Consider the following 72,089-nt stretch of genomic DNA (forward strand, 5'->3'; position numbering starts at 1 on the left):
AGAAAGAAAGGCTAAACCATGGACACTTTCAAATTGTATACCAAAACTTTTATGATGGAGACTAGTCCAAATTCAAAGCAATTATATGATTTATTCATTTGATTCAAAGAGGCAAAAAACTGATATTTGCAGATGTGTAGTCATTCCATACTTTGGCAGTATTGACAGTATTTGGGTTATTCGAAAAGCAGTTATTATTGACATAAGTGAACTCTCAGTTCAGTTGATGCTATGCCTTAATTTCTAGTGTTCATATGGTAATATGTGGTCTTTTTCTGCATTGGAACCATTAGACACCATTCTATATTATGTGGATATCATTAATATCAACCTTTCTATGGATGTATAATTATAGATGGAAAACACATGAAGCAAATCTAAAGAACAATGCAGTTTGTGTTTGACTTATGAAGCATTCATGCATGTAAGCATATGGTATGTGTTCTGAACATTATTCTTCTGAATTACTGAGAGGACCAATCTAAATTTTCTAAATAAATCATTTTTCCACTTGTTCCTTAAGTGGAAAAAATTTGCCTATTAATCAAAATACTGAGATATCTTCATTGTAGAATGAAGTAGAAGTTTTGAGTGTTACTTGGTGTGACAGAAGACACAGTAAAGTGTTGTATATTATTTCATGTGGTAGAAATATTTATATATTTCCACAGAAGTCAGTGAAAAGTGATGATTACTTCCGTCTGAAATGTTGCAAATGTATTTCTATCCAACATTCAGTAAATAGTCAGCGTCACACTTTTTAAAGAAAGAAATCAGAAGTCTAAGATTATGATATGAGCAGAAAAATAATGCTTCTGGAGTTCTTCCAAGTATTTGAAGCAGGAGGCCTATAATGGATTTTAAGATGCTTTTTAAAGACTATGTTTGACCATAATTTGTTTTAGTCAGTGTACCTAAATGATTTTCAATTTTTAATACTGATGAGTAATGAATTAGTTGTTATCCAGTCATCAGTCTTACCCTCCTGTATCGTCATATCTATGACTATGGTTAACATATGGAAATAATTCCACTGTGCCTTTCAATAAAACATTATTTCTCTAAGAATCCCTTTTTCATGATGGCTTAAAATTTCTATAATTTGGGGAATATTTTTGTCTTAGTTACTATTTTGTATTTTTTAATGCTTTTTATAATTATTGGGATATTGTGATATTTACAATAACGGTTCTATGGAAGTACAATTACAAAACATACATTTTAGATACTAAATCGCTATATACTTTGCCTAATTTTTTTGCACATGGTTTATGGGTAAAATAAATGCATAAAATTTTCCTTTTGATTTACGTAGTATACAATGTACCAATATATTAAGCTAATAGTTTATATAATCTAATCATGCTCAGAAATTAATTTGAGGATACAAGTGGTGATATATTTCGTTTCATTTAATACATTTCATTTTCTCTATTTTCAATTGGAGACTGAAACTACAAAACATGCAGTTGTTTCAAAATTTATATAAAAGTAACAAACACACAGCACAGTGTTCTGTGTGAAATAGAATATTCCTATTGGAATGAGTCTGTAAATGTCCAGAGTGGAAAAGTGGCATCAGTTCTGAATGTGCAGAGAGTACATCTGTTGCCAGGGTGCACGGCTGGCTGTCTGAATTTAGAAAGAAAAATTCTGCTTGTATAATTTTGTAATTATCTCCAGCTTTTCCCTCTCTCTTTTATTTTAATCCCAGCTCCATGTGCATCCAGCCCTTCTCCTTTTTTGCCTGTGTTACGACTACATGGTTCTCAGTGCTGTTCCATGTCATGTCATCTCACACAGGACTTTGTTCTGAGGAATAGTTTGAATTTTTGTAATGCAGTGATTTTTTTTTTTTTTCCAGACAGAGTCTCACTCTGTTGCCCTGAGTGGAGTGCTGTGCCATAAGCCTAGCTCACAACAACCTCAAACTCCTGGGCTCAAGCAATCCTCCTGCCTCAGCCTCCCAAGTAGCTGGGGCTACATGCATGAGCCACCATGCCTGGCTAATTTTTCTGTTTTTAGTAGAGACAGGGACTCACTCTTGCTCAGGCTGGTCTTGAACTCCTGACCTGAAGTTATCTTTCCACCTCAGCCTCCCAGAGTGCTAGGATTACAAGCGTGAGCCACTGTGCCTGACCGATAAATTGTTTTTAACTGGAGAGTTTGAAGACATGTATTTCTTTTATAAAGCAGAAGGAAAGAAGTAAAAAGATCAGAGCAGAACTAAATGAAATTGATACCAAAAAACTACACAGAAGATTAATAAAACAAAAAGTTGGTTCTTTGAAAAGAGAAACAAAATTGATATACCTCTCACTAGATTAATCAGAATTGGAAAAGAAAGGACTCTAATAAGCCCAATCAGGAATGAAAAAAGGAGAAATTACAATTGATACCACGGAAATACAAAATATCATCTATGAATACTATAAAAGCCTCTGTGCACATAAACTTGAAAACGTGGAGGAAACGGACAGATTCTTAGAAACACATGGCCTTCCTAGGCTCAATGAGAAAGAAATAGAATTCCTGAAGACATAAATATCAAGTACCAAAATTGAAGCAGCAATAAAAAGACCTTCCTGAAAAGAAAAGTCCCGAACTAGATGGTTTCACACCCAAATTTTAGGAGACCTACAAAGAAGAACTGGTGCCTATCCTGCAGAAATGATTTCACAACATCGAGAAGGAAGGAATCCTCCCCAACATGTTTTATGAAGCCCACATCACTCTGGTACCAAAACCAGGAAAGGACTCAACAAAAAAAGAAAACTACAGACCAACATGCCTTATGAATACAGATGCAAATATTCTCAATAAAATCCTAGCAAACTGAATTCAGGTGCTTATCCAAAAAATAATCCACCACGACCAAGTGAGCTTCATCCCAGAGATGCAGGGATGGTTCAGCATATGCAAATCTATAAATGTAATTCACCACATAAATAGAAGAAAAAACAAAGACTATATGGTCGTCGTTCTCAAACACCAGCGCCACCTCTAGCTGGCCAAGCTCCAGTCAAAAAAAAAGGTGGGTAAGTAAGGAGGGCTTTATGCCATGGCTCGTACAAAGCAGACTGCCTGCTAATCGACCAGTGGTAAAACACCCAGGAAGCAACTGGCTACAAAAGCCTCTTGCAAGAGTGCGCCCTCTACTGGAGGGGTGAAGAAACCTCATCACTAGAGGCCTGCTACGGTGGCACTCTGTGCAATTAGACGTTATCTGAAGTCCACTGAACTTCTGATTTGAAAACTTCCCTTCCAGTGTCTGGTACAAGAAATTGCTCAGGACCTCAAAACAGCTACACTTCCAGAGTGCAGCTATTGGTGCTTTGCAGGAGGCAAGTGAGGCCTATCTGGTTGGCCTTTTTGAAGACACGAATAACCATGCCAAACGTGTAACAATTATGACAAATGACATCCAGCTAGCACGCCGCATACGTGGAGAACATCCTTAAGAATCCACTATGGGCCGGGTGCGGTGGCTCACGCCTGTAATCCTAGCACTCTGGGAGGCTGAGGCGGGTGGATCGCTCGAGGTCAGGAGTTCGAGACCAGCCTGAGCAAGAGCGAGACCCTGTCTATACTAAAAATAGAAACAAATTAGCTGGCCAAGTAAAATATATATAGAAAAAATTAGCCGGGCATGGTGGCGCATGCCTGTAGTCCCAGCTACGTGGGAGGCTGAGGCAGTAGAATTGCTTAAGCCCAGGAGTTTGAGGTTGCTGTGAGCTAGGCTGACGCCACGGCACTCACTCTAGCCAGGGCAACAAAGTGACACTCTGTCTCAAAAAAAAAAGAAAAGAATCCACTATGATGGGAAAACATTTCATTCTCAAAAAAAAAAAATTCTCTTCCTGTTATTGGTGGTTCTGAACGTTAGATATTTTTCCCCCATGGGGTCAAAAGGTACCTAAGTATATGACTGCAAGTGGAAAAATAGGGGACAGAAATCAAGTATTGGCAGTTTTTCCATTTTTCATTTGTGTGAATTTTTAATATAAATGTGGGAATGTGAAGCATTAATGTAAGTCAGAATGTTTCAGTGAACAAGTTTCAGCACTTCAACTTTATAATACTTATAAATAAACCTGTTCAATTTTCCTGGAAAAACAAAAAACACAAAGACCACATGATCCTCTCAATAGATGCAGAAAAAGCATTCTACAAGATTCAGCACCCTTTATGATAAGAACGCTTAACAAAATAGGCATAGACGAGACTTACCTCAAAATGATAAATGCCATATATGACAAACCCACAGCCAACATCATACTGAATGGGGAAAAATTGAAAGCATTCCCGCTTAGAACTGGAACCAGACAAGGTTGCCCTCTATCACCACTTCTGTTCAACATAGTGCTAGAAGTCTTCGAAAGAGCAATCAGACAAGAGAAGAAAATCAAGGGCATCTAAATGGAGGCAGAAGAGGTCAAACTATTACTTTTTGCTAATGATATGATTTTATACCTAGAAAACCCAAAAGATTCTGTAATGAGACTCCTGGAATTGATAAACAAATTCACCAAAGTTTCAGGTCACAAAATCAACGTACACAACTCAGTAGAATTCCTATATGACTACAACAGTCAAAGTGAGAACCAAGTCAAAGACTCAATACCCTTCACAATAGTAACAAAGAAAATAAAATACCTAGGAATAGATTTAACTAATGATGTGAAAGACCTCTACAGGGAGACCTACAAAACACTGGAAGGAAATAGCAGAAGACATAAACAGGTGGAAAATCATACCATGGATCAGCAGAATCATCATGGTTTAAATGTCTATACTACCCAAAGTGATCTACAGATTCAATGCAATCCCCATTAAAATACCAACATCATTTTTCACAGATCTACAAAGAATAATTCTATGCTTCATATGGAACCAGAGAAGACCCCATATAGAGAAAGCAATCTTAAGCAAAAAGAACAAATTGGGAGGCATCAATTCGCCAGACTTCAAGCTGTACTACAAGGCTATAGAAACTAAAACAGCATGATACTCACACAAGAACACAGACATAGACCAATGGAACAAAACTGAGAACCCAGACATAAAATCATCCTCATAAAGCCATCTGATCTTTGACAAAGCATAAACTGGGGACAAGAATCCCTAATCAATAAATGGTCCTGGAAAAATTGGATAGCCACATGGAAAAGACTGAAACAGGATCTGCATCTCTCAGAAAAATCAACTCATTATGGATGACAGACTTAAACCTAAGGCATAAAATTATAAGAATTCTAGAAGAAAATGTTGGAAATACTCTTATAGACATTAGCATAGGGAAAGAATTTACAAAGAAGACCCGAAAGGCAATCACAGCAACCAAAAAACTAAATAAATGGGACCTGATCAATTTAAAAAGCTTCTGAACAGCCAAGGAAAGCATCATGAGAACAAACAGAAAACCTACAGAATGAGAGGAAATATTCGCATGCTACACATCCAATAAAGGGCTGATAACTAGGATCTATATAGAACTCAGGAAAATCAGCATGAAAAAAGTCAGACAACTCCATTAAAAAATAGGTAAAGGACACGAACAGAAACTTTGCAAAAGAAGACAGACTAATGGCCAACAAACATGAAAAAACGCTCAACATCTCCAATCATCAGGGAAATGCAAATCAAAACCACAATGAAATATCATTAACTCCAGTGAGAATGGCTTTTTATCAAAAAGTCCCCAAACAACAAATGTTGGCATGGATGCAGAGAGATAGAACACTCATACACTGCTGGTGGGACTGCAAACTAGTACAGCCTCTGTGGAAAGTAATATGGAGATACCTCGAAGAGCTAAAAGTAGAATTATCATTTGATCCAGCAATCCCATTACTGGGCATCTACCCAAGGGGAAAAAAAGACATTCTATAAAAAAGACATCTGCACTAGAATGTTTATGGCAGGACAATTCACAATTGCAAAGATGTAGAAACAACCCAAGTGCACATCAGTACATGAGTGGATTAATAAAATATGGTATGCCATGGAGTACCACTCATCCACAAAACACAATGGTGATCTAGCACCTCTTGTATTATCCTGGATAGAGCTGGAGCCTATTCTACTAAGTGAAGTATCCCAAGAGTGAAAAACAAGCACCACATGTACTCGCCATCAAATTGGTATTAACTGATCAACACTTACATGCACATATAGTAGCAACATTCATCAGGAGTTGGGCAGATGGGAGGGGGAGGAAGGGATGGGTACAGTGCATACCTTCCGGTGGATGAACATGCTTCTAGCTATGACTCGGACAGGGCAAAGGCAATACATGTAACCTAAATATTTGTACCCTCATAATATTCTGAAATAAAAAGCATATATTTAAAAACATTTAGACAGATTTGGCAATTTTTAAAGACTCCTATATAGCAATATTCCTCATGCATTCGTTTGTTCATTTAGCAAATCTATGTATTATTATCTATTATATGCCTGGAACTGTGTTAAGTGGGAAACAATAATAACTATAATGTTTTGACTGCTTACTATAAGTGAGAGGTTTCATATAAAATTATCCTTCAATCATGTTAGACCATACTAATGGCTACTTTAAAGACGTAGGAAACTGAGACCCAGAGACATAAGGTAACACATAGAAAGTGACAGAGCCAAAATCCAAACCCAGGTCTGTCTGAATCTGAAAAACACCTGCTCTGAGTGCAGGGAAGAGAAACTTCTTTATTCATGTCAAACAAAATGTATAATGTGAGAGTGGCTATTTCAGGGAACATCCCCAAAATTCTGATGATGGGGAGCTACTTCTCATGTCCTCCCTCATGACTCTGGGGGTGGCAGGTCAGAGTCACTGTCTAAGACTTAAACACCATGTTAGAACATAGTAAGATGACTTTTCAGCTTCAGTGTATTTATATTTGGCTACTGTAAAAATGTTGCATGCTGTTTACCTAAAATAATAAAAACACTGACTTGGAAAAAAAGAAAAAAGGAGGAAGATACCTACATGCATTTCATAGTGCAGATACTTTTGCCTTGGTGGGGGTCACTCCTCACAACATATGATTAGAAATCTTTCTATGACCTTAAGAAAAATTGCTGGCCCAGTGCAGTGGCTCATGCCTGTAATCCTAGCACTCTGAGAGGCCAACGGAGGAAGATCACTTGAGGTCACGAGTTCGAGACCAGCCTGGGCAATCTCTACTAAGAATAGAAAAAGTTAGTTGGGCGTTGTGGCGCATGCCTGTAGTCACAGCTACTGGGAAGGCTGAGGCAGGAAGATCGCATGGGCCCAGGAGTTTGAGGTTCCTGTGAGGGAGGCTGATGTAACAAGGCTGATGTCACGGCATTCTAACCCAAGTGACAGAGGGAGACTCTTCCCCCCCCTCCAAAAGAAAGAAAGAAATAAAAAGAAAAATTGCTGATAAAACTATTCCTTTCACCAAAGCTCAACAAAAAGCCACTGATTCACTGGCCGAGGAGATACTGGCCAATCACATACCTTCAGATTATATACTACCTGAGCAAGGAGGTGTACGTGTGGTGGCAAACACCTATTGTATGTACATACATAATTCCCATGAAGTGGGATCTCATCCAGGAAAAACTAGAAAAGGGGCTACTTGGCAACAAAAAGTCTTTAAGAAAACCTGGATTGATGTTTCATCCTGATGTTTTTAGTTGGCTCCATAATGGAACAGGCATTTTATTATTGTTCTGGAATACAAATTCTTGTTGCATTGTTACTTTTATTATATTTTCAGTATGCAAATTACTAATGGAATGCATTGTTGTTTTACTTCTTTCAAGAAACTTAAATTTATGATATTCCAAAGACTAGAAAATTTAAAACAAGCAATAGCAGCTGTGTAAAACAGCCCCAGGACAACAACAATTACACCCCCAGACAGGGCATCCCACCCCCACCTCCACTCCAACCACATGTGCCTGCGGACCCCCCAGCTTCCCAGGGCTCTGCAGCTTCTCTCAGTATAAAGGGCTCCTTCCAGGGTTGCTGTGAACAGACTGGGACACTTGGGAGGGGGAGGCTCCCAGGAAGGACTAACGGGGCCTTCAGTGACCCCCTTCTGCTAGGTCAGGATTGACCTTTGCTTGGAGTATCCAAGCCCAGGTCTCTGCTTCCCAAGTGAGGTTATTATTCACTTAGTGTTTTTTTTATTAATTTTTTTTCTTTAGACAAGCACGAAAATGAGGTTTATTGAGGAGAGACAGATAGGATTATACGGCAAGAGCAAGATACAGATTTACAGAGCATGACACATACATCACAGATGATGACCAGACCCACTGTCGCAGCAGAGAGAGAGCCCAAGGAAGGGCACAAAAAGTATTCACTTAGTTTTAAATGAGAAAACAGCAAGTGTTAGAAGAATCCAACAAAATCCCTCAAACTACCTGTTTATGATTATAGAAGGGAAGAAAATGATACGGCACCTACATTTTACATCTCAAGAAGAAAAGCAAAACCATCTACCCCTTTCAGACAATAAACATGTCTTTTAATCGCTATTTCTATTATAACAAATCGTTTGGTAAATAATGAATCACACGTGAACACTTCTAGTAACTGCCAAGTCCTGCCACATAAATTTAGCTATAAACTCTGACACGCAGATCACAGGACACAGAACAGAGTCATCCACTATCAAACATTCTCCAGCCTGCATAAGAGAGGAACTCATGTCTTGGTGAACATTTCCTACTCACCAATTTATTTACCACACTTTCTTGTGGAAAGGTATTCATTTTCCTGCAGCCATGATCGTAGAGATATTTTCCCTACTTTTTGTCTCCCTGGTGGCATTCCCAAAGCTAAGCCCTGGGGTTCTGATTGAAGTCACCCAAAACTAGAACAGAACTCAGAACCTTACAGCACTCACTCTGGGAAAGAAAACGGTGAATGAGAATTTTTAACAATGCAATATTGTAAGACTAGATTTTTTCCCCCCCATAGCCACCTCCTTCTTGCCTCACTGGAAATATTTTCTTATGTTTTGAGCTCTACTGATAAAATATATTTTACTGTTAAGGAGTAAATCTTTTCAAGGTGACAAACTCAGGGAGGGGTGGGGCTGACTGCAGGACAGACACGTGTGACTCCGGGGCCAAGTCAGACCGTCCTGTCTCGTGTGACCTTCCCCACTCCCACCCTGTTCCCTGGAAAAACTCAACGACCACGTCCCAGCAGACACTGCTCTGGGCCTCTGTGTGCCTGAAGTGCAAACTGCTTTGCCGGCTCCTGCACTGCCTCACTCGGGTGAGTTTTCCTTGTCCTTTGAGAAAGAGTCCAGAGGGCAGGAGCCATTTCTGCCCTTTCCTCTCGATCCAGCATCCTATTGGCTGAGCACCAGCGTTTCTCCAAGGAATGGAAGCTCAGGTTCAGGAAAGAAAACCTTACTATCCCAGTGGATTCGCTTTATAGATGAAGGCTACAACAGGAGGCTCCTGTCAGCCACAGGGCACCCAGCTGTTCCCCCTGCAGGAGTGGGGAACCTGCGGCCTTAAGACAATATGTGGCCCTCTAGGACCTTAAGTATGGCCTTTTGACTGAATCCAAATTGTACAGAACAAATCCTTTTATTAAAAGGGGTGCAGCAGAGAAAGGTGAAGCTTTTCTTGCCTCCTTTGCTGCTTAAAAATGAACAAACTTGAAATCAGAAGGCCGCAGGTTCCCCACCCCTGCAAGGCTCCAGCCCCCTCCTCAGCCTGTGCTCTGGACAGAGATGACACAGGACTGACATTCACCACACGTTCCAGGAGACACGGTCACTGTGGGTATCTTGGGTCATCCCCAGACAGTGTGAAACCAGCTCCAGGAAAAGACACACGGATGGCTGAGGACACGTCACCCTGTAAAGTTTTCAACGGGGACCTAAACCTAAAGATAGGCTGGTAAGGTGTGTGAGCCCAGGGAAGACAACAGGAGCAGAAGCACAAAGAATTTTACAGGGAGTGTCAGGTGATTATTCTCTGCTTTCCTGTTACCTGAAATGTTCAGAAACAGAAAACAAATATTTTAAAAAGAGCCACCCAGAGTCCTGTGGGAAAAACATGTTCAACAAGCACAATAGTGTGTCTGCTTGAAAAATAAATAAGGAACAAACAGTTCATAATGTTATGAGTTGGGGAGCGGAAGGAGGCATTTGGGAACATAGGAAAAGAACTAGAAATTTCAGATTTCCAACAGGCCCCGTTAGAACAGCTGGCTGAGCAAACTGGATTTGAGACCCTGCTGGCCACACATCTGGAAAATGCAGGGGAAACCGGTCCCCTGAGTCAGGGAGCAACTAGACTGAACCGGCCACAGTGTCCCGGGCTCCTCCGTATGGAAATTTAGTTCTAACTCAAATGCATTTCCCGTAAATCACAACATACACAAACTGCCAACAGAGCTCCGATTACATAACCAGAAAACAGCCACAGGGATACTCCAAAGAAGCCGCTACACAACTGTACCCAATCAATTATTTAAATTCCTTCCATTCCTGAAGCACCTTATCAACGCCTTTCTTGCAAGCCAAGCCCCTCCAGTGGCCGCAAGACCTCAAACCACGGTTGGGGACGTCCAGATTCACCAATTACTATTTGCCCAAATAAACCATTAATATTCTAAGTTTCCAGGCTTCCCCAGTTTAACTGTTAACAGGACGAAGGAGGGACGAGGCCCTCACGGACTACGCCTCCTCTCCCGCACCAGCCCCGCACAGCGTCGCCGCCGTCCCCGGAGGACCCTCCCGTCGTCCCCGCACAACCTGGGGAGACGCGGGGCCCCCGGAGCCGCTCGGGCTGGGCCGCAGGACACGCCGGGCCAGGACGCCCAGGGCCCCGCTGCCCGCCCGGCCCCGCCCCGCCCCGCGGACCGAGGGGACCGAACGCCCCGGCGCGCCTCGGCCCGACCTCGGTCCCGGACTCCGGAGGCGAAGCCGGGAGGCCGCGTCCCCACAGCCGCTTCCGGCCGCCCGCCCGGCCCCCGCCCCCTCGGAGCGCCGACAGCACGCTCGCCCCGTCCCAGCTTCCGGGGCGTCCCCGCGTCCTCCCTCGGGACCCCCAGTACCTGCAGGTCACGGGTGACACGGGCTGCGGCAGAGACACCTGGGCCCCCTGCAGGAGCGACAGCGGAGCGCGGACGCTGCTCCGAGCCCGGCGGAAGAGACAAAGGCCGCGCCAGATCCCGGAAGCTGCCTCCTTCTTCCCGGCTGCGCATCTGATTGGACAGCTCTCACGTCGGCACGCCGGATTGGATAAGGCTCTAGGCCCCACCCCTCCGGCCATGAGTGACAGGAGACGCGGTCAAACCAGGGCTGAAAGAGGCCGAGTAACAGGTGTTCCGCTGTAGCTCCTTGGACAGGGCTTTGCCCCCGCTCTGCGACCTGGCCCTCCTGGGGGACATTTGTATTTCACCTTGAATTTACATTGCATCTTTTCATGAATTATGTATGTATATATGTACAGTCAATATATTTGTTATTCACAAATGCAAATAACATGATGAAAATTAATTTAGTTTGAGATTTTGTACCCTTCCTGGCCTCTGGTCTTTTGAGGACTCAGCCTGAGCTCTGAAAATGTAGGCAGGCCTCTGAGGCAGCGATGTGTAACAGAAATAAAATGCGAGACACGCGTGTCATTTAAAATTTTCTAGTAGCCACATAAGAAAAAAGAAACAAAATAGATTGTAATAATTGCTTTAACCCAACATATCTGAAAGATTATTTTTATATTTGATCAATAAAAAATATTAATGAAGTATTTTTGGTACTGTGTCTTTGAAACTCACCCCATGTTTTAAGCATGTAGAAAGGACATCTCAGTTCAGACCAGACACGTTCCAGGTGCTCAGTAGCCCCACGTGGCCACTGGCTGCCACAGGGAGAGGGACAGGGACAGGCCCCGCCACTCACCACGGGCTGCCCCTCGCTCACTGAGCGGGGAGAGCCTCTTCCCCTCACTGCACCCAGCACCACCCCACCTGCCAGGTCACATGCACAGGACGGCTGCTCTCAGGCCTGTCCCCGGCTGTCCTGGGCCACGCGGAGCCCGAGGTCTCTGCAGCTGCAGCTTCGCCAAAGAGGTCGGGAGTCGCAGTGAGGAGCCAGCAAGGAGCCCCAGGAACAGCAGCGGGAGGCAGAGCCGTAGGGGTGTTGTCACCATCCCTACAACAGCGACAGCAGTGACAACTGCTGCTCATGCTAGCAGTGGACATGACAGTGATGAGCAGCATAATAATAGTGAATTACAAGTGTAATTTTTGTCATGTTTGGTTTACAGAGATTATGTATAATTTTCTGTAATTTATTCTTACTAAAAACACATTACTTTTGCCAAGAACATCAGGTCCCCATCATGTCAACCCAACAAATGAATGTCACTTTGGACGTGTTGTCACCCACCCGCCCCGCTGGAGCCCTGTCACTACTCCACCCCCAACCCCTGGTGTGGCTGGACTTCTGAGACAATGTGGCAGGCTTTGCACCCATAGGATCCACCCGACCAGGCCCCTGACCGGTGCCTACCTCCCCTGCCTACCGGGGACATCTGCTTCACCTGGCCACTCTCCAGACTGGTGGGAACACCTGGCTGCTGTGATCACTCGCTTGGCCCTTGGCCAAGTCACCTGCCTATGGGTGACAGCTTGTCAACCTGACCACTGCTGGAACCAGCTCCTGAGTCCGCTGCCCTCTGGTGGTGGCCCACGGTGCTGCCTGTTGTTTGACCCCTGACCTCAAACAGAGGAGAAAAGCCAGGGCAGCAGCCACCTGACCCTCTTGGCCCACAGCTGGGAATGGTGGCAGCAGGACTGCCCCATGAGCGGCCACAGCCCAGCTCAGGGCAGGAGCACGGCCACCAAAACTGCTCCCTGACCCCACCCCAGCCTGCTGCACGTGCGTTGACCATGCTAAGGACTTTTTAATAATGCGCACTCTGTGTAGTTGTCCCGGAGTCTCCAGTATGTGTGAAACGTGGAGGTATCAATAGTGAAAATAACATGTCTCGTAAATCTTTTCATTAGGACGGGTATGAATCGCTTCTGGGCGAGGGGCCAAGCCCCTCTGCGAACCGCACACTCAGGCGCAGGGCGGGAGCAGGAGGGCCGCGCAGAGCTCCTGGCCTTTGCGCATTTTCTCTCGCTTCGCTGTGAATATGTCGCGCATAAAGGGCAGATGAGTCCCAGTTTTGCAACATCAAGTCTCTAGATGTTAACGAAGCCTGACAAATTAATTAGTACAATGAGCACGTTATACATTTTGTGTCGAAATCACAGGTCACCTTGTGTTTTGTCAACGACTTTGTTCCGTGATCTCTCAGCGTTACCTGCGCCTGTGCAGGCCCACCGGGTTGAAGGCAGAGAGGAGGTGGAGGGGATGGTTCAAGGCCAACATGGTCACATTTAAAAGCTACTTCCGGTTATAACCGTTGTCACATGTGTGCGGTTTTATTTGATAGTCCTGTGTACCTAGTGGGAACGTTCTTAGATAAAATACTTAGTTTTGCTTGATGTTAAGAAGTATTTGATGTATTTAAAAGTAGTGGGATAATATTTCTTGTCCATAGATTTTCCAAAGTAATGGAAATTGTCTTTGGAATGACATTGTTAAACCACCTTTGTGAGCACTATACTCTCGTCACTTGTTCATTGGGTTGAGGGAGATGAGAGGGAAAAACACTGCATGACATTTCCTGCTAGTAATGCTAGATTTCAGCTTCTCCGTGGTTCTATTTGCTACATGCATTTCATTTAACTCCACCCTCCTCTGTGTGCTGTGTATACAGACGGTGCCTGCCAGTGCTGCACTGTGGGGTCTTTGACTGCATGAAGGCGCAGAGAGAGCGCATTCCACTCTGACTCTGGATTGGATCACCCCACAGATCTCCAAGACTCTGTTCATTTTTCTTCAAAAATCATTTACCCCTTTCTCTAGGTTAGATAACTTCTTTTTTATTTTTTTGAGTTAAGATAACATTTTCACCCAGGCTGGAGTGCACTGGTGTGACCATAGCTCACTTTGTAACCTCAAATTCCTGGGATCCCATGATCTTCCCACCTCACACCTCGACTTAGCTAGGGTACAGGCTTGTACCACAACACATAGCTAAATTTTACTTTTTGGTAGAGACAAGGTGTCACTATGTTTCCCAGGCTGGTCTCAAGTGACCATCTTGCTTTGGCTTCTCAGGGGCCTGGGACTACAGGTGTGAGCACACCCAGCCAGGTTAGACCATTCCTATCACACTGTATTTAAATTTCTTCTATTTCTAATCTTCAGATAAGCTCAAAAGTAATTTTTTTTTTTTTTTGAGACAGAGTCTCGCTTTGTTGCCCAGGCTAGAGTGAGTGAGGTGGCATCAGCCTAGCTCACAGCAACCTCAAACTCCTGGGCGCAAGTGATCCTCCTGCCTAAGCATCCCGAGTAGCTGGGACTACAGGCATGCGCCACCATGCCCGGCTAATTTTTTCTATATATTTTTGGTTGTCCAGAAAATTTCTTTCTCACTCTTGCTCAGGCTGGTCTCGAACTCCTGACCTCAAGTGATCCTCCCACCTCGGCCTCCCAGAGTGCTAGGATTACAGGAGTGAGCCACCATGCCCGGCCTCAAATGTAATTTTTAACACTTACCATCTTCATATTTTGAGCTACTTTTTATAATTTCCATTTCTCTCTTCAAGTTCCATATCTGTACATTCATTATGGGAATATCTTTCTAATTTTTGTAAAATATTTGTAATAGCTGCTTTCAAATTATTTTCTGGTAATTGGAATCTTTTGGACAACTTGGGAACAACTTCTGCCTATTTTTACCTCGTGTAGAATTACAGTTTTCTGTTTCTTCACAAAACTTATGAAGTTTAATGCTGTTTAACAGAAACTATAATTGAACATTACAGAGACTAGACCTGGTTGTATTTCTTTGATTAGTGTTTTTATTTTTCTAGGAAGGAGTTAACTTGCTGTACTTAAATTCCAACAACCATCTCCGCTACAGTATGCACCGCTGAAATTCTCTTTCGGTTCCTACACATATACCAGATACACATCGCATCCAGTTGTCATTCTACATGACTACATCTTATTGTCATCTGTGAGAATGTTAGTTCAGCGAATTTCTCCATCATTACTGGATATCAGGACCTCAGTTTGATTTGGTTCATAGATTTTATACAAACTGATTTATCCGGTATGCATACTTTTGCCTCTGACTTCTTCTATGCATTATATTTGTGATATTTATCCATGGCATTGTATGTGCATGTACGCTGGTCATCTAATATTTTTATTATGGTAAAATATATTTTAAAATTTACCATTGTAACCATTTTCCCATGTGGCATTAGTACATTAAGTTCAATTACATACACATGATTAAATGCAGTGGAATTAAGTACATTCACATAATTTTAAGGTGTATGATATTCTGTATGGGTAGAGATGATTGCACAACAGTCTGAATGTACTTAATACCATCGGAATTGTACACATGAAAATGATTAAATGGTAAATTTTATGTATATTTGTACAACCATCATCTCTATACATACAGTATAATATACACCTTCAATGTAAAGAATTTTATGTCTCTCAGCTTTCAGTGTTTGCAAAGAAAGTAAATTTTACTTTTAAAAAGCAAAAAAAAACCACCACTACTGATGAGAATGTTGCGAGATTGAAACCCTTGTGCTCTGTGGGAAGAGTGAAATGGTAAAGATACTACAAAAAAACAGTATAATGCTTTCTCAACAATTGAAATTAGACTGGTTTTATGATCCAGCAATGCCACTTCAGGGTACATATCAAGATAATTGAAAGTGTCATCTAGAAAAAAAAATTTATACAGTCACACTGATAACAGCATTATTCACATTACCCAAAAGAAGATATATACATATATATATATATATATATACACACACACACACATACTCACACACATATATATGACAAAGAAAAGATTCACACATGCTACAACATAGATAAACCTTACTGACATTATGTAAAGTAGAATGAACTAATCAAGAAAGAGAACACTGTGTGATTCTACTTTTATGAATTACCCAGAATGATCAAATACACGTAGACAGAAAGTAGAATGGCGGATGCTGAGGGCTGAGGAAAGGGAAGATGCAAATTACTGTTTCCTGGGTCCAGAGTTTCACTTTTTCAAGATGAAGCACATTCTGGGGATGAATGGTGTTGACAGTTGAGCAAAGATATAAATGCACTTGATTCCAGTGAATGGTACACTTTAAATAAAGTGATAAATTTTATAGTATGGGTATTTCGCGAAAAATTTAAAAAAGAAAGTTGTCAGCCTTACATATTATAATATCATAGGTACATAGTACACATCTAAAGATAAGAAATAATCAAATCCATGCTATTATGAGAATCAAATCAGTTCTTAAGTGATGTTTTAAAAAATATAACACTAATTAATGCACGATTTATTCAAAGACAAGTGACATTATAAAAACACCAAAAGAAGGTATGAGAATTTTGTGTAATTGAAGAAACTCTTGTAAGTTTAAAATAAAACAGAAGACTCATTCAGTGTAGCAATTATATATTTCAATGGGTTATTCCTTCAGAAAAATTAAACAGAAAAAGTTGAAAATGATTTGGAAGTAGATAATAAATTACAATACATATCTTAAGAAGATAATTCATTGTAAAAAGTACTCTAACAAAGCAAAACTCACAAAATAATCACATTATGTGAAACACAAAGTACTGCCTAAAAATGAAAGGTATCAAACCCATTCATAATCTACAGTTTGCAGAAATCCATTTGGACAATTTCACTGACGAATGAGAAGTAAAGGTTTTCATAACAGATATGTGGGGGTGTCAACTGGAAGAGAAATTTCAAGCTGGTATAATACCAGGGGAGAACTGTAGGGGGTCCCAAGAACAATTGACCCCTAGAGAATCTGCTAATCACAGAGAACAGCCTAAGAGAACGAAGCCGTGTGTGATGAGCCGAGTGCAGAGTAATAGAGCCTGCCTTGCGAGTCGGAGTGGAACCCACGTCTCGAACCACCAGGGCCACCACCACCTTTCCCACATACCCCCCAGGTGGCCCTGAAAACAGCGTGACAAATTCTCGTCCAACACCTGCTGTCAGGGGAACCTTACTCCTGAATTTTCTTCCTTCTTGGACTCTCGAGGATTCATCCAGTGTGTTCACACAGACTAGACCTTTGGTTTCAGACTTTAGAATTTCAACTCCAGACCAGGCCACACACTCACACCCTGAGTGGATATTTAACTAAGGTCTGTGGACCAGAGAAGGCACTCAGTCTTCCAGGGCGAAGCAGAGGACAGTCCACATCTGAGCCCCCCTTCCCATCTGGATAACCAAGACCAGAACCCACGTAAAACCAGTCACGGTAAGCTGTCAATTTGATTGCATCCCCAGGCCTTAATGGAGAAGACAACCATACATATGAGCCCAAACATTAGTCCCCTAGGTGGGTTCCCTGGACTGGCAAACTTGCAGAAAAGCCTCAACAGTAGTAAGAAAAGCATGAGGCAGAGCAATGCAAAGGGAGAACGGCCTTTTCTGAATTTAAAAGCAGCAGCTTCCAGTGAAACTCTACGTCCTATCCTGGTGACGTTCACTCTCTGCTGCTGCAGGGATGTGGCGTGACAATGGCGGGGCAGCCGCCAGCCTGAGTGTGCGCGAGCACAGAGAGGAAATGGAAACAGACCAGCGTGCCCGGAGTCAGGGGACTGTGTGAGCAGTCCTGTGCCGCTGCACACTCGCCACGGACATAAGGCAAAACACGCGTCTTTTATTCCGATACCACCCAGCAGTCCTCTCTTGGTATGCCCGAACACAAACCAGCACCTACGGAAGACGGTGCATTATTACATTTCAACTGTGTCCACGTGAACTGTGTGAACCTAACCTGCAACCCAACCTCACTGTACCCATTTCCACAATTCACAACCCACTTTCCATTCAAGACAGGCTGGGTGAAAGGGGAACGTAGGCTGTAAAAGAACACGGACGTTTCTATCCTAAAAAGTGGGTAGAATGTTTCAGGCTAAAGTGTCCAGTGCATCTGACCGTCCCATCGTCCCTCCCTCTCCCAGCGCCCCAAACAGAGCACGGATGACATGACTGACTGACAGCATGAGTGGCGATAAGAGGGGTCCGTGCCACCTGTGGGCCGGCTTTCCTGGAGGGTCACCCGCCTACAGCAGACATCACCTGAGCTGGGGTTATACTCTGCATAAGTGCACGGGGGTCACACACACAGCTCCCTGGGAAACTGGGACTGTGTGTGACGGCGGCACACCTTGCTTACTCTGCCCAGCTCAGTAGCCCAGCGGCATCTTCGTCTCAAACACCTACTCTGACAACACGACATGTTAAAGCTACGCCCACAAAATTGAACTCATCCACCACCCCATCTCCTGCCACTAAAGCTGATCAAGGTCACAAAAACTGCGACAATCTCAAACTCCAAACAGCACCTGGTCCACACACTGCCCAGTAATTCCCAACCATGGGGACAGAACCCACCACCCTGACAATCAGCAACTGACAATATCCCCAAAGTACCCATCCCATCTATGTCACATTTGGCCATATGACGACACCCCTTGTAACTACCTGTGACTCAGAGTGAGTGCTGTGAGCTCAGTTCAGCCTGCTTCTCACATTGCAAAAATGTTTCCCATATACGCTTTCCAGTACGTTCCATCCGCCTCTCTGAGAGGCACAGCACGGTCACGGTTGTTCTGTCTCCACATCTCCCACAGTGCTCACCGCCTGACTTAGTGCTCTGGGCTCCTGGCACCACTTTCCTCTTATTTCAATTCAGTGCTCTAAACTGTGTGTATAAAACCAACGCATGTCTTCAAACTCTCCAGTCAGAAACAAATTATCATTGTATCACGAAAACTTCATACCAATCCTCAGAACGAAGCCCTGCGTGAGACGACGTGACACCGGAGAGCAGTGAGAAGGACGCAGCCACAACACGGGCCAAGAGGGAGAAGGGCTGTGGTGCACACAGAGGTGGGGATAAAATAAAAGAGAGAGAAAAGCTGGAGACGATCACAAAATTGTACAAGAAGCATTTTCTTTCTAAATTCAGAGAGTCAGCTGCGCAGCCTGGCAACAGATGTCCCCTCTGCACGTGCAGAGCTGATGCCAGTTCTCCACTCTGGACATTTCAGTCTCTTACCTACATCTACAAACTCACCCCAGTAAGAACGTTTTGCTCCATAATATTAAGCATCTATTTCACACAGAGCACTGCCCTGTGTGTTTCTTACTTTTATATAAATGTCAAAACAACTGCATGATTTTTGAAGCTTCTGTTTCTATCTGAAAAAGTCAGTCCAGTAAAATCAGTACATTTGTCTTAAAAGGAAGACAACAATTAAAAAAAAAAGCTTGGCTAGGTAGTTTCATTCTCTAATTGAAAATGGAGAAAATAAAGTATATTAAACGAAGCATAACTAAATATATCACTGCAGAATTGCTCATATCTTCAAATTAATTTCTGAGAATGATTAGATTATATAAACTATTAGCTTAGCATATTTAGATATTGCATTCTAAGTAACTTAAAATAAAAAGAAGATTCTATGCATTTCACTCAGAGAGCATGTGCAAAAAATTATGGGGCAAAACTATATAAATAGTGATTTAGGATCTAAAAAGTATGTTTTCTAATTATACTCCCACAGAAACTTTATTATAACTATCACAATATCCCAGTAATTACAAAAATGAGAAAATAATACAAAATAGTAACTATGACAGTATCCTCCCAGTATAGCAATTTTAAGTCCCGAGGGAATTGAGATTACTAGAGAAATCATGCCACTCTGTCTCCCAATAAAATGTTATTTCCACATGTTATCCACAGTCTTAGACATGATGAGACAGTGTAAAGTTGATGACAGGATGACAATTCCTTCTTTACATATCTGTGTTAAACTTTAAAAATCAGTTAGTTATATCGATTCAAACAAATTATGTTCAAACAGTCTTCAGAAAGCATCCGAAAATCCAGTATATGTTCCCTGGTAATACACAGTTCCAAGAACTCCAGGAGCATTTTTCTCGAGGTATCACGTGGTGGGGGTATCTGTGGTCTTCTGATTTCAAGATTGTTGTTTTTAAAGCACCAAATGAGTAAGAAAAGCTTCATCTTTGTCTGCTATACCGCTTTTAGTAAAAAAATTTGTTCCGTAAATTTCAGATTCTGTTAAAACGTCACACTTAAGAATCGACAAGGCCACATAGGTTGCCTTAAGGCCACAAGTTTCCCACCCCTGTGAGGCTAATTATTTACTGAATGTTGATTGGAAATAATTTATAACATTCCAGATAGGAGTAATCTTTACTTTTGACTGATATCTGTGAAGGCATATTAATTTCTATCACATTAAGTAACATTCAACACTTCTATGTCTTCTATCACACCAAATAATACTCAAGACTTCTACTTGATTCTACTATGAAAATAACTCAGCATTTTAAGTGGCTAGTTTGTCCCGTGTAAGGACCAACTGGAAAAAATGATTTATTTAGTAAATTCAGATTGGTCCCCTCACTTAAACTCAGAAGAGTCACGTTCTCAACATGCACCATATACTTATATCCATGAATGTTTTATAATATAAGTCAAAGACAAGCTGCATCTTTCTTTAGATTTTCATCATGGGTTTTACATCTTAATTATACAGCCATGGAAAAATTCATATTAATTATATCCACTTAATATAGAATAATCTCTAGTAGTTCTGATGCAGAGAAAAGATCATATATTTTCATATGAACACTAGAAATTAAGGCACAGCATCAACTGAATTGAGAGCTGAATTACATCAATACCTGCTTTTCAAGCAAGTCAAATACTGTCAATACAAATAAAGTATCGAATGACTATGTTCTTGCTTTTTTTTTTGAGACAGAGTCTCACTCTGTTGCCCGGGCTAGAGTGAGTGCTGTGGCGTCAGCCTAGCTCACAGCAACCTCAAACTCCTGGGCTTAAGCGATCCTACCGCCTCAGCCTCCCGAGTAGCTGGGACTACAGGCATGCGCCACCATGCCCAGCTCATTTTTTCTATATATATTTTTAGTTGTCCAGATAATTTCTTTCCATTTTTTTAGTAGAGACGGGGGTCTCGCTCTTGCTCAGGCTGGTCTCGAACTCCTGATGTTGAGCGATCCACCCACCTCGGCCTCCCAGAGTGCTAGGATTACAGGCGTCAGCCACCACGCCCGGCCATTCTTGCTCCTTTGAACCATATGAAAAAATCATATAATTGCTTTGAATTTGGATTATTCTCCATAATAAATATTCTGTTTTGGTATAAAATTTCAAAGTGTTTGTGCTTTAGTTTTTTTATTCTGTGAATCCCCCAATACAATGAAATTTGCATTTTAATTAAATGCTTCCATTTATTTTAACTGTAAGGTTTCCTTTTCTGTCATATTTTTGGTAATTTCTACATTATGTATTTTGGATATTATTTCCTTATTTGCTATATCTATAGAGTCTTTCTACTATGAATTCTCTGATGCCGAGTAAGGTATGACCTACAGTTAAAGGCCTTGCCACATTCTTTACATTTGTAGGGTTTCTCTCCAGTATGAATTCCTTGATGTCGAGTAAGGTATGATCTACAGGTAAAGGTTTTCCCACAGTCTTTACATTTGTAGGGTTTCTCCCCAGTATGAATTCTCTGATGTCGAATAAGATGTGAACTATTTTGAAAGGCTTTTCCACATTCATCACATTTGTATGGTTTTTCTCCAGTGTGAATTCTGTGATGTTGAGTAAGACTTGAGGAATGAATAAAAGATTTGCTACATTTATTACATTTATAAAATTTCTCTCCAGTGTGAATCCTCTGGTGCTTTGTAAGATGTGAACTATACTTAAAGGATTTGTCACATTCTTTACATTTGTAGGGTCTCTCTCCAGTATGAATTGTCTGATGAACAATAAGATGTGAAGAACGAATAAAGGATTTACTACATGTTGTACATTTGTAAAATTTTTCTCTGGTATGAATTCTCTGGTGCTGAGTAAGTTGTGAACTGGTTTTAAAGGCTTTACCACATTCCTTACATTCATATGGTTTCTCTCCAGTATGAATTCTCTGGTGTACAATAAGACTTGAGGAATAAGTAAAACATTTGTTACATGTATTACATTTGTAAAATTTTTTTCCAGTATGAATTCTCCGGTGCACAATAAGACTTGAGGAATGAGTAAAAGATTTGCTACACGTACTGCATTTGTAAACTTTCTCTCCAGTATGAATTCTGTAGTGCTTTGTAAGAAGGGACCTATACTTAAAGGCTTTCCCACATTCCTTACATTTGTAGGGTTTCTCTCCAGTATGAATTTTGTGATGTTGTCTAAGTATTGAAGGCCAGATAAAGGACAAGCCACATTTTTTACATTTATAGGGTTTCTCTCCAGAATGAATTTTCTGATGCACAGTAAGATTTGAGGAATGACTAAAGGATCTGCTACTTGTTTTACATTTGTGAAATTTTTCTCCATTATGAAGTCTCTGGTGCTGAGTAAGACGTGAACTACAGTTAAAGACTTTGCCACATTCTTTACATTTGCAGGGTTTCTTTCCAGTGTGAATTCTCTGATGCACAATAAGACTTGAGGATCGAGTAAAAGATTTGCTACAAGTACGACATTTGTAAAATTTTTCTCCAGTATGAATTCTCTGATGTTTAACAAGATGTGAAATATGATTAGAAGATTTGCCACATTCTTTACATTTGTAGAGTTTCTCTTCGGCATGGATTATGTTATGTTCTCTTTGATTTGATGATTGACTCAAGACTTTCTCACATTTACTGAATCTGTATGAATTTCCTCCAAAATGGATTCCAAGATGCTGAGTATGTTTTGAAGGCTGGGTATAAGCTTCTAAACCTTTATTGTATTTGTAAGGCTTCTCTTGAATATGGATACACTGATGAACAATAAGCTTTGAGTATTGAAAAAAGACTTTCTTACATTTGTTACATTTGTAATCGTTCTCTTGAACATGCATTTTCGGATATTTTCTAGAACTATACACTTCATTAGAGGTTTTCTCAGAGTTATGGCAGTGATTATTTCTGTCTGCAATGTAAATATCTTGGTCATTATTTAGGGTAGAACCCTGGCTAAAGGGCATCAAAGTTTTATTGTAAGTGTGATATTTTCCCAAATTATCTATTCCATGATATTGATTAGATGAACAAGTGAAGACTTTCCCATAGTGATTACTGTTGGAGATTTTGGTAGAAGTAGGTATTATGTTTTGGTGGAAAAATAATAAACTTTTAACAAATGACCTATCAAATTGATCATATTTAGAAATCTCACCTTCATTTTTAGATATCACATCTTCAGAAATGTTTGACTGAACATTTAATCCAATTCTGTATTTTAATTGGTCCAAATTATTATTTGGAACATTCATCACACCACAGTCTAGAATTTCCAAATTTTCTTTCTGATAAAAGTTATGCTCCAAAAATTGATGCTGATATTTACTTAGAGAAACATATGGTTCAGCAGAAGTATCTGATATAAATGAAGCTTTTTTCCAAAATGTTTTATGCTCTTGACCTATAGTATCACTGATATTTTCATTATGGGTGGTTGTTCTACACTTGTTCTGTCCATCATAACATCCATTCTGCCCTTCACACTCATCTGCGCTTTCCCAGTCTTTCCGTACGTGTAAATTTTCAAGACCACAACTCACAAACCTTCCCAGTATCACTTTCTGGAATGGAGCTTCTATGCACTTCTTTGTCCACAGGACTTGGGTGAAATGAGAAAATATATCTGAAATATACCAAAAAAATTTAAAATTCCGATTACTATATACTTTACAAATAACATATAGAAAAGTATTCCAAGCTGAAGACATCAGCATGATGACTGAATCAAAAACTTCAGGCCTTTGTTTCTCCATTGATACACCAACTTAACAAAACATGCTTAAAAAAAAAAAAAGTACAATTTGCAGTACCCCCACAGTGAGCACAAAGCCAAGAAGAATGAAATTAAGAAAGAATGAAATTAAGTCTGTTACCTTTCTGCACCACAGCAGAATGGAATCAGGAAAAAAATCTTCCCAGACCTTGTTTCTCTCTCAGAAAACAAAGAAAAGAATGGAACATGTGTCCAAAGCTCTCAGGTTTTCTGGGGCTACCTAAAGACTGGTTACTGCTTCCTTTAGTATGGAGTGTTAAAGGGAATGGAAAAGACAGGTTGAGTCTCCTGAAAACAGGCATATTGGATCAATGCTATTTAAGGTATGGTAGTAAAATTTCCCATAAAATGCATTATAATCATTAATAAAAGGCCATACTGAGAAAATTTAAGTGAATGAAACTTTCTTATGTTGTTGAGTGTATTGGTACTACTTTTATACAACATACAATGGCTATAATACAGTCCTTAGTAGCTAAGCAAAGTTTTATGTTTCCAAATAAAGGAACAACATAAACATTATAAAATGTCATGTAATTACTGACATAAAACAAACATTTTGGATTAAATTATACCATCATTTAGATATAGGCTGAGAAAAGAGATATATAAATTTCCATGATTCCTTATTCCTTCCAGTAAACTTAAACTTTCCAACATTTTAACACATGTGGTGTCTGCTCGTAATCTAATTCAATTCTTACATAACATGTAAATGTGAGCATTTTGCTTCAGAACTTTTGAATCTAAAAGTCCCAGACAAACTGACATGCAACATTTACAAAAGTGAAACTCACAGGAGAGGACGTCACCAAGATGACAGAACAGGACCTCCCCCCCATTTGTACCCTACAGCGCAATGCAGCAGCCGTGCCCAGATGAAACTGCTTTTGTGGGAGCTTCGGGATCCAGAACTGAGCTTGTGGTGCCCTACGGCAGCTCAAAACCAAGCAGTAAGGCCACTGTGAGAGGGCAGGTCCTCACCCATGTGACAGGCTGCCTAACCACGGTCCCAGCTACAGAACAAAAGGTAGCAACATCTCACTGGGGACCTAGTTACGGTCCGCTTTCCCTTGGTCTCGCCATTAGCACCATCTGCCAAGATACCCAGGAAGATTCAGAGCCACCTGTGTCTCAGGTGAGGCCTGATGCCCTTGGTCTTGTCTGTGGCCCCTGACTCAGCCCCAAACCCACTTTCTTCACCTCTCATTAATGGTCGGGGGAAAAGAACTCCCGCCCGCACTGGGATCTTCAGGGAGAAACGTCCATCTGTGACCTGTATGTAGCACCACCAAATCTGATCTGAATGTGGATCTTTTTTTTTTCTTGAGACAGAGTCTCACTCTGTTGCCCAGGCGAGAGTGCCGTGGCGTCAGCCTAGCTCACAGCAACCTCCAACTCCTGGCCTCAAGCCATCATCCTGCCTCAGCCTCCCCAGGAGCTGGGACTACAGGTACATGCCACCACGCCCGACACATTTTTTCTATGTTTAGGACAGTCAGGGTCTTGTTCTTGCTCGGGCTGGTCTCAAACTGCTGACCTCAAGCAATCCTCCGCTTTAGCCTTCCAGAGTGCTAGGATCACAGGCGTGAGCCACCACACCGAGCCCTGAATGGGGATCTTGAAGCAACACTGGAACCCGGCTGCCTCCAGCTGCAGGTAGTCACAGCCCAGGAGCAGGCTGGCTAACCTGGGAGCAGTCTGGAAGCGCATCCGTCTGTGTCCATGAAGGCAGGCCTGCTAACGCAAGTCTCACTGTGGATCTAAGAATCCCTGGAACTCAGTTCCAGTCCCTGTCAGCCAAGGTCTGGAAGCAGCCCTGCCCACGCCAACACCTGCAGGGAGACACGCCATGGACCAAGAGATAGAACCGAAGACTGAGGTCCCAGCTGCAGCAGCCCCGTGAATCAGTCACAGCCCCCTCAGCTGGGATCAGGGGTCAGTCCTGCCCATCCAGAGACCTGGGTGACAGCACTCTCAGAAGCCTGTCATTGAGACAAACTTGCCACACCTATTGTAGAAGCCCCTGATCTGCAGAAACCACTGCAGTTCCTCGTCTCAGCGCCAGTCCTACTGAGCAAGATCTCGAAGCTCAGTCTCTCCAGGGAATAGACAGGATGCATGAGTGTACGATGCCCTGATAACTGAGTGCTCTGCCAACCACGAATCCGCTACAGTCCCAATAGCAGTCATGGGACCTGGCTCCAAACTCAACTGACTGGAATCTCCGTGAAAATATCATCAGCCCATGGATGAAATATGGCAAGATATTTAACTTCTCAAACTAGTCGATAATGACTGAAAGAGGGGAGTGCTCCTTCATAGTCAGGGACACAAACACAGGAATATACAAATCATAAACCATCGGGCAAACCTGATCACCACCAAAGAAAACTAATGAATCTGTGGTAATCATCTGCAAAATAATGGAGAACTGGCTAACAAAGAATTTAAGGTAATCATCTTTTTGAAATCTCAGATAGCCTGATTGGTCCGAGTGTGTGGTGTTTACAACTAATTGATCAGAAACAGTTACAGATTCCTTTGTTCCTTCTCCACTCCTACTGCTTCACTTAACCAGCCTTTAAAAAATAAAAATAGGCCAGGCGCAGTGGCTCACGCCTGTAATCCTAGCCCTCTGGGAGGCCAAGGTGGGTGGATAGCTCGAGGTCAGGAGTTCGAGACCAGACTGAGTGAGATCCCGTCTCTACTAAAAATAGAAAGAAATTATCTGGCTAACTAAAAATATATATAGAAAAAAATTAGCTGGGCATGGTGGCGCATGCCCATAGTCCCAGCTACTCAGGAGGCTGAGGCAGGAGGATCGCTTCAGCCCAGGAGTTTGAGGTTGCTGTGAGCTAGGCTGACGCCACAGCACTCACTCTAGCCTGGGCAACAAAGTGAGACTCTGTCTCAAAAAATAAATAAATAAATAAATAAATAAAATAAAAATAAAAATAAATAAATAAAATATCAGATAGAAAAGAACACTGAACTATAACAAAAAAGTTTTCTGTAAAAATGCATGAACAAAATGAGAATATTAACATAGGCATGAATACCACTAAAAAACAAATCCTCATGATGAGGTACACCAACGTAGAACTAAAAAATGTAATTGAAAGCCTTAAAAGGATACTAAATCATGGAGAAAAGAATTCAGCAAACTCAAAGACAGTTCATTTGAAAGTAGCCAATTAAAAGAAAAAAAATGCAAAGGTAAAGAAAGCATATGGGCTTTACAATGTATAATAAAGCAAATATATGCACTTTAGGATTTTTCAGAAGCAGAAGAGAAAAAGAAAAAAGTGATTATTTAAAGATATAATATCCTTATACTCTCTAAATCTAGAAACGAGTATTGAAATCCAATTTCATAAAGCTCAAAATACAAAAAGAGAAACCTAATGAAGACTGCCCATGGAGGTAATTCATCACCAGTAGACCAGTCTTACAAGAACTGGTAAAGGGAATTTTTCAAGTTAAAATGATGGAATGTGGCTGGGCATGGTGGCTCACACCTGTAATCCTACCACTCTGGGAGGCTGAGGTGGGAGGATCGCTCAAGTTCAGGAGTTCGAGACCAGCCTGAGCAAGAGCAAGACTCCGTCTCTACTAAAAATAGAAAGAGATTATCTGGCCAACTAAAAAATATATATAGAAAAAATTAGCCGGGCATGGTGGCGCATGCCTGTAGTCCCAGCTACTCGGGAGGCTGAGGCAGTAGGATCGCTTAAGCCCAGGAGTTTGAGGTTGCTGTGAGCTAGGCTGATGCCACGGCACTCACTCTAGCCCGGGCAACACAGTGAGACTCTGTATCAAAAAAAAAAAAAAAAAAGATAAAAATTATATCAAGTTTTTTTTCTTATCACAATGGTATAAAACTGGAAATCAATATCAGGAGTAAAACTGGAAAACTCACAAATACGTGGATAATAAACGTGTTCCTGAACAACTAAAGGGTCACAGAAGAAACCAAGAGGGAAATAAAAGGTACCTTGAGACACATGAAATTGGGAAGACAACAAACCAGAACTTCTGGGATGCAACAAAGTAGCTCTAAGACAGAAGTTTATACTGATAAATTCTTACATTAACATAAAAATAAAGATTTTAAATAAATATCTTAACTTTAAACCCCAAGGAACCTAAATAAGAACAAAATAATCCCAATGGTAGTATAATGAAGGAAATAAAGGTTAGAGCAAAAAAATTAAATAGAGACTAGAGAGCCAATGGAAAAGGTCAAAAAGACTGTTGAGTTTTTAAAAGAAAACAAAATTGACAAACTTCTGGCTAGATTAACCAAGGGAAAAAAAAGAAGATTCAAAATATTATAAATGAAAGAGAAGATATTATAACTAATGCCACAGAATTCAAAAATATATATTAAAAGACTAACCATTATATGAAAACAAATTGGATATATTAGAATAAATTCCTAGAAACATGGCCAGGCGCGGTGGCTCACGCCTGTAATCCTAGCCCTCTGGGAGGCCGAGGCGGGTGGATCACTCGAGGTCAGGAGTTCGAGACCAGCCTGAGTGAGACCTCGTCTCTACTAAAAAAATAGAAATAAATTATCTGGCCAACTAAAAATATATATAGAAAAAATTAGCCGGGCATGGTGGCGCATGTCTGTAGTCCCAGCTACTCGGGAGGCTGAGGCAGTAGGATCGCTTAAGCCCAGGAGTCTGAGGTTGCTGTGAGCTAGGCTGACGCCACGGCACTTACTATAGCCCGGGCAACAAAGTGACACTCTGTCTCAGAAAAAAAAAAAAAAAAAAAGAATAAATTCCTAGAAACAAGCCCACCAAGATTAAATTATGAAGAAACAAAAATACTAAACAGACCAATGAGAAAGGCAATTGAGAGAATAAATAAAAATCCCTCAAAGAACAAATTTCAAGGCCGAGTGAGTCCCTCAGTGAATTTTATAAGCATTTGAAGAATTAATGTCAATACTTCTCAATCACTTCCAAAAAATTAAAGGGAGGAAACACTACCAAACTCATTTTACAAGGCTATCAATACCCTCATACTAAAGCCAGATAAGAACACTAAACAAACAAACAAAACCTACAAGCCAGTATCCCTGATGAAGACACAAGCAAAAGGTCTCAACAAAATATGAGAAATCAAATTCAAAGAATCACACACCATGATCAAATGGGATTTATCTCTGGGATGCAAGGATGTTTCAACATACACAAATCAATAAAAATGATATACCATAAAAACAGAATAAAAAATAACAATAATATAATCATCTTAAAAGTTTTATTAAAAACATTTGACAATATTAAACATACTTTCATAATAAAAACTCAAAATAATATGCATTCAAATGTATGTACCTGAACATAATAAACGCCATGTATAAGAAGCCCTTGGATACCATTATACTCAACAGTGAAACACTGTAAGTTTTTCCTCTAGCATCAGGAACAAGACAAGGAAGCCCAATCTCACCACTTTTATTCAGCATAGTACTAGAAGGCTGAGACGCAGTAGTTAGGTTAGGTGAAAAAAAGGGCATTCAAATCAGAAATGAGTAAGTAAAATTCTCTCTGCTGGGACATGAGGTAATCTTCTCTTATAAATATAAAACCCTAAAGACTATACCAAAAACTATTTAGAATAAATCCATCAAGTTGCAGATCACAAAATCAACATGCAACAATCAGTTGCATTTCTATACACTAAAATAAACAGAAAAAAGTAAACAGTCCCATTTACAAAAGCATAAAAAAGTTTAAAATTCTAATGTCAATTTAACAAACAGGTGAAAGATCTGTTAGCAAAATCTGTAACATATTGATAAAAGTAAATAAACAAATAAATGGAAAAATACCCCTTGTTCATTGATTGGAAAAATTAATATTGATAAAATGTTCATAGTACACAAAGCTACAGATCCAATGCAATTCCCACTAAAATTTCAATGGCATTTTTCACAGAAATAGAAAAACACTCTAAAATTTCTGTGGAACCACAAATGACCCCAAACAGACAACACAATTTTGAGAAAGAAGAACAAAGATGCAAGTATCACACTTCTGAAGGAAACTATTACAAAGCTATGCTAATCAAGAGTGTGGTACTGACATACAAACAGACACACAAACCAATGAAACAGAAAAGAGAAAGCAGAAATAAACCCATGTGTATATAGTCAACTAATTTTTGAAAAGGGCACCAAGATACAAAAAGGGGAAAGTATTCAATAAATGATGTTAAATAGTACCTATCCACATGTAAAATGAAATAGAAGACAAAAAAAATTAACTGAAAAGGGATTAATATCAAATGTCAGACCAAAAACTGTATAACTTCTCAGAGAAAGCATAGGGAACAAACTCTTTCACACAAGCCTTATCAATGACGTTTTGGATACAAAACCAAAAAAGCACATGCTACAAAACAAGAAAACAAAAGCAAAAGCAAATGGGAATACATAAAACTAAAGTTTCTGCACAGTACAGGAAACAAGGAACAATGTGAAAAAAAAAAAAACAACCCAAAGAGTGGAAGAAAATATATCTGATGAGAGTCAGTGGAACGGCCCTGCAAGAAATGCTAAATTGAGTCCATTATGTTGAAAAATGAAATGATGCTAAACACCATAATAAAATCACACAAAATTATAAAGTTCTCTGCTAAAGGTAAATCTATACACAGATATAGAGTTCTCCACTATCATAATGATGGTATACGAAACTTTTAAAATTTTACTATAGAATTTTTTTATAGTGGAAAATTCTGTTAATAGATGCACAATACAAAAAATTACAATTTGCGACATTCATAATGAAGGAAGGGAATGTAAAGAGGTATAGTTTTTGTATTCAGTGGAAGTGAAGTTTTATGAGATTAAAGTATATTGCTATAACTTTAAGATGTATGATATAAATTCCATTTCTCAAGGTGATCACAAAGAAAATGCCATAGAAAGTAAGTAAAAAGTCATGGCTTATCTTCTGATGCTGGGAAAAGAATAAAAAGAAAGTAAAAACAAAAACAAAAAAATAAGCAAGCAAAAGGAAATGGGAAAGGAATCAAAGCTTGCCACTACAAAATCAAAAGGACAAAAATTAAGGCACTCTGAGTGGAAATGGGGGAAAATATAGCTACAAGAAACAGAAAACAATTCACAAAATGTTGATAGTAACTTCATTTCCTTCAGTAATTACTTTAAATAGAAATGAATTATACTCCCTAATGACAAGAAATAAAATGGCTGTATAGATTAACAACAAAGAAGACAATATAACATGCTGCCTAAAAAAGATTCACTTTAGCTGTAAGGAGTAAAATAGGCTGAAAATAAAAGGATAAAATTTATTCCATGCAAATAATAACCACAACAGGGTCAGGTGGCCATAATTAGATAAAATGCACTTTTAGGTCAAAAAACTGTTGCAAAGGCAAAGGTTAATATTATGTAAGGGTACAGCTGATCCATTTACCAGCAATCTATAACACATAGACACACACACAGAGTTCCCAAATATACAAAGCAAATATGGACAGAAGTACAAGTAATACACAGCAACACAATAATTGTAGGAGACTTCAAGCCCCACTTCCAATAATGAATAAGAAAGTCAGAGAGAAGACCAATAAGAAACAGGAAATTTGAACAATTTTATAGGCCAATCAAACGGAATAGAAATACACACAACTACAGTCAAAAGCAGTGGCATATACAATATACTACTCATATATGGCACATTCTCTTTGGACTCATAACAAGTCATCAAATTTAAGAAGACAAATCATACAATTTTTCTTTTCTGAACAAATGAAACTAGAAATCAAAACAAAAGAGAAACTGGCAAATCCAAAAATATGTGAAAGCTAAAGCCACTTTGAAACTTTGAACAAATTCTTTCCCAAGAGTCCAATGACTTAATATTGCTAAGATGTCAGCATAACACACGGTGTTGAACCAATTCAAGGGAATCTCTATAAAAATCTCAACGGTGCTCTTTCCCCGCTGCCGCACAGTGCTGCGGTGGTGGAGGCTCAGGTGCAGTCAAGATTCGGCTGCTCCCGTAACCCGTGGGCACGGGTGAGCAAGGCACGGCTGCTGGAGGTGGAGTGTACACTAGCACTGCACACAGGGCTGCTGGAGGCCACCCTCACCCACGATGGCCTTGCTTGCATGTGACATTCACAAATCTGCCAACGCCTCAGACGAGGGCCACACCCACCTTTGTGTGCTTGTATCCAACTACCCTGAGCCTACGTATGTCAAGTTTGTAGAGGACCTTCGTGCTGAACACCAAATCCACCCAACTAACACTGATGACAACAAGAAAGCGGGGGAATGGGTAGGCCTGTGTAACACAGACAGACAGAGAAAACCCTGTACAGTGCTTGGTCTTAGTCGTGTAGTAGTTGGGGATTCTGGCAAAGAGTCTCAGCCCAAGGATGTCATCAAAGACAACTTCGGATGCCAGAAATGAACGAATACAACTGTGGCTCATGGTCCTCAAATAAAAAAAATCTCAATGGTACTTTGACAGAAATACAAAAAACTTCCTAAAAGAAATTGTAGAGACTGTGAATAGCCAAATCCTCTTTACAAAAAGAGGAACTACCCTTTCTGATTTCAAAACAAAGCTACAGAAATAAAAACAATGGGGTCCTGGCTCAAAGACAGATGCACAGATGATGGAAAAGAATAGAGAGCCCAACATAAAACCCTGTGTATACAATCAAATCATCTTTCACAAGATTGCCATGGCCACACCATGGGAAAGGAGAGCCTTTCAACAAACGGTGTGAAAACTACATGTCTACATGGAAAAAGTCGAACCTTACCCATGCATCATATACAAAACATATCTTAAACGGCTTAAATACTTAAACATGAGAAATATAGCTACAAACCTGTTGAAGGAAAATATAGAGGAAAGATCATGATATTAATCTTTGCACATTTTCTTGGATATGACATAAAAAAGGGATATCAAACTCCAGAACTTCTGCACATGAAAGAAAACATTTTGTGGAGTGAAAATACTACATAAGATATTGGTGACAATATTTTCAAATCACGTATTTGATAAGTGTTAATATCTGGAATATATAAAATATCTTAATGCTCAAAACAACAGAAAGTGAATAACTTGATAAAAAATAGACAAAGGATTGGACTGATATTTCTCTAAAGAAGAGATAAAAATGGGTAACAAGGATTTGAAACGATGCTCAAAATTAATAGCCTTTAGAAAAATACAAATAAAAACCACAGTAAGATATTACTTCACAACTATTAAAGTGGCCACAAAAAAACAACCAAAGACTAACAAAGCTATTGGGAATGTGGAGAGATTGGTATGCTCGTGGGGAAGAATGAGCAGCCACTATGAAACACAGCATGGGGGTTCCTCAAAACATTCGAAATGAAATTATCATCCGATCCCACAATCCCACTTTGAGTAGGTATCCAAAGTATACAACGTAGGAGCTGGAATTGATATCTGTATACCCGGGTACAAAAGTAAAAGGTGGAAGCAACACAGATGTCCCTCGACTCATGACCAGTTAAAGAAAATGTGGCACCTGCATACAATACAATATCACTCAGACTTGGAAGAAAAAAATCTCACCACAGGCTACGGTGAGGAGAAACTTTGAGAATCTTATGTCAACTGAATAAGCCAGTACCGAAATGACAGATAATGTATGAGATATCTTCAACAGCCAAAATCATAAAAACAAAGTAGAATGGTGTTTTTCAAGGCCTGGAAAGAGGGTAAAATGGGCAGTTCTTCAATGGGCACCAAGTTTTAGTTCTGCAGGATATAAAAGTTCTAGAGGTCTTGTGAGTAACAATGTGAATATAATTAAAACTACTGATCTTTACACTTAAAAATTTAACATGGTAAATTTTACGTTTTTACCACAATTAACTTTTTAAATGGATAACTAAAAGAGATACAAAGTTAAAAAGCTTTCCAAAAATTAGCTTCAAAGCACAAAAGTATTTCTCTCACATGAAGAAAATGGAGGTTCATCAGTAAACACAGAGAAATTAAGACTATTGCCTAGGCAAGATAAAACAGACTGTTGACAACAAGCCAGAAGAAGAAATATACAAGAAAATCCATGAACAAAGTTAGAGTCATATCTATAGAGACAAACAGACACACACACTTAAAACTTAGTTGATAGAACTATGCCTGATTCATATTTTAATTAAGCTCCACATTGACATAAAAGTATATAAACAAAGTTGTAAATCTTTCTTCAAAAATTATAATAAACAGGTAAAACCAAAAACACAATAAACTGATGCCAAGGAAATGACCCCCCGCCCAAAAAACCCAGTAATATGATAATGCAAAGGAAGAATAAAGGAATATTTATGCATAAAATTCTGCATGCAATATTGTTATGAATTTAGAAAACATTTTTCTAAATAACTACAATGACTGTGGACTCCTGGGAAATAGGAATCTTGAATCCTTGGCATGCAGTGTGCAGCAGTAAAATTTTACAGAAAATGCATTACAATCATTAATGAAAAGCTCTAAGGAGAAAGCTGTAATAAATAAGCATTTAAAAGACACTAATGGGCCGGGCGCGGTGGCTCACGCCTGTAATCCTAGCACTCTGGGAGGCTGAGGCAGGTGGATCGCTCGAGGACAGGAGTTCGAGACCAGCCTGAGCAAGAGCGAGACCCCGTCTCTACTAAAAATAGAAAGAAATTGTCTGGCCAACTAAAATACATATATGTAGAAAAAAATTAGCTGGGCATGGTGGTGCATGCCTGTAATCCCAGCTACTCGGGAGGCTGAGGCAGTAGGATCGCTTAAGCCTAGGAGTTTGAGGTTGCTGTGAGCTAGGCTGATGCCACAGCACTCACTCTAGCCCGGGCAACAAAGCAAGACTCTGTCTCAAAAAAAAAAAAAAAAAAAAAAAGGTCAAAGTGGGAATCACATTCTATGATGCCTAATGACACAGTACATTTAAGAAATCTAGGAAGGAGTGGATACACTTAGATGCATTACAGTTCAGGAATATGGAAATATAGTTTAAATTATTAATCTCAGTTTATACCATACTATAAAAATTTGAAGTTAAAATATCATTTTTATATTTAGGGAGATTCTTAGTATTTTAATGAAATTACTGGGTATGAATTCCCACAACATAGCAATGGAAACCTCCACATGACAGGAAAATATAAAACAGAAAATGAGCGTCTGTCGCTGGTGCTCCCGGGATTTCTGAAGCAAATATCAATAACACCACTACTCACACACGTTTCAGACACCATGCAATAAGGGAAGGTAAAAAATACTTCCAAATGGAGTTCCTCAAAACTATGCAGATATTCCCATGTCCCCAAAAGCAATGGAAGAGGACGCAGATCATGCAGTTTCTCATAAGCCACGAAGAGGACTTCGGCTCTCACTGTAACCCTGAAGGAAGGTCACTGAAGGGAAGTAGGGTCCCTAGAGAATGCAAGAGCATGGGGCAGAAGATGCCCCTAGGTGACAGCCAGAGAAAGAAACCCAGGCTTCTCAGAAACCATTTCCATTCGAGCAGAGATTCCCAAGCTACATTTTAAGGTCTGGCTTCTTCCCTGAACTTTGACCCTCTCACCTGTGTCATCTGCCGCATTCACTCCCACCTACCTGGGTGTGTGGCTCCTGCCTCATGTCTCCTCACAGGCCCGGGCTCTTGCCTGTGCTCCAGACAGGAAATCAGGTCCAGCTCAGAGGCAGCAAGACCTGTGTCATTAGAAAGAGGCAACGTGACTCGTGCCAGGATTCTCCAATTACCAACCTCGTACTGTGCTTAGTAGAGAAGAAAGAACATTGTAGAGGTTCTAGAAAATTAAACTCCAAATACTGTTTCTTCACAGAACCAGGAGGATATTTAGAAATTATTTAAAACTTTGTGAGTTCTTAGTTCCACTATCTAGTATTTAAATGAAACACTGGTGGTCAAAATTGAATTTTAAGGTCTGGAGAATAATGTTTTATGCTACCAAATTTTTAGAATTGTCACCCATCTGGAGTGAAGTATACAGGCCAGCTCACGAAAGGGAAGGTTCATATCAAGATAAAACAACTTGAAGATTCTCCTTTCTACACCAGCAAGCCCCAAGGTGTTCCCTGAAAGCAGTTCGTGCTCTGAAACTCATTCATGCAAAGCAGAAATTCCCATACAACATTCCATAAGAAAATAAAACCCTTAGGGTGCATTAAGACTCCTAAAGGAAGTCATCCTCACCCACAGAGACCAGGTTTGCGTAGTTCTCTAACATCACATCCCGATGCAAATTCTGCTGAGCAGGGTCCAGGCACGCCCACTCCTCCACAGAGAATTTTATGGCCACGTCCCTGAATGTCAACAATCCCTAGGGGGAAAAACGTATTTACCAAACAGCCATGGCCAACGCTCTTAATTTCACTAAAGGTGAACCGAGAGAGGGAAGAGAAGTGGCTTTGACTTACGTGAGTGACTGGAATTACCCAGCAATTAACACAGTAACATCCTCTAATGCATTCTCTACTCTGGGGACAGAGGGCAGCAAAGAGATCCACAGAACGTGCAGATACTGTACTTTTCTGCATGATAAAGTACTCATATAAATTAAGGGCATCCACACAGGCATATACATTTTTGAGTGCTGTATACATATACACATCATATACAATAAGCTGTATATGTTTCTCATGTGGAAAAGTCAAGGTGAGTTAGAAAGGCATGACTGAAATTTCAATGTGCACGGCTGTGAACTGGAGATCGTACTGAAGGGCAGATTCTGATTCAGGAGATCTGGAGTGGGGCCTGAGTTTCTGCATTTCTCACACACTCACCCGTAATTCCAACTCTTCCAGCCCATAGAAAATATCTTGTCCAACATACAGCAAGTAGTAGAACCTGGGTTTTATCCTGGTTCACCTGACCAGTACACAAAGATGAGAGCCTTCATTCTCCAAAGCAAGCTATAAGCCAAAGAGCAAAACTAAGAAAAAGGAGAACTGCCAGATGAAATGTGATGATTTATGTACCTCCCTGAGTAAAACTCCCCATGATACTTACTGACAATTTAGAAAATCATCACTACAGTAGAGGAGTCTGTCAGAGGCCACTTTAACCAAGTAAGTAAACTTCACGTCAACTGTAAGAGCGTAAGTTTGTGTTAGGTGCTGATGTGCTCAGGACACCGCATCACTGCTGTGACATTACTGGCCACCAATAAATACCTATACTGTGAATCCAATCATAAATAATATCAGTTTTATGCCAAGTTCAAACCACATATATATTTCCCATGTTCTGTAATCGCTAATGGTTTATTTTATTTAAATAGTCCCTCCACAGCATCCTACAGAGCACAACTCTTCCAACTAATCTGTTTTCCAGAAATTTCTGAGTTATCTGGGGCAATTAATACCATCCTCTTTGAATGTGCCTTTTAAAATCCTGTTTGGCATAAAGATGACGGGGCATCCACATGCGACCTCACAGGACAGGTCCCCCCACTGACAGCTGAGGACCCAGCCCCGTGCCCCAGAGGATTCTCCAGTATCCACATCTTCCCAAGCTGATCTGTCAGAAAGGGAGCATGCTCAGTACTGCAGGCCACAAACTCACGGTGGGAACTGTGCACGCTATGTGAACAGCCTGCATGGAGAGAAGGCAGAGAAGGCTCTGCAATGCAGGGGAGGAGGATTTTAAGGAGCCCTTGAGTATCCGAAGAAGAATGGAAACTAAGTAGTTGAGACAATCTTGTTCGGCAGAACCACCAGAAGCAGAGAAGCAAAGGTTTGCAAGTCCCAAATACAGGACATTCTAGCAGTGAAAGTGGACACAGCCCCTGACCTGGGAGAACTTACCTGAGAACCAGCCATTTCTTCCTCTTCCTCCGGCCTCTCTAAGGCGCCCTCTCAGCTGAGGTCATCTGCACAGGTCACAGCTGCATCTTGAGCATGTGCATGTCAAGGCCTCAGCGCGACCCCTCCATCTGCTACCACCACACCCGCAGGCGGAAGGACCCTGAAGTGCAGAAAAGATGACATTCACCTGCCCTTTGTTACAGTAGAGAATCGGGAACACCGAGCTCCCACATAAATACCAAAATGTGCGTTTCTCCTTCCCTGCCCTCAGGTGCCCTCCCCTGCCACAGACACCGGCAATTTCTGCTGCAGCAGCGGGAATACGGGCCACACTGGTTTCCCCCCAAGCAAACCCAAGCAGCGTCGGTCCTGTGACCTCGACTTTGGAAAAAAGGCTGGACTCAACTCTCATGAACTGATCTGGGAGCCCACAGGCTTGACCCTGGCCTCACCTCAGAATCACATGAGGCAGGTAATCAAAACCACATGGATGCTCCCACCCTGACGAATAGAATCTGCAGGGCGGGCACAGGTGACCGTGTTCCTTCAACCTGGCCATGGAGTAGAGCTGAAAGCCTGGGCTGAGCTACTTAGCTGAGCATCACGTCTCAAGCTTCAGTGGACACATAAATCAACTGTTATTCCAGGTCCCACTTTAAGCAATGTGATTCAGCAGGTGTGGAGGTGGTCCATGGATTGGGCTTTATTCACAAGTCTCCTGTTAATGCTAATGTTGCTTCCTCAGATATGTGAACAGTCTCCGCCAGCTAGAGACAGCAGGCACAGCACCAAGTTCCTTACACCCAACACTTCCATCACAACATAAATAATTCTGGTCCAAATGAAGGCCACCACCCACCGTCCTGAAACATTCTCCGCTGGCCCTTTCAGGTTTACGGAGGCTGCAGAAGGCAGCTCTATCTGAGGAAGCCATCTGGAAAACTGCATGGACACGTGCATTAAGGCGATGCTGACTGACCACGCCCTGAGTGCTCCCAAGTATGCTGCCTGCGGCGTGCTGGGACCTCACGTTCACTGTGTGAGTTCACCCTCCTAACACCCTGGGGGTCAGGCACTAAGCGTCCCATAATTCCTAGCAGAATCTAGACTTTCGGCCCAGCTTTTTCATTTTTCTTCTCTGCCACTGATGAAATAAAAACTGTACAGAATAAAAGATATTTCTTTTCCCTGGTAGCATTCCCAAAGCTAAGCTCTGGGATTCTGTTTGAAATACCCTAAAATTGAACTGAACTCAGAACCTTACACCACTGACTCTGGGGAAGAAATAACATAAATAAGAATTTTTTAACAAATGGGATATATGACTAGATTTTTTTTTCCCTGAAAGCCACCTTGTTCTTGCCCCTCTTTGGAAATATTTTATTATCTTTCAGGCTCTACTGATAAAACACAGTTTATAATTAATGAATAAATCTTTTCAAGGTGACGTATTCAGAGAAAGGTGATGGTGAGTGCAGCACAGATACGTGTGACTCCAGTGTCAAGTCAGACCATCTGATCACTCTGGAAATCCTCCCACCCTCATCCTGCTCATTGAAGGACTCAGTGACCACCATCCCAGGGGACACTGTGCTGTGCCTCTGTGTGCTGGAAGTGCAAATGTCTTTGCAGATTTTTGCACTGCCTGACTTGAGCATGTTTTCCTTGTCTTTTGGTACAGTTCTCCCTCCCTTCAAAAGTCTAAAAGAACCCAGAGGGCAGGAATCATTTCTGCCCTTTCCTCCCAATACCAGCACTTTGCTGGCTAAGCACCAATGTGTCTCCAAAAAAATGGAAGCTCAGATTTAGGAAAGAAAACCTTAATGTCCCAGTGGGTTAGCTTTTCAGATGAAGGGTACAACGGTAGACTCCTATCAGCACCAGGGAATACAGCTGTTCCCCCTAGAGGAAACAGCCCCACTCCTCAGACTGTCCTCTGGGAGAAAATGACACAGAGCTGACATGCACCACATGGTCCAGGAGACACGGTCACTGTGGGTATCTTGGGTCATCCCCAGACAGTTGTGAAAGCAGGACCAGGAAAAGACACAAGGATGGCTGAGGACACGTCACCCTGTAAAGTTTTCAAAGGGGACCTAAACCTAAAGATAATCTGGTAAGGTGTGTGAGCCCAGGGAAGATAAAAGGATGAGGAGCACATACAATTTTTACAGGGGAGTGTCAGGTAATTTATTCTCTGCTTTACGGTCCTGTGAAATGTTTAGAAACAGAAAACAAATATTTTTAAAAAGCCACTCACAGCCCTGTGAAAAAATAATTAAAATATTTTGTCTGCTTGAAAAATAAATATAGGACAAATAGTTGATAATGTTATGAGTTGGGGAGGGGTAGCAGGCATTTAGGAATGTGGGGAAGGAACCGGAAATTTGGGATTTCCAACAGGCCCTGTTAGAACAGTTAGGCTGGGCAAACTGGATTTGAGTCTTGGATTTGAGACCCTGCTTCCCATATATTTGGAAAATGCAGGGAAAAGCAGTCCCTTTAGGGAATTTTAAGATAATTAAATAAGGAGCAATTAAACTGAAGGGGCCATACTGCTCTGGTTCCTACCTATGGAAACCTAATTCTGACTCAAACGCATTTCCTGTAAATACAACTTAAAAGGAAAAAAACTTAGGCAAACAACTACAAAATGCCCTAAAACTCTGATTACAAAACCCGAAAACAACCACGTGGATAGTCCAAATAAACCCGCTATAACCGTACCCAATAAATTGTTTAATTTGGTTTGCTTCCTCGTCCGCCTCATAAGTCTTTCCTTCAAGCCCCTCCAGTGGCCCCAAGACCTCAAACCACGGTTGGGGACGTCCAGATTCACCAATTACTGTTTGCTTAAATAAACTATTCTAAGTTTCCAGGCTTCCCCAGTTTAACTGTTAACAGGACGAAGGAGGGACGAGGCCCTCACGGACTACGCCTCCTCTCCCGCACCAGCCCCGCACAGCGTCGCCGCCGTCCCCGGAGGACCCTCCCGTCGTCCCCGCACAACCTGGGGAGACGCGGGGCCCCCGGAGCCGCTCGGGCTGGGGCCGCAGGACACGCCGGGCCGGGCCAGGACGCCCAGGGCCCCGCTGCCCGCCCGGCCCCGCCCCGCGGACCGAGGGGACCGAACGCCCCGGCGCGCCTCGGCCCGACCTCGGTCACGGACTCCGGAGGCGAAGCCGGGAGGCCGCGTCCCCACAGCCGCTTCCGGCCGCCCGCCCGGCCCCCGCCCCCTCGGAGCGCCGACCGCACGCTCGCCCCGTCCCAGCTTCCGGGGCGTCCCCGCGTCCTCCCTAGGGACCCCCAGTACCTGCAGGTCACGGGTGACACGGGCTGCGGCAGAGACACCTGGGCCCCCTGCAGGAGCGACAGCGGAGCGCGGACGCTGCTCCGAGCCCGGCGGAAGAGACAAAGGCCGCGCCAGATCCCGGAAGCCGCCTCCTTCTTCCCGGCTGCGCATCTGATTGGACAGCTCTCACGTCGGCACGCCGGATTGGATAAGGCTCTAGGCCCCACCCCTCCGGACATGAGTGACAGGAGACGCGGTCAAACCAGGGCTGAAGGAGGCCGAGTAACAGGTGTTTCGCTGTATGTAGCTTTAAGTGTTCTCACACCAAAACATGATAAGCATGTGAGGTGTAATGCATATGTTAATTAGCTTGATTTAGCGATTTCACATTGTAACGTATTTCAAAACATTATATTGTACACGTGAATATGTTCAATTTTATTTGTCAATTTAAGTAAGTTAAATAATAAAAGGGAAAACAAATTTATTCTATGAAGCCATTGTTACCCAGATAACAAAGCCAGACAAAAGCATCACATGGACAGAAATGTATAGACCATTATCTCTTAAAAATACAGACACATATTCTCAAGTATAGTAGCAAACTCAATGTAACAACATATAAACATGATTGGACGCATTCACCAAATTTTTATCTGACAAACGCAAGTATGGTTTAACAACTACAAACAATGCAATACATCATAATAATAGAATAAAGTACAAAAAATTATTTTGATTGAGACAGATGAGCTTTTGATAAGTTCTATGCCTGTTCATAATAACCACACACACCCAGAAAACCAGGAATAGAAGGGAATTTTCTGGAACTGCTGAGGGCACCTGTGAAAAATCTACAGCTAATAACATACGTCATATTGAAAACCTGAGTGCTTTATACGTTTGTCAAAGTCAAAATACAAATGTAGAGACAAATCTCTGAATTTAATGTTTTATCTAGAAGAAAAGAAGTGTAATTTGAGGCCCACATGCAGACCGGGTGGTCTTTGGTACGTCTGAGGAACAAAGGCTAAGGTGCTATAGAAAGAAGAAATGTTATGTGTAGCTCTTTAAGCAGGTTTGTTGGCACTTTTATGGGTTTGGGGAGCCGGCCAGCCCTGGCTGGTGAGGGATGGTGCCGAGAACATCAATCCTAGAGTTACAGCAGGTTAAATCAGGAGCTGTAGATAAAACTGGTTTCAGGTTACAATTAGTACTTTCAGTAGTCAGGATTCCAGAAAATTACATTGTCGGAGTGATTTTTGTACCCTGAGTGCTTTCCCTCTGGTTTCTCAATTCTGTTTTAGTTAGATATGACAAGAATGACCCAATTTTTGTGACAACTTTCACACCTGAGTTTGGGAACAAGACAAGAATGTCTACTGTTACCACTTCTATTCAATATTATAGTGGAGGTTTCAGCCAGGGTATCACTATAGCCAGGGTGACAGAGCAGGACTCTGTCTAAAAAAAAAAAAAATTCAACATTTTAGTAATAAAAACTCTCAACAAATTAGGGGTAGAAAGAATGTATTTCAGTGTGATAAAAGCATATATCACAAGCCCATAGCTAACATCATACTCAAATAAAAAGTTGAAAGCTTTTTCTCTAATTTCAGAAACAAACAAAATATTCTCACTTTCTTTTCAACATGGCACTGGAAGTTCTTGCCAGAGATATTAGGCAAAAAAGAAATAAAAGCATTCAAATTGGAAAGGAAAGGAAGAATATAGATTTTCTGTCTGCAGATGATATGATCTTATGTATAGAATATCCTGAAGACTCTGTCAAAAAATTTGTTAGAACTAATAAATGAATTCAATTAGATTTCAGGATACAAAACATACAGAAATCAGTAGCATTTTAATACACTAACAATGAAATATCCAATAAAGAAATCAAGAGAACAATCCCACTTACAATAGATTAAAATGCTTAGGAGTAGATTTAGTCAAGGAGGTGAAAGATATGTACTAAAAACTTTAAACATTAATGAGAGAAATTGAAGTACATAAATAGAAAGACATCCCATGTTCCTGGATTGCGGGAATTAATACTGTATATTTACCCATGCTCACCAAAATGATATAAAGTTTCAAAACAATCTCTATCGAATTTCCCAGGACATTTTTTGAAGACATAGCAAACAATTCTATAATTTGTATAAAACAACAAAAAATCCTGAAGAGCCAAAGAAATCTTCAGCAAGAAGACAAAGCTTGGGACACCCACACTACCGGATAGCAAAATGTACTACACAGCCACAGTAATCAACACAGTGCAGATCTGTCTTAAAACCAGGCAAATACATTAATGGAACAAGTTAGCTGAAGTGTACACAGTAAACTAATTTTTGACAAGGCCATCCAGAAGGTACTATGGAAAAAGGAAAGTCCTTCCAGCCACTGTCTGGCTAAAAAAAAAAAAAGAAAAAAAAAGAAAGGAAAGTCTTTTCAATTAATGATGCTGGGGAAACTGCATTCTCACATGCTGCAGAAGGAAGTTCAATTCTTATCTCATTCCAGATACAAAATTGCCTTAAAAATGGATTGAACTTAAATGTTAAGACCTGAAAGTATAAAACTACAGTAAGACAATACAGTGGAAAAGTTTACAACACTGGTCTATGCAAAAATATTTTCGATATGACCCCAAAAGCAAAAACAGACCCCAAATGCAATTCCATGATGATAAAAAACATCTGCACAGCAAAAGAAGCAATCAACAGAGTGAAGAGATAACCCATGGAATGAGAGAAAATATTTTCAGTCCATACATCTAGTAGAGGATTAACATTCAAATAGATAAGGAACTCAAGCAACTCAATGGCAAGAAAACAAATAATTCCTTAAAAATAGGCAAATAACATAAATAGTCATTTCTACAAAGAATACATACAAATGGTCAACAGTTATGTGAAAAAATGATGAATATCACTACACATCAGAAAAATGCAAATTAAAACCACAATGAGATACTTCCTCACACATGTTGATATAGCTGCTATGAAAAACAAAACAAGTATTGAGGAGGATGTGGGAAAAGGGAAGCATACTACACTGTTGCTGCGATTGTACATTAGTGAAAGCATTATGAAAAACAATATGAAGATACCTACAGAAATTAAAAATAGAACTACTACATGATCCAGCAATTTTGCTAATGGGTATGTATTCAAAGAAAAGGAAATCAGAACATCGGAGATATGTGCACTCCCACATTTATTGCATTATTCATAATAGACAAGATAAGGAATCAATGGTAGTACTCATCAATGAAGAATGGACAGGCCGGGCGCGGTGGCTCACGCCTGTAATCCTAGCACTCTGGGAGGCCGAGGCAGGTGGATCGCTCAAGGTCAGGAGTTCGAGACCAGCCTGAGTGAAACCCCGTCTCTACTAAAAATAGAAAGAAATTATCTGGACAACTAAAAATATATATAGAAAAAATTAGCCGGGCATGGTGGCACATGTCTATAGTCCCAGCTACTCGGGAGGCTGAGGCAGTAGGATCGCTTAAGCCCAGGAGTTTGAGGTTGCTGTGAGCTAGGCTGACGCCACGGCACTCACTCTAGCCCGGGCAACAAAGTGAGACTCTGTCTCAAAAAAAAAAAAAAAAAGAAAGAAAAGAATGGACAAAGATAACATAATATAATACAGAATGGGATACTTTCGAATCTTAAAAAAACGAAATAAATCCTGTTATTTGTGACATGAATAAACCTACATGACATTCTCTTAAGTAAAACAGCCATGGACAGAAAGATAAACACTGCATAATCTCAGTTATATGTAGAATCTAATAAAGTAACACTAATTGAAGCAGAGGTCAGAATGGTGATTACCAGGAGCTGGGGAAGGAAAAGATGAAAAGATGTTGGACAAAAAATATAAAATGTCAATTAATGAGGAAGAAAAAGTTCAAGAGATTTGTTGTTACAAATTGATGACTATAATTACTAGCAATGTATACTTGAAAATTGCTAAGAAAATAAACATTTAAGTGTTATTACCATAATAAAACAAATACATGTGGTAATAATATATATGGTAATATAATTGGATTGATTTAGCCATCTCACATTGTATATGTATCAAGACATCACGTTGTGTAACATATATAATATTTGTCAATAAATAAATAAATAAAGTAAAAATACATGGAAAGAGTAAAGATCACCTGCAATCTCATCAGTCATAGATAACCACTGTTAACACCGCTTGCATACTCTTATTCACCTTAGGTACACACACACACAATTTGCGTAACTGAGATGGAAACACACATGACTTAATTTTTCTGTAATTATGAGCACCTTTTTGCCCTTTTCCTTTTCTTTCCAGATCAGGCTCTAAATTCCTGGAAAATCATCTAGTTACTTTCTTTAATAAGATTATAAACACACATACATACTCATCCCCACAATACACACACAGACACAGCAGGTTTTGGGTCAATGTTTATAAACAAAAGACTTTTATTATACGCATTTTCATTTTGCATCTTGTTTTCTGAGTCAAAATTTCTTGTGGAGATTTTTATAGTTATCTTGTATAGTTTCCAGTCATTCTTCATAATATCCATATGATTCTTCATGATATGGCTGTACCACAGTTGATTCAGTCATTATTATGCTGGTTACTGTCAGACTTAAAAAATAATACATAGGCTGGGCACGGTGGCTCATGCCTGTAATCTTAGCACTCTGGGAGGCCGAGGTGGGTGGATCATTTGAGTTCAGGAGTTCGAGACCAGCCTCAGCAAGAGTTAGACCCCGTCTCTACTAAAAAATAGAAAGAAATTAGCTGGACAACTAAAAATATATAGAAAAAATTAGCCGGGCATGGTGGCGCATGCCTGTAGTCCCAGCTACTCAGGGGGCTGAGGCAGAAGGATGGCTTAAGCCCAGGAGTTTGAGGTTGCTGTGAGCTAGGCTGATGCCACGGCACTCTAGCCAGGGTGACAGAGAGGGACTCTGCCTCAAAAATAATAATAATACTAATACACAAAATAGTTCCATGTATGTACGTGATTTACTAAGACTTCTATTTCATGTATTTGGAAAAATTTCCAAAATTAGAATTTTTGAGGAGAAGGGCAAACAAGCTTTAATTTTATTAAATTGTATTCCATTAAAAAGGTATAACACTGCAATTTATACCAGAAATGCATAAGGGTGCACTTTTCCACACATTCTATCTGCCAAGGGATTTTAGAGTTTTTGTTTTGTTTTTGATGTCCTAAGAGATGTTAAATAATATATACTGCAATTTAACTTGTATTGCCTGTGCAGCATGAAGGATTATTGTTGACAATGATTGTTTCAATACAATTCAATTGTAAAATTAATTTATGATTGATGTGGGCTGACAACCACTTCATGACTGCAATTTCATTAGACATGAAAAGCTCAAGACAATCTTTCCACATCAAGGGAAACTTTAGTAGGGCCATAGCATTGGGTTCACCAGTTCCAGCAGAAGTTTATTGTCTTTTTTCATGAGAAAAATGAAATTGTCCTCGAGGGAACTGTCACAAAGCCAGAGCAATCCTTGCCTGGTTGTGTCCATTGCGGCCCTTGGTCGCAGTGGCATCTGGTTGGCCCTCTGCCTTTGCTCTGCTACCTGTGTGGGAAGGCCGTCTCCACTCTGGCCTTAGGCAGCAATCTGCGTCTCTTCCAGATGCAGTCACCGAGCACCTCCTGAGGTCCCAACACAACAACTTCCTGATTCTGTATAACAACAAAAATTTTCCTTATGTCAATCGGTCACATAAACCTTACTTACGACCCTCTGTTTTTTCCAGTCTGTTTGCTTCTAGGGTGACTACTTCACCTTCACTGTCAAACCTCGAAGTGATTTCAGTCACTTTTATCCCTGTGTTCCATGGTGATATATTTATACGTTTATGTAGATAAATTGCAGTCTTTTTTTTTTTTTTTTTTTTTTTGAGACAGAGCCTCACTTTGTTGCCCGGGCTAGAGTGAGTGCCGTGGCGTCAGCCTAGCTCACAGCAACCTCAGACTCCTGGGCTCAAGCCATCCTTCTGCCTCAGCCCCCTGAGTAGCTGGGACTACAGGCATGTGCCACCATGCCCGGCTAATTTTTTCTATATATATATTTTTAGTTGTCCAGATAATTTCTTTCTATTTTTAGTAGAGACGGGGTCTCGCTCAGGCTGGTCTCAAACTCCTGACCTCGAGCGATCCACCCGCCTCGGCCTTCCAGAGGGCTAGGATTACAGGCGTGAGCCTCCGCACCCAGCCAAATTGCGGTCTTATAAGACATTAAAATATTCCCTGAAAAGACTTAGCTGTGACTATGTGCTGATTCCAGAGGTACTGTTGAGCACTAGCTGTGGCCAGGTAGATGGGTGACACATCAGTGAAGCATTTTCAGACCCTGACCTCCACTCTGTCTTCTGAGTTCCTGCTGAAGTCACTGGAGGAAGGGTCTGAATCTAGAGCTAGAGACAGTGGCTTGGAACCTGCCAAGTCGAGAGGAAAGGCAACTGCATCCAACTTGCCCACCATACACTTGCTATTATTGTCCAAAGTTAGGTGTGCTAATTTCTAAATTGTATACGGGAGCTGATGAATTTTGATTATCAGAGAATTTCCAGCAGTGTTTCCACCCAAGACATGCAGAAAGAATAGTCCAACATGTTGGGTTTGCCAGTACAAGATAGATAGATAGATAGATGGATAGATAGAAAGTTATACTGTGATAGCTTCTGATAAGATCCACTCTTTTTACATACCGGCCACATTTATCCTGAAAATCCGGTGCTTATAACAGTAAAACTTTACAAGAACTGAATTACCAATAACACTTAACAAAGATGAGTCTCAAGGATGCTAATAGATGTTTCAGGTATGAAGAGAGAAGATTGGTACTTTGTCTATGCTGTGAACAGGTTTGAAGCACAGCAGTTTAATCATCTTTGGAAACAAAAGGTTAGAAACTGATCAATAAAAACCCTTAACAAACGTTTTTTATGATTTACTTAATATTTTAGATTGAATCCAGCCATGTGGTTTGTCCATAGGGCTGCAGTAAAGTTCCTCATCCTAGGAGAGGCAATTATAAATGCTTCCGAAGTCTTCACCTCTTGACCTTCTAGATAGCTTTTTTTCTAGCTTCATTTTATGAGTTGTGCTTAGAGAGTGGATGTTTTCCCAGTATTTTCTGAAGAGCCCCCATCACATCCTTGTTCCTCAGACTGTAGATGAGGGGGTTGAGCATGGGCGTGAGGACAGTGCAAAATACAGAAACTGCCTGCTCCTGCTCAGCGCTGTGGGACGAGCCAGGCGTCATATACATATAAACACATGGTCCAAGATAAAGGCTCACCACGGTGAGATGAGAGGAGCAGGTGGCCAGGGCTTTGTTTCTGCCTTGGGGAGACTTCATATGAAGGACAGTGAGGAGAATGAGGCTGTAGGAGGACATGATAAGTACAAAGGGGATGAGGATGAATGCAATGCCCATCACAAAGACCACAAGCTCGTAGGTGGACGTGTCTTTGCATGAGATCTTCATGATTGCTGGCATCTCACAAAAGAAATGGTGGATTTTCCTGGAGTCACAGATAGGAAGATTCATGGTATAGAGTGTGTGGGCTGTAGAAGCTAAAATGCCCCCCATCCAGGACATTATCGCCATTTTCAGACAGACGTCCTGGTTCATGACGACTGCATATCTCAGGGGGTTGCAGACAGCTACGTAGCGGTCATAGGCCATGAGCGTCAAGAGGATGCATTCAGCACCCCCAAGAGTAAAGAAGAAAAATATCTGCATTCCACAGTCGAGACGTGTAATGTTCCTCTTTCCAGAGAAAAAGTTGATGGCCATCTTGGGAACAGTGCTGCTGATGAGGGCCAGGTCTACGACCGAAAGCTGGCTGAGCAGGAAGTACATTGGAGTGTGGAGCCTCACGTCCACCCATATCAGCAGGAGCAGGATGACATTCCCCGTGACGGCAGCGACGTAGACCAGGATGATAACACAGACCAGGATGCTGACATGCTTCATACCGGGGAAGAGTCCGAGGAGAATAAAATCTGTTGTTAATGTCTCATTTCCTCCCTCCATGGCTATGACTCATCTGGTGGAACCAAAAGAAGAAGGCAAACAGAACAAAAGTCGAATGAAATTTTATAAGACCTCTTGACATATGTTTTATTGGTCAGCTACTGCTTCAATGCTGTGATGTAAACTATGACTCTCCAGATTTCAGTATTTATAACAATAAACCTGTATTTTCTTGCTCCTACATCTGTAGGTCAGGAGAGGCATTTTGCTCTACGTGAATGGTCATGTACAGACATACTCCTCCACCTGTCTCACATTTTGGCAACTGCTCTTCTCCTGGAGGATGGTAAAAGCCAAAAAGGGGCAGGCGAACTGTATGATTTTTCCAAAGGCCTGAGCTTTGGATCGACTCTGTGACTTTCAGCCACATTCCACTGACTACGGAAAGTCACGTGTTGAAGCCAAAGGTCATTGTAGCAGGGAACTAAACTCCATCCACAGGGAATCATAACGGAGATGAGAAGTGAAGAAAAAACTGAAAGCAATTGGGCAATTAATTAATGCTTTTCAAAACTGCTACTGTGGCTCTCCTCAATGTTCTGGTGTAGATTCTGGGTTTTCAGATAGTTTATAAGTCAATTGTTAGTCTTCTGTTTAATGTGGTCTAGTAAACCTAACACTGGAGACCCGTCAGCCAAATGTGGTGGTGTTTGCCTATGGTCTCAGCTACTCAGGAGGCTGAGGAGGTGGGGGGAATCACTTAATACCGGGAGTTGGAGGCTGCAGTGAGCTGTGGTCTTGCCACTGTACCCCAGTCTGGGTGACAGAGCAAGACTTTACCTCTGAATGATGATGATGATGATGATAGGGACCTATTTGTTCCTGTGATCTCAAACATATTTCACTATGGAAAATGACTTGAGATTACATATAGCCATTGAATCTATCCACAGCCAAACATACATTAGGTAAATATATAAATTCTTTTCCTTGTGCTCCTGTACCTGTGGATCTGATTATCTATATCCATGGACGAAGCTCTAGATGGGTGTGAAATACAGTAAAATGATGAATTCCTGCAGCCGAATGGAATCGGGGAGGTCATTTTCTATAAGAGGGCACATCAGCCAAGGAAGGAAATGATGTAGTTAGTATTGTGCTTTCCTTTATTTTTTTTATTTTTTATTTTTTTGAGACAGAGTCTCACTTTGTTGCCCGGGCTAGAGTGATTGCCGTGGCATCAGCCTAGCTCACAGCAACCTCAGACTCCTGGGCTTAAGCGATCCTACTGCCTCAGCCTCCCGAGTAGCTGGGACTACAGGCATGAGCCACCATGCCCGGCTAATTTTTTTTTTTGAATATATATTTTTTAGTTGTCCAGATAATTTCTTTCTATTTTTAGTAGAGACGGGGTCTCACTCTTGCTCAGGCTGGTCTCGAACTCCTGACCTCGAGCGATCCACCCGCCTCGGCCTCCCAGAGCTAGGATTACAGGCGTGAGCCACCGCGCCCAGCCTGTGCTTTCCTTTAGATTTACTCATAGCACCCTGATATAAACCACACCAGAACAAAATCGGAAATAATTACTAAATCAAATTTCATAAACTGTAAGTGAGAAATTAGATTGTTGCCATGTTGAAGTGGAAAGAAAGCCCTACCCTCAAGACTATGGCAGTAGAAATGAAGAAGATTCTACTGTACACATCCTGGAATAGGTATTTAAAAACTAAGCCTGGAATGTATTTTTTGTGACCATGCAACCAATTATGCAGATGGCACTTATGCAATTGAGAAAACACGTAAAGCCACAACAAGCCCGTAGGGTAAGAAATGCAGTTGAGGGTTGGGGAGAGGGCAGATTCCCAAAGGAAAACTCTAATCAGCACACGAGGATCCAGGAAGACTGTGCACTGCCCCAGCCAGACCTGACTAGTGGAGGTTGCTGGTGGCGACAGTGATGGCTGTACATGCCTACTGAAAATGTGCAAGTGCACTGAGAACGTACTGTTAATTCTGCTCTGTAGATATTTATTAGGTTCATTCACTTCAGGGACCCAGTCACTGTGTCTTCCTAGAGCTGACTGTTGCATTTTCAGGGAGAGGGGATGAAAAGCTCTTGGGGTCAAGGAGGTCGAAGTTGAAGAAAGAGCCAGATCCAGGAGGTAATTTAACTTAGGAAAAATGTTTTTAATGTTAGCCCATATTCTTAAAGTTGCACCCAGTTATTTGAACTAAATATTGACCTCTGACCTCTCAAGTTGCTACAAAGGGCTCTTTATGGGGAAGACTACCCTGCAGAGGGGAAAGCAGCAGATGGGATTCCTGAAAGCCAGGTCAGCCTCTCCCCCACGTTACCTGGGTCTGTGCTACACACGGGTTTACATCACCAGGCCATGCTGCTCCAGGCAGTGATGTTCCCGACTACTTCCTGAAGAGGGCTTGGTGCTGGGAGAGTTGGACGTTCTGATTGCTCCATGCAGGCATTATTTTTTGAATTAATATCAACAATTTTAAGTACACATGACAATAGCAAGTGACCCAGAGGATTCTTGTGGCAAACAGACGCCCACAGGGGAGGTGAGTCCCTAGGCATCTATTAATTGGCTTGTTTACCTCCATTGCACTGGATTCTGCCCAAACAAGACTCGATGGGGAAAACGACACTGTTTATCCAGGACTTTATTTTCCTGGGTTGCCTAAAGATGTCTCATATTTTGGTCCCTCTTGGGATATCATTTTCTTGTATTGCTTTTCTGATTTCTCAACAAGCTATGACACTCACTGAACTTACAGGAAGATGGGAAAATTCACTTCCAGTAGCAGCCACATGTGGAACAGATTTTTTTCTCTTGCATGATCAAACAGTATTACCCCTAAGAACAAATGTAGGTATTCACCATCATGCAAGATTTATGACTATCTTGTTTCTCCAGCAATGTTTTGATGGTTTTGCACAAGTAAAATATAAACATATTACAGGTAAAAAGTTTTTAAAAATACACAAATACAAGGAGTAATTATTAAGAGTCTTATTGTCCAACCCATCTCCACCCCTTTCTGTGGAAATAACAATGGTAGCAAATAGGTATATATCTTTCCAATCTTTTGCTATTCAATATACACATGCACGACTTTCTCTATGTTTTATTTTTAGTTTTTAAAAATAAACTGTTTTAAGAAACAAAAACAAAACAAAAAAGAATAAAGCAAAATAAACTTTATTCTGAAATAATTTTTGATGTACAGAAAAGAAACAAGGATAATACTGAGAATTCCCATATAGCAGCTCCCCTTGATGTTAATCATAGCAAATTTTTTAAAACTAAGAAATTACCATTGGTATGTTACTATTAGCTAAACTCCAGACTTTATTTGGAGTTCTCCAATTTTTCCACTAATGCTTTTTTATTGTTGTTCCAGGATCAAACACAGGATACTTTGTTTTATTTAGTCTTTATGTTTTCTTAGTCTCTTCTGGTTTACGACAGGTTCTCAATCTTTCTTACTTTGATTAATGACCTTAACAGTTTTGAAGAGTATCTGTCAGATGTTTTGTACAATGTCCTACAATCTGGGTTTCCCTGAGGTTTTGCAATGACTAGACTGATATGATCTGTTTCAGGAAAGATTACCACATAGATGATATTGTTTCATATGAGGGAGTACATGCTAGCAACATAAGTTATCAGTGGTATTGTTAATCTTTATCACTTAGTTAAGGTACTGTTGGTAAGGACTTTTTTATTTTAAAATTATTGTTATATCCTTTTCATACTCTGTTCTTTGAAAGAGAATTCTAAGTCCAGTCTGCACTCACGGGGTTAAGGATTTAATCTCTACCTTCAAGAGTGTTTGCATATGTTATTAGAAATTCTTCTGTAAGAAAATTTTGTCATTTTTTCCTCCATTTATTTGATAAAACATTTATTTTTGTCAATACGGATTAATTTATATATATTTTAATTTATACATAATATTTGCTTTTTAAAATCTTTTTTGCTATTAGTTTGTTATTTATTTTTATTCCAGAATATTACGGGGGCACAAATGTTTAGGTTACACATACTGCCTTTGCCCCACCTGAGTCAGAGCTACAAGTGTGCCCATCCCCCAGACAGTGCTCACCGCATCCTTTAGGTGTGAATATACCATCCCCTCCCCCCATCTGCCCGACACCTGATGAATGTTACTACCATATATGCACATAAGTGTTGATCAATTAGTACCAATTTGATGGGGAGTACATGTGGTGCTTGTGTTTCCATTCTTGTGATACTTCACTTAGTAGAATGGGCTCCAGCTCCATCCAGGATAATACAAGAGGTGCTAGATCACCATTGTGTTTTGTGCCTGAGTAGAACTCCATGGCCTGTGACATCCTCCTCTCTGAGCAGTGGCGGCCACTCTGCCCAAGGCAGGCTGGGCCGGGTGTGCTCCCCACCCCCCAGGGCAGCTCAGCCACTCGGCCTCCCCGGACCCCAGGCAGGCTCGGTCTGTCTCCCCCATGGGACGAGAGCCCTGTGTCCCGCTGCAGGCCCGAGGCTTCCAGGTGGGGCGAGGGGAAAAGTCCTTTCCCCTTTCCCTGGCCCCTGGAACGCCCCTGATTCGGTCTGTGCCGATCTTGCCCTTCCATCCTCCTCTCCCTCACTGTTCAGCTCCTGCTCGTGGTGTCCTGGACTCCACTGGCCTCAGACCCTGTGGTCCACTCCCGGTGGGCTCCCACCCTCCACTCTCCCGGGGCCAAACCTCAGCTCCTCTACCAGGAAGGTCTGAGCCTTGACCCGAGTCGGGCCTCTTGCCAGGAATGGAGTTGAAGAGTAAAGTTTCTGTTAGGTTTCTCTTGGCTTGTTTGTGTCTGTGAGCAGAAGACAACTGAGCCCAGAAATAAGTCTGTATGTATATGATCAAATGATCTTCCACAAGGTTGCCATGATCATCACCCAACGGGGAAAAGAGAATCCTCTCAACAAATGGTGTTGAAAAACTAGATATCTACATGGAAGAAGCAGAGTTGGACTCTTCCATTGGACTATATATAAAAATATTTTAAATGCATTAAATATATAAGAAATGTGACTAACAAAACTCTTAGAATAGAATTTAGGAAAAAAGATCATGACATTAGTCTTGGAACTATTTTCTTAGATATGATATCAGATGCATAAGTGAGAAAGAATAGAAAAATGGAACTACATCAAATTTCAACATTTCTGCACACAGAAAGAATGAATTAGTGAAGTGAAAACATCACATATTAAGTGGGTAAATATATCTGAAAATCATATTTGATAGGAGCTAATATCCAAAATATATAAACAACTTTTGAAACTCAAAAAGAAAAAAAATGAACTTGACTAAAAAATGAACAAAGGATTGAACTGTCAATTCTCCAGAGAATATACAAATAGCCAACAACCATTTAAAAAGATGTTCAAAATTACCAATTTATAGAGAAATGGAAAGCAAGATCACAATAAGATAACACCTTACACTCATTAGAATGGCCACTATATTAAAAAAATCTGTTGAGGATGTGGAGAAATCAGAACCCTTGTGAACTGTTCAAGAGTAAAAAATGATGCAGTCACTATGAAATATAGTATGGAGCTTCATCAAAAAATTAAAAATATAATTATATGATCAACAATCCCACTTTAAAGTATATATCCAAAGTATTCAACACAGGAGCTAGAAGTGAGATTTGCATATCCATGCATATTGCAGGATTACTCACAAAACCCAAAAGGTAGATGTCCCTCAGATGAGGAACAATGAAATATAATGTGACATATTCATACAATGAAGTAAATTCAGTCTTAAAAGAGTAAATCTTGTCACATTCCATTATATGATAAGGATGAACCTTGAGGATATTATGTTAACTGAAATAAGCCATGAACAAAGTGACAGACTGTATATGCTTCCACATACATAAGATTTCTTAAGTAGTCAGACTCACAGCAAAAGCAAACACACTGGTGTTTATCAAGGGCTGGAGAGGGGGTAAAACGGGCAGTTGTTCCTTAGTGAGCATTGAGTATTTGGGCAGGACCTGTTTTCCTCAGGGAACCTAAAGAGTTGTGGGTTGGCGGGTTTCCCCAAGGTCTAATGCTCCACACTTTTCTACATCCAATTCCTCATTCTCTTTGGCTTTTAGATGCACACATGTGTACATGGAAGTTTTATGTTGTGTCTACATGTGTGTGTAAGTCTATACATGTGTTTCTATTGTTTGTACATAGTACCAAATTAAAGATAAATGAGTACTCCTAAGTTAAATAAATAAATATCTTTAAAGTTCACGTGATTTGAGTAAATCCTTTGGTAAACATAACTTTTTAGTATTATTGGTTTAGTATAAACTATGTTAACTGACTTATCAGAAAAATGTGTATATTTATTAATAACTTTAAGGTGATTGCTTTTATGATACTTGCCTAAAATTCAGTAATATAAAAATGGTTAATACAAAATTTAACTTGAGGTAATTGATAGATTAGTCTAATGGCTCCTGAGATTTTCCAAATACAGTTATTAAGAATCAATAAATAAAATAGATATAAATAGGATTAAAGTTTATACATGAACTTATAATAATATTATGTTTTATAATATGTTTACTTAAAAAGGTTTCTCAGATATTTTGGTAACTATATTCTTAGAATTCTGCTGAACTAAATAATGGATATTCATTAAATACATAGGTTTTTCCAAATAAGATACAATGCTAAAATACTAATTACTAAATATGAGTTTAAGCTTATATAATTTTGGGTTTTTATTTCAGAAGAACAAAAGATGTTTGAATCTGTTAGTAAATATATCCTGTTCCACATTGAAAAGTTGTTCCATTAGTAGCCTACATTCTAAAAGTTATAAAAATGTATGTTCATAAAATATTAGTATGCAACTGATAGTTAAAGTTCCTTACATCTTAGATTTTCACCATAAAGGACTAAGTCTTAAAATTGTGACTAACGTGGTGACTAAAACTAGTGATAAGAAGAGAAAAATATTCTATATACAGTGTATATAAAGTAAATGTGTTTTCTGGTGAAAAGTTATAAAAAAAGAAACAGGATATAATTTTTCTTAAAGGAAAAGTAATTTTTCCTAGTTTAGAGGTTATTTAAAGGTTGCATTACATTAAAGATGGAAAAATTAGATAGAAAAACTGAATGGATATAGAAAGTTGGAAAAAGAAAGATAATGGAAAAAATAGCAAGAGATTATAAAATGTTTATAGAAATCTTATCATGTGTGGTCAAAGATGATTGAGATTGGATAGATCTGTTTAAGGTTTTACTAAAATTTTGTTTAGTAATACAATACAAGAGTAAAATTTGGTTTTATCTTTCAAATAAAATTTTCTTGAATTAATAAGAAGTAATAGATGACTTTGGTTCACTTTTTGAATAAACTATAAAAAAAAATTTCTTTGTCAATGGCATCCTTAACCATGACCATTTTAAGTCTTGTTCTAGTCCTTCTTGGGGAGTTCCTTCTGAGCTTCACAGAAACCAAGAAACCCCTTCTGCTGGTCAAATAATTCAATCTGTTTGTAATATATGACTGATTTTTCAGCATTTCTTCTGTGCATACCACCCTCAGTCTTCTGACCAGTGGAAAGCACAAATAGGGTAGTAAATAATCAACTGGCAACATTTACAGAAACTTCTAACTTTCCCAGCCTATGGCTCTTCCCTAGATTAACCTAAATTGTTACTCCAACACAGGCATGCACCAAGGAAAGATTTAAAAAAGTAAAATGAACTTGGGAAAAAAAAAAACAAAAAACCCCACCTGTTTACCAAAACATCACCTCTAGCATTACCAGTATTAGAGTCACTACCCGCCCAATGACACATGTTCACGGCCACGGTCTCCTGCCCATGCAAAGGTAGCATAATCACTTATTCTCTAATTAGAGACTCAAATCAATGGCCACGGGAGGGTTCAAGTGTCTCTCACTTTTAACCAGTGAAATTGACCTCCCTGTGAGGAGGCAGGGATAGAATAATGAAACAAGAAGACCCTATGGAGCTCAAATTTATTAATCCAAATAAATCATGGACTAACCTAACATCCAAGGAATGATACTTAAAACCTCTGGATTAAAAATTTCGGTTGGGGTGACCTCAGAGTACAACACAACCTCCGAATGATTTTAGCCTAGACTTCGCCAGTCAAAGCAAAATATCATTTATTGACCCAAATAATTTTGATCAATGGAACAAGTTACCCTAGGTGTAACAGTGCAGTCCTACTCTAGAACACATACGGACAATAGGGTCTATGATCTTGATGTTGGATTGGGACACCCTAATGGTATAACTGCTATTAACGTTTTCTTTGTTCAACGATTAATGTCCCATGGGATCTGAATTCAGACTGGAGTAAACCAGGTCAATTTCTGTCTATTTAATATTTCTCCCACTACGAAAGGACAAGAGAGATAGAGCCAACTTAATAGAGTGTCCTTAATCTAATAGATAAAATAATCTTTATCTACTATATTACCCAATGCCCTGCCCCCAGACAGGGCTTAAGGTGGCAGAGCCCAGTAATTGCATGCAATTTAAAACTTTATAATCAGAGGTTTGATTCCTCTTCTTAACAATATGTTTATATTAATCTCCTTCTACTAATTATTCCCGTTAGTAGAATAACTGTGTGGCATTCCTCACATTATTCGAACGAGAAATCTTAGGTTACATACACTCCAGAAAGGACCCAGCGTTATGGGTCCCCATGGCCTGCTTCAACCCTTTGCTGATGCAATGGAAGTATTTATTGAAGAACCGCTGTGACCACGAACACCGTCCTCACTCCTTTACACCATTGCACCAACACTCGCTCTGTCCGCTGCACTTGTTATACGAAGTCCTCTGCACCCCCAGCCACTAATCACTATAAATCCAGGACTACTGTTTATCCTAGCTGCATCCAGCCTAGCCACACACTCAGTCCTACGGTCAGGTTGAGCATCCAACTCAAAATATGGCCGAATTGGTGCTCTATGAGCAGTAGCACAATTTCACATGAAGTTACCTTAGCCAGCATCCTCTCATCAGTCCTACTGATAAGTGGGTCATTTACCCCATGCACCCTCATCACAGCGCAAGAATACATGTGACTAATTATTCCGTCACGACCCTTGACCATCATATGATTGATCACAACACTAGCAGAAGCAAGCCAAGCCCCATTTGACTTAACAGAGGGTGAATCAGAACTAGTTTCTGGCTTTAATGTCAAATGCACCACAGGCCCTTTTGCCTTATTCTTCATAGCAGAATGTACTAATATTATTATAATAAATGCTCTACTACTCTTTCTCCAGGAGCACTATATGACACTCACATACCCAAAATATATACAATTAATTTTTTTTACCAAAACACTCCTCCTAACTGCACTATTTCTATGTGTGCAAGCACCATACCCATGATTTCAATATGACCAGCTCATGCATCTCCTATGAAAAAATTTCTTGCCACTAACCCTAGCAATATGCATGTGACAGGTTTCACTGCCCATTTTATTAGCCAGCATTCTACCACAAATATAGAAATATGTTCTACAAAAGAGTTACTTTGGTAGAGTAAATAATAGAGGTTTAAGTCCTCTTATTTTGAGAATCATAAGCATTGAACCTACTCCTAAGAATTCAAAATTCTTCATGTCACCTAGTATACCACCTTCTATATTCATACAGTAAGGTCAGCTAAATAAGCTATCAGGTACGCACCCTGAAAATGTTGGCTTATACTCTTCCCCTACTAATGAAACCCACCGTTCTCATTCGTACCCTCTTTCTAGGAACAATAATTATAATAATCAGCTCTCATTGACTTCTAATCTTAATAGGATTAGAAATTAATAAATTAGCTATCTTCTCCATCTTAACTAAAAAAGCAAATCTTCGGTCCACAGAAGCTACTACCAAATATTTCCTTACACAAGCAATAGCATCCATAATAAAAATAATAGCTATTGCCACTAACACAATATACTGTGGACAAGGAACAATAACAACAGTCTTTAACCAGGCAGCCTCCTTAATGCTTGTCATCACACCAGCAATAAAATGTGGCTTATCCTCAATCCACTTTTGAGTCCCAGAAGTAACACGAGGAATTTCACTAGCATTGGTCACAATCCTCTTAACATGACAAAAATTAGCCCCAGCCTCTGTTCTATTCCAAATTTATCCATCAATAAACCTCAACATCCTACTAACATTTGCCCTCTTCTCAACCCTAACTGGAGGCTGAGGAGGACTCAATCAAAAACAACTTGGAAAACCCTAGCCTATCCATCCATCGCTCACATGGGCTGAATAATAGCCATCCTTATATATAATCTTTCCACAACAATCTGAAACTATTAATTTACCTAATACTGACAATTGCAATGTTCATAATATTTAACCTGATGACAAATACTACTATGTTATCACTATCAGATTTATGAAATAAAACACCAGTAATAACCTTCACAATCTCATGTCAATGGAAAAAAAAAGCCAAACTCTGTAGAATAATTTTAAAGAGATTTACTCTGAGCCAAATTTGAGGACCATGACCCGGAGCCACGCCCAAGAAGCCTTGAGCAGGTGGACTTGCTGTGGCTGGGTTACAGTTTGGTTTTATACATTTCAGGGAGACAGGGGTTACAGGTAAAGTCATAAATCAATACATGGGAGGCATACATTGGTTTGGCCCAAAAGGTGGGACACCTCAAAGCGAGGGCTTATAGGTTATAGGTGGGTTTAAAGATTCTTTGGCTTGTAATTGGTTAAAGACATGAAGTTTTGTCTAAAGGCTTGCACTGTTTTAACATAGGAGCTGTTTATCAGAGATAAGCTACCAGACATAGATTTGTTGTGTAAATTGAGGACCTGCAGATTTTTCTTGCATACCCTTAGGTCTCGCTCTTGCTCAGGCTGGTCTTGAACTCCTGAGGTCAAACGGTCCACCGGCCTCGGCCTCCCAGAGTGCTGGGATTCCAGGCGTGAGCCACCGTGCCCGGCCTTGCCAAAGAATGCTGAAATACAAAAATATCATAACCCTTGAGAAGCAAAATGCATGAAAATCTATTCACCTCTTTCATTACCCCAACAATTATAGGCCTTCCTATTGTTGTCCTAATTAGTATGTTTCCTAACATCCTATTTCCCAAGCCCACCCGTCTTATTAACAATCGATTAACCTCTTTACAACAATGACTAATTCAACTAGAATTAAAACAACTAATGATTATACATAATATTAAAAGCAAACTTGATCTCTAATGTTAATTTCACTAATTCTATTTATTGGCTCAACCAATCTATTGGGCCCATTACCTCATTCATTTACTCCCATTACCCAACCATCACTAAACCTAGGAACAGCTGTCTCCCTATGAGCAGCCACCGTCATCACAGCCTTTTGCCACCAGACAACATCACTAGCCCATTTATTACCAGAAGGAACTCCTGTACCACTTATCTCTATACTGATAATTATTGAAACCATTAGTCTTTTTATTCAGCCTATAGCCCTCGCCATATGCTGGCAAGGATGTGGAGAAAGGGGAACCCTTGCACACTGTTGATGGGAACGTAATTTAGCGCAACCACTATGGAGAACAGTATGGAGCTTCCTCAAAAGACTAAAAACAGAACTACCATATGACCCAGCAATCCCACTGCTGGTATATATCCAAAGGAGGGGAATCCAGTATAGCAAAATGATAGCTGCACTCGCATGTTTACTACAGCACTACTCACAACAGCCAAGATTAGTAATCAGCATAAGGGCCCATCAATGGATGAAGGATGAACATATCGTGGAACATATACACAACGGAATATAGCCACAAGAATGTCAACCCTCAGCAAAATAAATGAATTTAGAAAACTATTAATCAATAAATGCTAAACAATTATGTGAAAGAAACAGGCAGACATTTCTGAGATCCACTGATCAATCTTAATATAAATAAAAGTGGAAAACCCAGACGTGCATCCAAATGTGCTTTCGGAATCCCGATGAGCTGGAAGTCTAAAATATAGAGCAAGTTTGAAAGATTGAGTACCAAACTAAAAAAAATATTTCATTAATAATAATATATTGATCACATGTAGAAACAATAATTTGGATATATTAGGTTAAATAATTACAATCAATTGCACGTGTTTCTTTGTGTGTTTCTTTTCTGTTGCTGCTAGAAACCTTAAAGTGACACACGTGTCTCACACTTTGTTCCTAATAGGCACTGCTGCCCGAGGGGATCACCTCGCTTTTTCAAACTCAGGCTGCCTCTTCAAAAGGTTAGAAAATCTGAAATTTAAAAGTAATTGTCATTATATTGTTTTCAATTTGGAATATCATACATATTAGTCATATGTGGCTATAACCTTACACACAACGCCAAATGCTAAGGTCTTTCGGGAAGTGCCAGGTCCCAGAGCAGACAGGAAGCCCGGGTTGCCGCCAGGAACGAGTGGGATCCCGTGACCTGTCACTCAGGACCCGCGGGGCCCTGTCCAATCAGGGCTGTGGGAACGTCCAATCAGCCGCGCAGCGGAAGAGGCGGGTCCTGCACGGGGGCGGGGCCTTTGTCTTTGGCGCCAGCCTTAAAAGCCGGTCGGGGCGGCCGCTCGGCCTCCATTGCTGGGTCGGGAGGTGCGGACGCGCGGCGCGGCCCCCGCCGTCGTGCGGGCCGCGCGTGCCGGGGGTCCGTGTGGAGGATGGAGGGACCCGCCGGGGGCCGGGAACCGGTGAGTGTGGGCCCCGTTCCGAGGGGCGGGGTAGCGGGAAGCCACTGAAACCGGCGGTGGGGACCGGCCTTGCGGCGCGCCGTGGGGTCTGCGGACCGGTCCCCGCAGGAACGGCGCGGGGCAGGGCCGGGCCGGCAACCGGGACCCCGGGCGCCCTGTCCCGTCCTCCCAGGCATATTTGGCGCAGTCGGAGCCCCGTGTGGGCGGCTCCGAGCCCGCAGCCCCGCGTCTTTCCCGCTCAGCGCGGTGACGCCGCGAGGGCCCTCGGGGGAGGATCCTGGGTCGCTGTGCGGGGCTCGTGCGCGGGAGGAGTTCAGTGGCCCGTGGGGTCCCAGTCCTCCCTCCTGTTAACAATTAAACTAAGACACTATTAAAACTTTAAAGAGTTCATTAGAGCAAACCGGAGTTTATGAATCCGGAAGCACCCAGCCATGGTTTGGGGTGGGTCTTGAAGGAAAGGCTTTAAGAGGTGCATGAAGAAGCCATCCGAATTCAGTACTTGATTGGTTATAATTTTGTATTCGCTTTTATTGGATTGTCACGGTGGCTAGTTTCTTGGTTATGTGAGCAGAGGTTAATTGGTGCTTTGTGGTTTGTTAGGCCTAATTTTGCTTCTAAGTTAATAATTTACAGAAAATGTATTTGGGTTATATTCCTGTATTCTTAGGTAGGAACCCAAGGCACTAGAGTCACTTCGGTCTAATTGCCTCCTATTTAGTTATTTTAGGATTTCACCGAGAGTCTGCTTTTCCGCATACGTTTTCCAAGCGTATGGGTGGCATGGAGGCTCTCAAGTCCAACACCGTTCTCCCGCCATAACTCTTCTAGGGCTTGCAGTAAAATCCTGAATTTCTAGTTCTTTCCCGACATTTCCAAATGACAACTTCCCCTCACCAATTCACAAAATTTTCAGCTATTCTTTATTGTATTGTTGAAAGAGACAGAGTATTTTAATTGTTTATTATTCTTTCACAGAACAGTATTTTTCTTTAAAAAAGTTGTTTCCTCTTCCTGAAAAGTGCACGTGAGAGGAAATCAGGATATTCACTTGACACCACACTGTAAAATATCTTTGTGCCTCTCCTCCTTTTATCTTTCCTAGGCACAGATATCTTACCAGAACGTCTTTAGGGTGAGTTTTTTCTTGGGATACTTTACAGGGTGATGTGTCCTCAGCCACCTTCCTGTGGTTTCCTGGTCATGGGTTTCACAGCTATGGAGGATGACCCAGGATGCCCACCCCAGCCATGCCTCCTGGAGTGTCTAGTGAATACTAGCTCTGTGTCATCTCTTTGCAGAGGACAGCTTGAGGTATGGGGCAGGAGTCTCTGGGGAGCAGCTTGCTGGATGCCCCGGGGGCTGAGAGGACTCTTCTGGTGTACCTGTCATCTAAAAAGCTAGCCCCTTGCGACATCAAGATTTTCTTCCCCCAACCCCAGTTTCCATTTCTTGCAGACACGTTGGTGGCCAGCCAATCGGTTGTTGGTTTTAAGGGGAAAAGACAGAAAGGTTTCCATTTCTCTGGATCTTCTCACACTTGTGAAGGGAGAAAAACTATCCCCAAGGACAAGGAAAACACTCCCCAGCGAGGTGGTACAAGAACCTGCAAAGCAATTTGCAGTTCAGGCACACAGTGGGCTGCAGGCACAGCACAGATGCTTCTGGGAGGGTGGTCTTTGAGCACTATAGCAAGCAGAATGGGGGTGGGTGTATGTTCCAAGTAATAGGATGGTCTGACTTGACACTTGATTCAGACATGTCTGTGTTGCTGTCACCACTGCTCCTCCCTGGGTTTGTCACCTTGGAAAGATTTGTTTATTCATTTCAACTTCAGTTTTTTATTAACAGTAAAATGAACTTTAGCAGTAGACCTTAAAAGATAAGAAAATACTTTCAGAGAGGCATGAAAAAGGCATATTTCAGGAAAAAAGCTAGTCATATATTCCGTTTGTTAAAAATTATGATTTTTTTTTTTTTTTTTTGAGACAGAGTCTCACTTTGTTGCCTGGGCTAGAGTGAGTGCCGTGGCGTCAGCCTAGCTCACAGCAACCTCAAACTCCTGGGCTTAAGCGATCCTACTGCCTCAGCCTCCCGAGTATCTGGGACTACAGGCATGCGCCACCATGCCTGGCTAATTTTTTCTATATATAGTTTTAGTTGTCCAGATAATTTATTTCTATTTTTTTTAGTAGAGATGGGGTCTCGCTCAGGCTGGTCTCAAACTCCTGACCTGGAGCGATCCACCCACTTCTGCCTCCCAGAGGGCTAGGATTATAGGCGTGAGCCAGCACGCCTGGCCAAAAATTATGATTTAACTGTTTTCTTCCCTAGAGTAAGTATAGTAAGTTTCTCAGGTCTGGTTTTGTTTTGGTTTTTTGAGGCAGAGATTTAATTACACACCCTAGAGACTGCAGTGGCACGATCATAGCTCACTGCAGCCTCCAATGCCTGGGCTCAAGCAATCCTTCTGCCTCAGCCTCCTGAGTGGCTAAAACTACAGGCATGTGCCACCAAGGTGGCTGTTTTTTTGTTTTATTTTATTTTTTGTAGAGACAGGTCTCACTATGTTCCCGAGATGTGTCTCAAATTCTTGACCTCAAGCAATTCTCCCACCTTGGGCTCTCTATGTGCCAGGATTACAGGTATCTCTTATTTGGAGATACCTCTTATTTGGAAGTAATTTTCAAGTTAATTTCTGGACTCAGCTTTGGGAATGGTACCCAGGGAAGGAAATAGAAAGAAAAAAATCTCTTCCATTTTGGTTGCAGAAAAATGAATACATTTCCAGAAGAAAGTGTGGTAGAAAAATCGGTGAATTACAAAGATTTACGAAAACATTAGTTTTTTCTGGTGCAGGGGGAGAATTTGTGACATTGATAACTCTGTTCTGTATCGTGTTATCTGGATATTGGAGTTTAATGGTAAATCCTATGAGATTGGATTTGGCAACTCCAAAAAGTGTTCACATATTGTTTACTGAATATTTTGTTACCATGGAAATAAAAAATGACCTGCTTATTTTCTGGAAGGGCTAGATACTTTTGATTGTCTCACTGAGGTGTAAAATTTAAATGCCTTATAATTTTTGTGATATCATGATAGATATATTTGGTTTCTGTCCATGACTTCTGGCTTTCAGGTCCTGTAAGCCTTGTTATTTGCTAAGTGATTAGAGTAATATCTTTTCTTAAAATATTTAGTCTTTTTTTTCTTGGTTCCTGAAGTAGCCCCTCAATGGTAAAGGTGAAAGTCTTCTGTTATTTACAATAAGCCTTTCAAACACATCTGAGCTTATGTTAATGAAGTAGATTTTGCAAAGACCCTAGAAACCACCTGAAGGGAGACTGGTTGCCAGGGAAACAAGCCAGGTGTTTACAGAAATGGAATTTTCATTTTCATTCCCAACCTCTTGTGAGGGGACAGAAGCTGAAGGTTAGGTTGATGGAAAATGGCCTATGGTTAATTATGCCTATGAAATAAAGCTTCCATAAAAAACAGAAGGACAGGGTTTGGGGAGCTCTCAGATGGCTGAACACGTGGTTTCTGGAAGGTGACGAGCCTGGCAAGGGCTTGAAATCTCTGCACCCCTTCCCCCATACCTTGCCCTATGTATCTCTTCATCTGGCTGTTTATATCTTTAAAGATATTCTTTATAATTACTTAAATATAAGTTTCCCTGAGTTTCGTGAGTTGGTCTAGCAAATTAATCAAATCCACAGAGAGGGTCATGGAACTCTTATCTCAAGCTGGTTGGTCAGAACTTTTGTAGGTCAGGACATGTAGCTGGTGTCCACAGGGGGCCAGTCTTGTGGGACTGAGTTCTCAACCTGTGTGATTTGATGCTATCTCCAGGTAGATGGTGTCAGAATTGAACTGTATTTGAAGATATTTAGCTGGTGTCTTCTGCAAAATTGATTGCCGATTCATTGGTAAAGGGAGAGATTTGCACACATTTGATCACAGAAGTCTTCTGTGTTGGTGCTTGTTGTGTGAGAGCAGAGGGAAAAAAACGTGAGGTTTGAGATTTTTCTCTTCAGAACGTCCTTCCCTTCTATAAACATAAAACACTGACTTTAAGTGATTTGCCTGATTCTTGAAACACTGGGTATTTTGTCATTTGCAATTAAATGAGTAACTCTGACTGAGAAGCAGAGTCAGAAGTTCAATGACTCCAAGCCAAGACCAATCTTCAGCTTGCAAAAGGAGGTCATTGATGTCCCAGTCATTTCTTTTTGTCTGGGGAGTCACCCTGAGAGGTGTCCCAGCTGGCTCACACCATCATGGAAGGAACGTTTATACTAAGAGAAGCTACAGATGACTGGAAATCTGGGTCTACATGCAGGTTTAGTTGGGTTTGCAATGGAAAGAGTGCGGGATGCCCCTTATGAGATTGCAATTGTTATTATCTTGGCTGTTTTCAAACATTGACAAATAAAGTAAATTCAGATTTGGGTGAGAAGCGACTTTATTGTAAAGGAGTATTGAAATAGGGAAAGCACTGTCTACTATAAGATCTACAAGCATCTTAAAGGTTAAGCAGAAATGGGCTTTCTTTCACGGGCAGGAGTAAATAAAATTAGAAGACAGGTTGGGGGGAGGGCAGGATGTAGGGTAGCAACTTTAGATGGTAAATCAGAAAATGATTTACCCTGAAGTCAGACTGTTCCTAGGAGGGGTCATAGAGAGGGGTTGTGTGCTGGCTAAGAGTGAAGGGGCGTGTAAGTTTAGGGGCCTGGCAGAAGGAGAGTAACTTAGGCCATATTTGGTTAACAAGTATGTTAGAATTGCGAAAACAAAAACGTCTTCCATTAGGAAGTCAACTAAAAATATCAGGAGTAAAATTAAATCTAGGTTCTTCTTTAGAGACTTGTTGTAGCCAAGTGGCTCCTTTTTTCGTTTTTCCTAGATGGGTTTTTATTTCATGGAAACTATTTATGTTTGCACAACCAGAGGTATTTTCCACCATACATACATCTCCTTGCTCAGGTGATACATAAGGTAAAGCAATGTAATGGCTAGTACAACCTCAGCCAGTGAGCCAATTGCTTTTGTTGATCTGTGATGAAGGTACCGGTTTGATGCAACTGGTAATTGTTCCTGAGGTTATAGGATGATTTCTAATCATATGTTCATTGGAAGTGGCACCCCATTAAGGCAAAAGCATTCTAAAATGCACGTAGCTGTCTTCTTGATGGATAGGCAGGTAATTAGTAGGTTTTCCCCAAACAGAATCTCCATCTAAAATAGATTGGTGGTCATGCCTAGAGAAAAGTTTGAGGTAGGAAGTCCAGCGTTGGGTTTCCTTTGAGCTATCAATAGACAGAGGGGTGACCAAATATTATAAGAGACATTGGCCTTCAATTTAGCATCACCGAGTTGGTTAACTGTAGCTGATATGGTTTCTTCCACCAGTGTTAGAGGGAATCATTTTCTGATGGTATTTTCAATAAACTTATCTTCTAGGCTGGAGGTCATGATCTTTGATGTCTACATATCCTGGGGGCTTGATGTTAAAAGATTCTTTGATTGATTTAATTTTTCCAGTGAAAAGCTTTGTAAGGCCTTTATAAAAAAGACACATATCACTTTTAAGGAGATCTTGTTTATATGCTACTTAATCCAGGTGCATGGACTTTTCTGTTGTTATTTTAAAAAGATAAATCTGATGTTTCCCAGGTCGGGTAGAATATAGGTTAAACATACCAACAGAGGAGTCTCAGGACAGAGAAGGTTAAAAGTTTCTGTAAACTCTTGTCAGTTGATTTTGTATTACCCCATTTGTATATTCCATTGGTCTGGAGGCCTGAGGGTGGTATGCACAATGGAAATGCTGAAAATTTGGCCATATGTTGCAAATAGACTGAATTGTTTGACAAATGAAAGGAGTTTCCCAGTATCTCAGAAGAAACTCCCCAAGAAGGAATTAGAAGAGATTAAAAGTTGTCATACCTAAAGACACAGTCAACAAAGTAATTTGGTCATTTTGTTTGTTTTTTAACAGTTTATTGGAAAGGTGAACCAAACTCTTTCATTATCTCCTAATAATACTTTACGAAAATCTTGTTTAAATGAGAAAGCCAAAGTTTACCCCTGAAGTTTTGTGTTATTAATATTAAAGCTAATTTTAATAAGATCTTATAAACAAATTTATCCAATCTCAATTGGCTTTGACCACACAAGGTAAGATTTCTTTATACCTTTTATAATCTCTTAGAATTTTTCCATTCTCTTTTTTCGTCTTTGTATGCCCACTTAGGTTATCTATTTTGTTTTCTTCTTCTTTTATTCTTTCAGTTGACTTCAACCTTTAAATGCCCTTTAAACTAGGCAAAGTTAATTTTTTTACCAGAAATGACATCCTTATTTCTATTTTTTATAATCTTTTACACAAAAAAACACATCTTATTTTCTTTATACACTCTGCATGTAGAATGGTTTCTCTTCTTTTCTCTAGTTTCGGTTACCATGTGTTAGCAAGGATTTTAAGTCTTAGTAACATTAATTCATTGTGAAAACCTAAGAAGCTGGGAAGTTTTAACTGTGGCTCACATACTAATAATTTATGAATATGTATTATGATTTTACAAGCATAGACTTTGTAATGGAATAATTTTTTAATGTGAAAAAGCGTATTTACTAACAGATCTAAATACTTCTTACCTCTGAAATAAAAAGCCTAAAGTATCATATATAAGCTTAAACTCATATTTAGTAATTAATGTGTTAGCATTATATCTTATTTGGAAATGATCTATTTTCAGTGAATATCCCTCATTTACTTTAGCTTAGGAAAACTCTAAGGGTATAGTTACGAAAAAGAGTTGAAAAACATTTTTATGTAAATATATTATGAAACATAATTATTTTTATAAGTTCATTTATAAACTTTTATTCCATTTATGTCTGTTTTATATATTCATTGTTAAGAATTGTTTGTATAATCTGATGAGACATTAAATCTGGCCATCATCTCCGGTTGAACTTTTTATTAACCATTTTTATATACTGTTAGGAAATTATCATAAAAGCAATCACCTTAAAGTTAAGTACATGCATATTTTGCTGATAAGTGAGAAGACATAGTTGTTTTCATTAAACTAACAATATTTAACTAGTCATATTGACTAAAATATTTACTCAAGTCACATAAACTTGAAAAATATTTGGGCTTGTTTAATTTATGAGCATTCATTTACCTTTAAGTTAATTTGGTACCATGTAGACAATATACAAACACATGTATAAACGTATACATTCACGTAGATATAAACTTAAGTACACATGCATGCATCTAAACGCCAAGGAAAATGAAGAATTAATTGTAGAGGAGAGCAGAACTTTATCCCAGAGAGGAACCTGTCTACCCACAAGTCTAGGGTTCTATGAGGAAAAAATTGGTTTCTTGCCAAAAAAGGTGGAATCTATGGTGCCTTTTTTGTTTTTCTCAAGTGGCTCCCTGGCTGCTGCTGATAGGAGTTTCCTTTAGGTCCCTTCGCATGGTGTCAAAGATGGCAAGGAGAAGGAGAGACAGACAGAAGTACATGGATGAATAAGTTCTAATGAGAACTAATTGGAGAAGACCTTGTTTTCCAAAATGCCAATAAAGTTTTACATTATCCTTGGCCAAAATCACATCAGTAAGAGGAGAAACAGACACTGGGAACACATGTATTTAACAGGTGTTTAAAAGTGAGAAATTAAGTTGACTGAGAAGCTTTTATTGAGAGAATATAGGCCTCAAGTAAATATATTTGTATGTATGTGTGTACATATATATATACACATAGCCTAAATATTGTTTATAAATAAATGAACTTTTGACAATGGAGTTTTTAGAAAACTTTTTCATGTAAATAGTAACAACTTCTGTTTCGTGGATTTTCCTTTTGAAATTTGCACCAAGAAGGGGTTTTAGAGGTGGGGCTTATTTGTGTATGAGGATAATCACTGTTTAAGCTGTTTGTCTTTGAAATGTTTTAACAAACTGTTTCCTTTCTTTCTGAGTATATAGTTTTATTTAGCTTAGGAGAGAAGGCTAAACCAATAAAACAACAGCAAAGACAAGTCCTTATCACACTCTAAATATAAATCAAGTTACACCTGAACAAATAACGCAAAACTAACACAAAGAAACATGCATAAGAGCCAAACCAAGAAGTCGTTTGTGGCATTAACCAAATCCTTCCCAGCGGTAGCAAAAAGTTCCAACCCTTCCAACACCCAGACCCCTGTCAAGGGCAGCTTGAAGAAAGTTTGGCTGGTTTGAAGGAAATGCAACCAATATCTTCAGGGCATATTTTATAAGGCCCAGCTTCTAATCTCACCATCTACCCACAAAGTGCAGAGAGATTAAAAGACAGTCAGTAGAATAAGAAAACTGTAGCTGTCTTTCCACAAGGTTAAAGAGCCAGTTTGAGAATTTAAATTGTTTTCTGAAGGAGTTAAAGGAGAGCCCTCTACAAAAATACTTTTAAATTCCTTATTGTCAGATTTCAGCCAGGAGAAATAGAATATAGGCATCCTCCAAAATTTGGTTTTAAAACCCGATTTTTCCAGTTGTGCATTGAAATGTAATAATGCAATAATTTCGAGAGAACCCAATTTTGGCCATTATGTTTTTGAGTCATCTAGAGTCATGTGAGTCCATTTAACTAGGCATTTGCAGAATGGAGCTCCACCGATAATACACATAAGTTTAGCTGATGTTTCCAGGGGGCCTTGACCCATAAGGAGACAGGACCATCATCCAGCCCTAGCACCCTCACTTCTTGACCAAGTAGCCTGATAAGAAGCAATCAGCAAAAGAATGCAGGAAACATGAAAGATCATAGAGAAAAATGATCCCCAGAGCAATCATTAGATCCTCAGCAACAGACACCAACTTAAGTGACATGATTAAAATGATAGGAAGAATTCCAAATATGGATTGTAAGAAAACTCAATGGAATAGAAATCCAACACAAAGAAGCCATAAGAACAATAGAGGAAATAAATGAAACATCTCTAAAGAAATTCAAGTTTTACGAAAGAACAGAACAGAAATACTAGAAAAGAAAGAGGCATTCAAGGAAGAACAAAACACAGTGGAAAGCCTTAATGATAAAGTGGATCACGCAGAGGAAAGAATCTCAGAGCTTGAAGATAATGTCCAACGTACACAAATCTACGCATGCAATTCACCACATAAATAAAAGCAAGAACAAAAACCATATTCTCTCAATAGATTGAGAAAAAGCACTTGACAAAATCGAGCATACTTTTATGATGAAAGATCTTAACGAAAGAGGCATAGATGGGTCATATGTTAAAATTATTAAAGCCATATACAATAAACGCACAACCAATATCATACTAAATGGGGAAAAATTGGAAGCATTCCTGCTTAGAACTGGAACCAGATAAGGTTGCCCACTATCTCCACATATATTCAACATAGTGCTGGAAGTTTTTGCCAGAGAAATCAGTCAAGAGGGGGGAATTAAGGGTCTCTAAATGGGGGCAGAAGAGGTCAAACTCTCACTCTGTGCTGATGATATGATATTATATCTAGAAAATCCCAAGGGTTCCACCAAGAGACTTTGGGAATTAATAAATGAATTCAGTAAAGTCTCAGGATATAAAATCAATGCACATAATTCAGTGGCATTCATATATGCCAATAACAGTGAAGCCAAAAGTCAAATCAAGGACGCAACACCTTTCATAACAGTATCAAAAAGAATTAAATATTTAGGAATATATTTAACGAAGGTGGTGAGAAACCTATATAGGGAGAACTACAAAATGATGAGGACAGAAATTGTGAAAGATGTACACAGATGGAAAACCCTACCATGCTCATTGATTGGGAGAATCAATATTGTTAAAATGTACTACCCAAAGTGGCCTACAGAGTTAGTGCAATCCCGATCAAAATACCATCATCATTCTTTGCAGATCTAGAAAAAAATTAATTCTCTGCTTCATACGGAACCAGAGAAGACCTGGTATAACCAAAGCAATCTTAAGCAAAAAGAACAAATTGGGACATTAATCTACCAGACTTCAAGCTTTTCTACAAGGTTATGATAATGAAAACAGCATGGAACTGGCACAAGAACAGAGATATAGATCCTTGGAACAAGGCTGAGAACCCAGTGA

At 40.4% G+C, this 72,089-nt stretch overlaps 1 protein-coding gene and 2 long non-coding RNA genes across 5 annotated transcripts in view; 1 reads left to right on the forward strand and 2 right to left on the reverse strand.

Annotated features, from left to right (window-relative positions):
• The window catches only part of LOC123648809, an 8,553-nt gene extending 7,520 nt beyond the window's left edge, over nucleotides 1-1,033 (forward strand). The window contains exon 4 of the long non-coding RNA XR_006738786.1: nucleotides 1-1,033. This exon is cut by the window's left edge and continues 1,621 nt beyond it. This is a non-coding gene — a long non-coding RNA (uncharacterized LOC123648809).
• LOC123648808 overlaps nucleotides 1-11,165 on the reverse strand; it is an 11,528-nt gene extending 363 nt beyond the window's left edge. Inside the window, exon 1 of the long non-coding RNA XR_006738785.1 lies at nucleotides 11,057-11,165. This is a non-coding gene — a long non-coding RNA (uncharacterized LOC123648808). The remainder of the gene's footprint in view (nucleotides 1-11,056) is intronic.
• A 10,054-nt stretch (nucleotides 11,166-21,219) lies between these two features.
• LOC123648804 (zinc finger protein 345-like) lies at nucleotides 21,220-41,271 on the reverse strand. 3 transcript variants are annotated; one of them, XM_045566658.1, is made up of 5 exons: nucleotides 41,168-41,271; nucleotides 37,855-38,014; nucleotides 36,242-36,368; nucleotides 35,641-35,736; nucleotides 21,220-23,836 (listed from the first exon to the last, which is right to left on the reverse strand). In XM_045566658.1, exons 2-5 carry the CDS (start codon nucleotides 37,867-37,869, stop codon nucleotides 21,516-21,518), a joined length of 2,559 nt encoding a protein of 852 aa, XP_045422614.1. In that variant the 5' UTR covers nucleotides 37,870-38,014; nucleotides 41,168-41,271; the 3' UTR covers nucleotides 21,220-21,515. The 3 variants fall into 3 exon arrangements, with proteins under 3 accessions (XP_045422614.1, XP_045422615.1, XP_045422616.1); XM_045566659.1 differs by having other exon boundaries at nucleotides 36,242-37,136; XM_045566660.1 differs by having other exon boundaries at nucleotides 36,242-36,960; nucleotides 37,058-38,014.
• Between the last annotated feature and the right edge of the window lie 30,818 nt (nucleotides 41,272-72,089).

The sequence above is a fragment of the Lemur catta genome, chromosome 13, assembly GCF_020740605.2.
Source record: "Lemur catta isolate mLemCat1 chromosome 13, mLemCat1.pri, whole genome shotgun sequence".
NCBI lineage: Eukaryota > Metazoa > Chordata > Mammalia > Primates > Lemuridae > Lemur > Lemur catta.

Excerpts from the sequence above, each read along its gene's own strand:
- LOC123648804 (XM_045566658.1), bottom strand. Across the intron at positions 35,737-36,241 it reads CGCAAACCTGGTCTCTGTGG|GTCTTGCTGCCTCTGAGCTG; the intron begins GTGAGGATGACT and ends CTAATGACACAG. Across the intron at positions 23,837-35,640 it reads GGCAGGAGCCACACACCCAG|ATATATTTTCTCATTTCACC; the intron begins GTAGGTGGGAGT and ends GGTATATTTCAG.